At 34.6% G+C, this 58,899-nt stretch overlaps 5 protein-coding genes and 2 pseudogenes across 5 annotated transcripts; 2 read left to right on the plus strand and 5 right to left on the minus strand.

The window, feature by feature from the left end:
• Positions 1–301: 301 nt before the first annotated feature.
• On the minus strand, positions 302–4,676 carry LOC143609076 (putative LRR receptor-like serine/threonine-protein kinase At5g48740). Its single transcript, XM_077083940.1, has 4 exons — positions 3,858–4,676; positions 3,650–3,763; positions 2,655–2,974; positions 302–893 (listed from the first exon to the last, which is right to left on the minus strand). Exons 1-4 carry the CDS (start codon positions 4,674–4,676, stop codon positions 302–304), a joined length of 1,845 nt encoding a protein of 614 aa, XP_076940055.1.
• A 3,577-nt stretch (positions 4,677–8,253) lies between these two features.
• Positions 8,254–14,587, minus strand: LOC143609077 (putative receptor-like protein kinase At2g39360). Its single transcript, XM_077083941.1, has 5 exons — positions 14,479–14,587; positions 10,093–10,116; positions 9,108–10,039; positions 8,599–8,670; positions 8,254–8,376 (listed from the first exon to the last, which is right to left on the minus strand). Exons 1-5 carry the CDS (start codon positions 14,585–14,587, stop codon positions 8,299–8,301), a joined length of 1,215 nt encoding a protein of 404 aa, XP_076940056.1. The 3' UTR covers positions 8,254–8,298.
• Positions 14,588–19,576: 4,989 nt separating this feature from the next.
• On the plus strand, positions 19,577–20,317 carry LOC143609079 (secreted RxLR effector protein 161 pseudogene; annotated as a pseudogene).
• A 5,440-nt stretch (positions 20,318–25,757) lies between these two features.
• Positions 25,758–29,403, minus strand: LOC143609106 (acetate--CoA ligase CCL3-like). The gene is made up of 3 exons (XM_077083957.1): positions 29,087–29,403; positions 27,690–28,286; positions 25,758–26,703 (listed from the first exon to the last, which is right to left on the minus strand). The coding sequence occupies exons 1-3, from the start codon at positions 29,300–29,302 to the stop codon at positions 25,807–25,809; spliced, it is 1,710 nt and encodes a 569-aa protein (XP_076940072.1). The 5' UTR covers positions 29,303–29,403; the 3' UTR covers positions 25,758–25,806.
• Positions 29,404–30,840: 1,437 nt separating this feature from the next.
• Positions 30,841–31,755, plus strand: LOC143609098 (large ribosomal subunit protein eL29z-like; annotated as a pseudogene).
• A 1,204-nt stretch (positions 31,756–32,959) lies between these two features.
• Positions 32,960–33,523, minus strand: LOC143609080 (putative LRR receptor-like serine/threonine-protein kinase At5g48740). Its single transcript, XM_077083942.1, has one exon. It carries the CDS (start codon positions 33,521–33,523, stop codon positions 32,960–32,962), a length of 564 nt encoding a protein of 187 aa, XP_076940057.1.
• Positions 33,524–36,398: 2,875 nt separating this feature from the next.
• Positions 36,399–48,009, minus strand: LOC143609081 (uncharacterized). The gene is made up of 6 exons (XM_077083943.1): positions 47,901–48,009; positions 43,514–43,537; positions 42,529–43,460; positions 42,020–42,091; positions 41,726–41,797; positions 36,399–37,307 (listed from the first exon to the last, which is right to left on the minus strand). Exons 1-6 carry the CDS (start codon positions 48,007–48,009, stop codon positions 36,399–36,401), a joined length of 2,118 nt encoding a protein of 705 aa, XP_076940058.1.
• Between the last annotated feature and the right edge of the window lie 10,890 nt (positions 48,010–58,899).

Consider the following 58,899-nt stretch of genomic DNA (forward strand, 5'->3'; position numbering starts at 1 on the left):
GTAGGTACCTACGTATAAGAAAAGACCTTTTAAACAGGTATAAACGGGAATTATATATACAAAGAAAAATACATAATTTAAATTAAATTTGACGAATCTGCTCTTACTAATATTGCATAAATTCTATCAAAAGGTTAAAACTTAAAAAGATAAGAATGTGAGATAGACCCATTCTTGTTTTGACCTCTTTTGACTCACCATTTGTTTAAAAGATTTATACATAAAGTTTTATGTCATTAAAGAAGTAAAAAGTTTTGGTTTATATTAAAGCATTTAAAGGAACTAATGTGGCAAAACTATGCTAATTACTCACTTGGAATTCCAAAGCCATCTTAAGTTGCATTAAAACTTCTTTTGTTGTCGGTCGTTTTTCTTTTTCATCATGTAGGCACCGGTATGCAATCTCTTGAAATGTAGTCAATGATTCAGGCACAATCTGCTCCCTTATTTGCTCGAACACCACCTCAATATGATTTCCTTCTTCAAATTTGTTTTTAATGAGCTCGGGGAGATAGTAACCTGGATGTTCGTGGATTGCAAATGTTGATCTTCCGCTCAAGATCTCAAACATAACCACACCAAATGAATAAACATCAGATTCTACTGTTAGGTATCTTGATTTTTTGTATAGTGGGTCCATGTATCCCTGGGTGCCACATGCATAATCGATGACATACTCTATATCTTGAGTTATTGGGCTTATTTGTGAAAGCCCAAAACCTGAAAGTTTTGCTTTCCAATCATGGTTTAGTAGAATGTTTGCAGTTTTGATCTCCCCATGCATCACCCTTGTTTGTTTTCCAACTCCTCCATGAATGAAGTCCAACGCGCTTGCAACATCGATGCATATATTAACTCGTTTCATCCATGTCAGAGAAGCATCGTTCAAATACCTATAAAGACTTCCTCTAGGCGCATACTCATAAACAATGATTTTTTCTTCCATTCATCACAGTAGCCTACAAGACCAATAACATTCTCGTGTTTATACTCCCGAAGAATTTGTATCTCACTCAAGAACTGTTTTTTCACTTGACCAAGCCTTGTATCCAATCGCTTTGCTACAATGGTTTTAAATTCATCACCATCTTGAAGGTTTCCTTTATAGATTTTCCCAAATTCTCCTTCACCAATACAATTGTCATCATGGAATTTTTGTGTGGCCAGTTTTATGTCTTCAAGTGGAATTCTAAGGCTGTCCTTTCCTATCAACCACGAGAAGATAATAATGAACTGTTAAATTACGATGGATGATTAAATTAGTATTTGAAAATAATATATAAATACGATTGACTCATTGCTTATAGATAAAAGTAGCTTGTTAAAAACTCAAAAGAGTGGTTTTTCAAAATTAACCAGAACGGTTTAAGTTTAGATACTACTGTACATTTGTACATACGAAATTCACTTTGTACTTCATTAAGTTAATCTAATGGCAACAAGCATTTTACATTTGTACAAAATGGTAATTAAAGTTTTAGGATATTGACTTACTTGAAAGAATAATGCTTTCTCTAGTTGCTTGACAACGACTTTCATTGTTGGACGTTTGTCTTGAGTTTCTGCCACACACTGATGTGCAATTTCAATAAATGTGTGCAAAGAATCCTTGTTGGGTCCTCTATTTAGAACAAAATTGTGTTCATTGGTTTCTTCCTTTATTATAGGATCTATCATCTCCTCTGTTGTTCCTTTGCTGAAGCTACGTCTTGCCATAGGGGCCAACCCTTTGTCACTCTCTTTCAGGTAAATTGGATCATTCGCTAACCTCCCACATAGAATTTCAAACAAAATTACTCCAAAACTATAAACACCCGATTCTCTTTTTAACTTACCACTCTTCACATATTCTGGATCAAGGTAGTACTCGCTACCGTACGGCGTCTGAGCGGGCATCTTGAGATGTAGAGCTTCATCTTCTTTATTTGGAGGCATGGATACGGATAACCCAAATGAATCGATCTTTGCCCCCCAATTCTCATCCAACTGAATGTCATAGTTTCTTAAAAAACGGATTATTACCTTCCTTTGGTCTTCAATCTCGAAGTGAAGGTAATTCAATGATTGTGCAACATCAATGCAAATTTTCAAGCATTTCTCCCATGTCAAAATACGCTTGTTGTTGCCGTTGTTCAAATATTCATAAAGGTATTTATTAGAAACATTTTCAGTGACAATGATCATCTCAGAACCTTCAATACAAAATCCAAGTAGACTGACAATGCTGTGATGCTTAACACTACTAAGCACTTCAATCTCTGTATAGAACAATTCTTCTCCTTGCTCGTTATCTCTAGGATGGACACGTCTTATAAGTACAGTGTTGTGTTTCTTGGGTGGTTCACCTTTGTTTTTCCCTTCTATGGATGGTGGGGTTTCTTTATCAAAACAGTCGAGTTCACCTCTATACCAGGTATAGTAACGGCTAACTCTAGTTCTGCATGTGTCTGAGAAATTATCGGTGGCTGAAATAATATCATTGAGAGGAAGCTTCAAGTGTTCCAAGTTGTTTCCCTGCAAATACGTGACAAGGTTGTAAAGAGAGTTGCAACTAGATAAATGATAAGAAAATTGGAAAGAAATATAACGCGGTTGCAACATCAATGCATATAGTAAGGCGTTTCACCCATGTAAGAGAAACATCCTTCAAATACCTATCAAGACTTCCTTTGGGTGCATACTCATAAACAATGACGTTTTCATCTTTTTCATCACAATAGCCTATAAGACCAATTATGTTCTCGTGCTTATACTCCAAGAGAATTTGGACCTCATTCCAAAATTGTTGTTCCCCTTGACCAAGCCTTGTATCTAGTCGCTTTGCAACAATGGTTTTAATTCCATCACCGTCTTGAAGCTTTCCTTTAAAAACTTCCCCAAATCCTCCTCCACCAATGCAATTGTCATTATTGAAGTTTTGTGTGGCTACTTTTATGTCTTCAAGTGAAATTCTGGGGTTGTTGATCTTGTTTTTCTGTCAGACATGACACACCAATTAAATTACATATACTGATCACAATTATATGTTGTTAAAATTATAACGGCTGATTAATATGGTGTTGAAAACAATATATACAAATTAGTAGGTGCTATCAGAAAACAATAAATTGTCAAAATACATGTTAGTAATGAAAGACTACAAATTAGTTAACAATTAGTGATGAGGTTGCTTTGCTGCTATTTAAAATGGTGATGGTAATTTACAGAAACTGTAAACAATGATAAAACCTTACCACAGTAAAATATTTTATAAAAACTAAAAAATGATGATGAAATTAAAATTTTGATGATATCATAGACTTCAAACAATGAACAATATGAGTTTAACATGCGTGATAATTGATCAATGCCCTTTTATCCATTAAAGATGTGCTTTACTTAGTTTTCAAAAGTTTTAAATTGAACTTTGATCATATTCTTTTCTTTACACTTTCATATCAGCAGTTCAGCAAAGCTGCAGACAGTCTAAAAATGTTTAAGCAACAACGATAAAACAAAGTAAACTCAGAAAGTGGAAAAGATTTTTACCATTGTGCTTTATCAATTATAGTATAATGTCATATCAGTTTACATTTTTATTAAACTAAAGTGAATCATCACAATCACTACTTCTTAGGATCAATAATATGAAGTTAGAACAATGACTTACTTGAAAGAATAATGCTTTCTCAAGTTCCTTGACAACATCTTTCATTGTTGGACGTTGATTTTGAGTTTCTGCCACGCACTGATGTGCAATTTCAATAAATATACGCTTTGGGTCCTCTATTTAGAACAAAATTGTTTTCACTTGTTTCTTCCTTTATTGTATGATCAATAATGTCTTGTATTGTTCCCGAGCAGTAGCATTGTTTTGCCACATGAGCCAGCCCTGCTTCATTCTCTTTAAGGTAAATTGGGTCAAAGGCTATCCTCCCACATAGAATTTCAAACAAAACTACTCCAAGACCATATACATCCGATTCTCTTTTTAACTTATTAGTCTTCTTATATTCTGGATCTATGTGGCGCATTCTGCCAATCCAGCTGATATGGAGTGCTTCGTCTTGTTGATTTGAAGGCAGGAATACAGACCACCAAAAGTTAACAATCTTTGCCCCGCAGTTCTTGTCCAAAAAGACGTTGTAGCTACATATATCACGGTTTATTATCATCGTTTGGTCCTCCATCTCATAGTGAATGTACTTTAACGCATGTGCAACATCAATGCAGATTTTCAAACGCTTTTCCCAAGTGAAAATGCGCATGCTACTGTTGACGTCTTCCAAATAATCACCAAGGAATCCATTAGAAGCATTCTCAAGGACAAGGATCATCTCAGAAGCTTCAAAACAAAATCCAAGTAGGGTGACTATGTTGGGATGCTTAACAGCGCTAAGCACTTCAACTTCTGTAAAAAACTCTTTTTCTCCCCAGTACTCATGTCCAGGAGGAGGGTAGCGTTTAATAAGCACATGATCAGTCCCTTCAACAACGGATGAATGATTTTCTTTACCAAAATGGTCGTCGAGTTTTGCTCTGTACATAGTACACCCACCCCCATCTGGAATTTCGTAAGCCTTTGAAAAACCATCCGTTGCTAATTGAACATCAGCCAGAGGAATCTTCAAATGTTCCAACTTCTTAATAATTAGCTGCTGCTGCTGCTGCAAATTATTTAAATATATATATGTCATAAGGCAATTAAATTGAAATTGTGTTGTTCATATTTTTATAGAGAAATTGGAATTCATGGCCGATTAGCTGCTTCTTTTTTCCCCTTTGTTTTGTGACTAGACCCTTCTTTTAACTATTCAAGGCCAGCTCAACACATTTGCCCAAGCCCACAAACCATTTATAGTTTGTTCTAAACTAGGCCCAAATACAAAGTTACAATTTGTTAAACCAAATTATTTTAATGCTAGATTAAATGTTAATATGAAAGGATTATAAATCCTCTGTATTAGCTTACTCTAATTAAATTGTAAGCGAGTCCTATAACTTTTAATATATTTTGAAAGTGGTTATGAGTGAAGGGGAGAAAAAAAGTAATGATAAAGGTATAAAGAAATATTATTTAATTGAACAGGAGAGAGAAAATGCAGTGATTTTTAGTATAATTTTGGATTTGAGGTTATGAGATGGAATGGGAATGTTCTGAGGTGAGGTCGTGCTCCGATATGCAATGTTTTCAAACCTTGCCTAGACGTCAACCCGGACATCTTGCCAGGTCAAAAGTCGAACCGACCCGGGAGGACGGATCGGTGTTTGACCTGGTAGACCTCATAAATAATTTAAATATTATATATATTATATATAAATAAAATAATAACCAAACTTTCATTTCATGAAGCATGTTTCATTAACATAGCCCAACCAGACCAAGTTTTATGAAGTGGACTAAGCCTAACCAACCCAATCAAGCAACACAATCAAATGGTCCAACAAAGGAACCCTAAGTGATATAACGGAGATAGAGCAGTGACCAAGAGAAAATTGACTGGTGTTCATGTTCTTCTTCCCATCTTCTTCCTATGTCATATAATCAGTCAATTACCATCCTCGTGCTTATTTTGTGTTAAAATCAAACCACTTAAGCAACATGGGAAGTTCAAATCGACGAAGTTTCAATCAAGTAATTGATTCAGAAACGAGACGATTGCAGAGTTGGGGACGAAGCCGCGTGGTTCAAAGATGGAATCTAGGGTTTTCAGTTTTATTTTGTTGGTTTCTTTTATTAATTTTTTAAAATTTCCGGTCCACCCAGCGGGTCATCGGTTCCGGTATGCTTAGCGGGTCCCGGTCGGACCGGCCGGTCCTGTCCTTGTTTCAAAACACTGCCGATATGTTTTAGGGCCGTCCAAACTGTTCGCCGCTCGAACTCGCTCATCGCTCGCTTGGAAATTTCTCGAAAAATACTCTCTCGTTTTTCGCTCGATTGTAAACGAGCCGCTCGGTTCGGTTCGGCTCGAATATTTTTAATTTATTTTTATATAATTATATATGAGCAAATATATAATATATAGACAACACACATAAAATATTAGTATACATCTGTTTAAAACCTTTTAAAATTTTCCTATTACGTCAACTTTATAATTTCATTGGTTCTATTCAAGTTTTTAAAATACTAAAAGTTTGTTTACATGTTTATTATATCTCACTTTAAATTTGTATCTCCAAAAAATTTACAACCTATAACACCTTTGTCTAAAAACTACTAATTTGTTTACAAAATGTATTATTTACAACATTCAAACTTGTTTCTTATTAAAATTTTTAGAGTGAAAAAGAAATAAATAATGCTCGAAAATCGCTCGGCCGTTCGATCGAAAAATGCTCGATTCGATTTTGGCTCGGTTCGAATTTCAGCCGTTCTGTTCGGTTCGATTGTAAACGAGCCAAGCAACGAGCAAGCCTTCGCTTGTTTCGGCTCGGCTCGTGAACAATGTTTGATCCTTATCCCATTTCATAATTCAGCCCAATAATCTAGTATGTGGATTAGATGATGTTATAATCAACATAAATTTGGTTCTAAAAAACACATCATACATTAATCATAGTTATATTTAATAATGGTTAATTAAAGGATAACTCGGACCATAGTCGGGTCATTCATCCCTTGTTTATGTACTTAGGCCCACATTGTACAGGAACCATAACACTAACAGTCCTCTAAACCTTACTAAAACTGACCTTATTAATCATGCAACAACCCATGCGAGTAAAGAGAAAACAATGTAGCCGTTTGTCATCTTACGCCCACGTTATCTATTTTCACTGTTTTCCACTTCTAACCCATAGGCTTGAATTATTGATTTACAACTTCAATTGATGCATAATTGCATAAATTGATCAAATTAATTCTTGATAACAAATTTCAATATTTTAAGTAATACCGTAGTTTTATTTTTATTAATAATTTTGACAAAAGGTCATGAATAACTTGTATATATCAACTCTTATATTATAGTTAATTATTTGGGTAAAGTTAAAATAAAAGGACAACGAAAATGAGAAGGGTGAGAATCAATTTAATCCATTAATATTAGATTTTAATGGTGGAGATTAATTCGAGAGAAAAAATTGATGGGAAGAGCATAAATGTAACAACCCACTTTTGTTGACTTTCTCTTTCCACATGCAAGTCACATGTCAATTCCCTTATCATTTAAAAACGCCCATAACTTTTTCAAGCAACATTCTTTTTAAAAAAAAAACTCACCATAATAACAAACATTTTTTTTATCTTTAATATGAGTATCATATTGTTATATAAAAAAATAGTGGGTTTTTATATTGTGTTATTGGTTGTTCATTGCGTTTTTTAATTGGATTTTTCGATGCATTGTGTTATAGATTTTGGTCATTGTGTTATCAATTGGTACTCATATTAAAGATAACAATTAAAACAATGATTACGTCATTGAGTCTTTTTTTACTTATCATTGTGTTTTAGTCATTGTGGAGAAAAAAGTATTATGCTCATTGTGTATTACGTTCATGTCATTGTGTAACATGTAGTTTCCATTGTGTTTCACGTTTCAGGTCATTGTGTTATGTGTATTCACCATTGTGTTTTATGTTTCAGGCCATTGTGTTATATGTATTCATCATTGTGTTCTACGTTTCAGTTAATTTTGTAATATGTATTCATCATTGTATTTTATGTATTAGAGAATTTGTTGTTATTTTACATTATATTTACGTATTAAGATTACACAACAGTGTTCTTAGCATTAAAAAAAATACACAATGATTGACGAAAAAAACACAATGACAAGCAGAAAGACACAACGATGAAAAAATACACAATTACAAACAAAAAGACACAATGACATAATTTTCTTTTAATTTTTATGTAACAAAGTCATACTCATATTAAAGATTAAAAAAATCGTTTTTTATTATAGTGATTTTAAGAAAAATATCATATGAAAAGGTTAGTCATGTTTTAAAATGATGGGGGAATTGGCATATGACTTGCATGTGGAAAGAGAAAATATGTACTATTACCCTTTTTTCTTTGATACCCACTTGACACATATAAATTAATTATGACTTCTCACACTTATCATTTTTGTTGGCATTTGTAGAATAACTAACATTAATTATCTAAGTGTTAAGATATTGCAAACAATTCATACTTATACTTTGTTGCTATTAGTGTATTTGTTTCAATTCAAAAACTACATAAATAACAATTTACTATTTCTGTTGAAGTTTCGTCACATTCCAATTAAATTTATAGATTTCACTTTTTTTGAAAACAAAAATACCAGAAAGGATAATCAAGTCGAAAAAGAAACAAAGAAAAGGTCATACATGAATTTCATGAGATGCTTTTTCAACTTCCTCGGCAACTTGGTCATATTCCGGTTGTTGTACTTGCTCCTCCTTCAAGAAAAAAAATGAGATAAAAAAAAGTTACTGATAAAAGCAGCATTTTAGTGATAAGAAGCTATATATTAATGATGAAAAACTATAAATTTGGTGATGGAAAACAAATTCAATTTGCAGATCTCAATTCTTTTACAAATATTTTAATGAGAAAAATGATGAAGTGACGAATAGAGAAGAAGAAGAAGAAAAAAAAAATGAGAAAGAGGAAGGTCTTACGAGAATTTGATGAGTTGGTGTCTCAAGTTCCTTGACAACTTGATCCTTATCAAGGTGTTGTACTCCCTCAACCTTTAAGAAATTATATCTATATTTATTGAGAATAAACTATAAAACAATGAGGAAACGGATAATAGATGATAAAATGTTGACGAAACTGATGTTCAAAGATAATGCCTTAAAAACCACCAAATAAATAATGCATTACAGGTCAAATTTGTTAGTGAAGTATAAATTAAGATAACGTAAATTAACAAAAGATAAAAATATTACAACGTTATGAAAAAAAGAAAATCACACACACGTAACCGTTTCAGTTTGGATCAACATTGATGTCTACGTGTCAAGTCTTTCAAGATCCATTCCATGTAATTGATATATAGTTTAGCTATTAAAAATGTAGCAATTTATATGTATTCCTTTTGCATTATAATAATATGTGCATTTAATGGTTGAATTAAATTAAATTTATATATATACATATGTATATATATAAACACCTGACTTACTTGAAAGAATAATGTTTTCTCAAGTTCTTTGAGAACAACTTTTATTGTTGGACGTTGGTCTTGAGTCTCTACCACACACTGATTTGCAACTTTTAAAAATGTTTGCAAAGAATCCTTGTTGGTTCTTCTATTTGGAATAGAACTCATTTTACCAATTGCTTCCTTTATTGCAGGATCTATCATGTCCTCTTGTGTTCCCGTGGAGAAGTTTTGTCTTGCCACATCAACTAGACCTTTCTTGCTTTCGTTAAGGTAAATTTGGTCTCCAGCACGCCTTCCACATACAATTTCAAACAAAACTACTCCAAAGCTATACATATTTGTCTCTCTTTTTAATTCACCAGTATTCTCATATTCTGGATCTACATGGTATCGTTGGTCAAAATATGTTTTTCTATATTCAGCTTCGTCTTTTTGATCTAGAGGCAAGAATACCGCCCATTGAAAGTCTTCAATCTTTGCCTCCCAATTCTGGTTGAACCCGATTCTATTGGCATTTATATTACCATGTATCATCACTTTGTTATCTTCCATCTCAAAGTGAAGGTAATTCAACGCACGAGCAGCATCAATGCAAATTTTCAAACGTTTTACCCAAGTCAAAGTACGCATTTCTTTGACGTTTCCCAAATAATCACTAAGGTTTTCGTTTGAAAATTTCTCAGTGACAAGCATCATATCAAAACCTTCAACACAGAATCCTAATAGATTGACTATGTTGTGATGCTTAACACTAGTTAGCATTTCAAGCTCTGTAAAAAACATTCCTTCTTCTTGCTCGTCATCTACAGGAATGAAGCGTTTAATAACTACAGTGTTATGTCTTTTGGATAGTTCACTTATACTCTTCCCTTCTATAGAGAAAGTGTTTTTGTTATCAAAATGACCGAGTTCTACCGTGTTACCAAGTGTAGTAATTGTTAGATCCAATTCTGTATTTGTCTGAAAAATTGTTGGTAACTAACTTTATATCAAGAAGCTGAACCTTCAAGTGTTTCAAGTTCTTTACCTGCAAACATGTAACAAGCAAACATGTAACAAGAGGAAAAGAGAGTTAGAAAATATGAAATTATAGATACTTGTTAGAAGTGTCAGATCAATTTTTGGTGGTTAATATATTTGTAATCACTTTTAGGAACCTTAGCGGTCCGAAATAACCAGAAAAAAAAAAAGAAAAAAAAAGCTGAACATAAAAAGAAAAATAATATCTTATGCTAGTGGGTCCCACCAATAAATATCTTTCCTCCTCTAGCGCACGAACACCACAGTTCACATGGTAGTAGTTTGTGTTTTCCATCTTTAATGGGTTTCTTCAACCATATAATTGGGCTCATTGTCTCCACTGTAAATTTGGTGATTATTTTTTGTATTGGTGGTAGTTGGACTTTGATAGGAGATGGTGGTTGAATAATTAACAGGAAATGTTAAAAGCATTTGATAGTTTTTTATTTTTTATTTTTCAGAGTAATTTGGTTATTTTCAATGCATTTGACTTAAAAAATATATTTATTTTCAAAATTTAAACATCTTGATTTAAAATCTCACACGTCTCATAAAGGAATATCTTTCTATTAAAACAATTAGGTCATTTAGTACCCTTTCAAGACTATTGGGAACATGTAAGAGATATCAGGAGGGATAAGGCAAAGATTGGTCGGCGGGTGCAATTGAATAGTGGTAAAATCGTAAAAAAAATCTTTGAGAATTAAATTATGAATAGTAGTAATTTGAAAAATACAATATATAACAAATCATTAATTATGTAATAAACAAGCGTTGTACAATAATTTAAGATATCGTAATTTTAATTTATTTTTCTTTCTTAATGCTCTTTTTAATAGTAAAAGTAAACAACCAAAGGGGTTGTACAACACTATCAAAATGTTTGTTAAGATGAGAGACCTCTCAAATGGTGTTTGTTGGTTAAGTCTCTTGGTGGATGAAAAATGGTAGAATAAATTGACGTAAAAAAAACAAATTAAAACGGTGAGAAATAAAGTATATCATACGTAAAAAAAAAGTTAAATAAGAAAAGACTTACAAAATACGGTTGAAACTTTAATGCTTGCTTCAATGCTTTCTCTAGTTTATCGACAATAATGAGAATATTTGGGCGGTTTGCTCGCTCTTTCTCTAAGCAAGAATATGCCGTTTTTGAGTATAATCTGAGTGAATACCATTTGATTCCTTAGATCAGGATAGACTATATCTTGCAGCGTTTCATTTTCATAATGATATTTGGCCAATCGAGCTAGAAAGTTGTTCGCCTTGTTCTTAATATATGCACTCCTCCCGCACAATAATTCGAATAAAACCACACCAAATGAGTAGATATCTGACTTGTGCGTCACACCCTTGCTCTTTTCAATTTCTGGGTCTACATACCCTATTGCGCCAAAAGGTTCAGAAAGGATGACCTGGTCCATCCGGTTAACCCATTGTTTGACAGAAACTTTAAAACCGGATAACTTTGGTTCCCAGTTCTCGTCTAATAAATTGTGGAGCTGTTGATGTTAAGATGTATAACACCATAACCACGCCCCTCATCATAATGGAGGTAACTCAGCGCACGAGCCACGCCTACACATATCTTCAATCTTTGAGTCCATGTGAGGTTCGGATTGTTAAGATGCTCGTTCAAACTTCCTTTGGCGGGCTGATACGCCCTGTTTTTTTTTAGCTTGTTCAATGTTTTGTTTTTCTTTAGGTCGGCAATAAACAGAGAATTGGTGCGTGGTGTTACAATGGCAAAAAGCTATTGCTAGCGGGCCCAACCCACCATACGGAACATTAATTTCTCAAAGTTATCTTCAGTTTCGGAGAAAACCCACTCGCTCAAAGGTCCAGACGTCCTTAGGATCGAACAAGAGATTACAAAGATCTAAGTCTTCTTCATTGAGGCACTCATGCCGTCCTTGAAGTGTTGTTTATTGGGATCGAACCTGAGTTTTCACTAAAAATGCCAAACTTCCTACCGGTCTACCACTACACCATATTGAAAATTAAGGACAATATGCAGTGTGTTGGAGTGTTGCAGGGAATGGGCAGAGCACCTTCCTGCATTTTTCAAATTTTAATTTTAATATAATGTTTATTTATGTTCTCAATTTTTACACTTTTTATTTATTTTTTAATTAATTTTAGTATTATATTAAAATAGGTTCAACCGGTTCGACGGGTAGGTCCTACAGCTACTGAGCTTCCAAGATATTTTAAATTTTGTAATTTCTAAAATCATAATTCCATAATCTACGAGCTTGTGGTAACCAACATTTATGATTGTATATTGAATTTTATAAACTTTGTTCATCGCCTCAATATAAACCATTTTGCAATCAGGTGAGCATGAATGCAATCAACGTCATCAGCTAATCAATTAAGTCTAAAGCTATGAACTAATCAACATCAATTTGTTAAATTAATGAGCTAATCATATAGACCCCAGGGTTGTCCGGTGATGTAAAATTACCATACAGCATACATTGGCAAACGGTTAATCTTCTCCCGGTATCTTTATGTTTTTTTTTTTAATTTTATTATTTATTTATTATTATAGTTTCTTTCATTGCTAAACTAAAAAATTTATAATAAAATGTCAGGTAAGCGGGCAACAAGCTGCGCCACAATCCTATTTTGAATAGTAAATCCGATCCTACTAAAAACGAAGCTTTGGGTTTTAGGAGCCAAAAACTTACTCTTCAATATTCACAACTCGCTGAACACTGATCAAAAAAGCCATAACCTCCGGGGTTAGAAACAGAATGTATAAAAAGCAAAGGGGAGAAACACACATTGTTTCTCTAAACAAGCGTTCTTGTGTTAGCAATTTTGTCTGATTTCGCGTTCAACGCAACTTGACCCGCAACAAACTCATTATTTCTTAGCCCAACAAGAGGGAACACTCCTGTAAGATCCACACAAGCGTGTTTCAAGCATATGTAGGTGTAAGAATTTGAATGAACAGACATCCTTGACTAGTATATTCTTTTGTGAAATTAAACTAAAAATTACAAATTTACAAGCCATCTCTAGATGCTTAAAATAAGTTACAAAGAAAACTAATAATCTAGAACTTATTTGATATGATTGCTTAGTTGGCATTTTGGAGTAAATCAAAACCCTGACAAAATATTGGTCATGGGCATTGTGATCGGGACAGACCCTAATAAATACTGGCCCCTCGGAGCATCAAACAATTAAGTGGGTTTTTGGTTTTTATTTTAGTTTAGTTTAATTATTTGTTTTATTATTATTTACTTGTTTATTAAAAAGAAGTTTAAAATCCCTCCGGACATCAAATCACAATGGAGCAACATAGGCTCAAGGATTTAAAGTCCCCGGTGTTCACGTGATAGTGACGTGGTATTGTAGAGGGGTTTTAAAACCCGCTCCACAAAGAATGGTCTTATGACCCTACACTTTCAAACAAAACCTCATAAGATCAAGCATATACAATAAATAGGCTTGAACTGCCTATATATTTATATTTTCTTAATACTTTTTTTACGAAATTAAATTACGACATACTGCAATTGCGACATATTTATGCGTTACAACATTGGTGACAAATTAGTTTGTGAGAGATCAGCAACGCATCCATTCTCCAATGGAATTTGTTTCTGAAATATTTCATTACAGATTATCAGTGACGGAGTTTCCATGATTAATTTCTAACTATAAGTTATGCATATTACAAATATCCAAAATAGATGCATGGTTGATCCTTTTTGATTATATCATTCATATATATACTAGCTTTTATCCCCTGTATTACTACGGGTGTGGGAAGCGCGGGGGTGGGGGGTTATTTTAAATTATTCATTTCTAATATTTATATATTTTTTTATTTTAATTTTATTTTTTGTAAAGAAAGTTAATAATATACTTGTGATTGATAATGAAAGAGTTTTGACAAATAAATAAGATATTATAACCCGGTTTAAAATTTATCTGGGTTTGATAATACCTATGGCCCGCTTATTTTTTTTACTACAAAATTGTTTCTTAATTATAAATAATATTTTTTAAAAAAATCAGATATTATTTTTTAGTATAGGTTGGATTAATGTTGACTAAGCCACCAGAAAAAGAGTCGTTGGTGTGGTGACCAAGTTATGGGCTGAATGTACGTTGGAGTCCAAGAATAAAGGAACAGAATGAAGACCAAGTTTATCTGCTTAGTTTGTTATTTTTTTTTTCTATTTAAGCATCTTTAGTTTGCTTTGTTTATCATCACTTTCAATTAGCCGAAATCCACTTTTGTAATCTTTTAATCATTCCTAAGCATTTGGCTTTAATAAAAAAGATTACTTTTGGCAGCAACTAGTTCCAGTTTCTTTGATTCATTTAAATTTCCTGATCCAAATCTTACATTTGGTATCAGAGCAACCACGTTCTGATCCAATTTTTATGCCAAAGTTCCTACGTTTCAACATCATGTCAGTCATCACAAACTCTAACTCCTCAAGAGACAATTCCATTCCATTCCAGTGCCCAATCCTCACACCTACAAACTATAATACCTGGGCCATCAAAATGGAAGCTATCATGGATGCCCACGGGTTGTGGGATGCCATCGAGCCACCAACCGAAGTGGTTGCGGATGAACGAAAAGTAAAACAGGCTCGAGTTTTCATCTTTCAGGCAATCCCTGAAGAAATACTTTCGCAGGCGGCGAAGAAAAAGACGGCTAGTGAAGTATGGTATTCGTTGAAATTCCGGTATGTGGGTGCAAAACGCGTTCAGAAAGCTCGCTTACGAATTTTAAAAAGTGAGTTTGAAGGGTTGCAAATGAAGGATGGAGATTCTATTGACGAGTATGCAGGAAAGCTGTCGGGTATGGTCTCAAAATTTAACAGTGTTGGAGCAAAGTTGGAAGATGAGGAACTGGTACGTAAATTGTTTGACACGGTCCCGGAGAGGTTTATAAACCTAGTGGCTTCAATTGGGCAAAGTTCAGATGTTGAAACTATGCCATTTGAAGAAGCGATTGCACACTTGAAAGCTTATGAAGATAGAGTAAAGCTTCCTCAATTGAAACAAGCAACCGACAACAGCTTGTTACTCACCAAAACGGAGGGTCAGACGAGCTCGAAGGGACAAGTGAAGAACCAACAGTTCACGGGCCAGAAGTCCGGTGGACGAGGAAAAGCTGACCGGGGTGGTCGGGGTAGTTTTCGGGGACGTGGTCGCGGTAGGGGTAACCGCGGTGGACACGCCGGGAACCTAGATCAAAGGAACGGGTCAAGGAACAGAGATAAAAGGCACATCGAGTAGGTCATGAACTCGGGCATTATGCATCGGAGTGTAAAGAACCGAAGGAGAAACAGGATGAGGTGAATCTAAACCGAACTCAAGAAGAGAAACCAGCCCTCTACTTGACTATACATGGTGAAGAAACAGCCTCCATGGTCCTTTTAAATGAAGATAGAGTCTTTCCAAAGTCGGGTGAAAGCAAAGAAGTGTGGTACGTTGACAATGGTGCTAGCAACCATATGACGGGGATGAGGGAATCATTCGCTGAGTTAGATTGTAACGTAACTGGGCAAGTTCGGTTTGGAGACGGATCCAAGGTTCAAATTGAAGGGAATGGTCCATTGGTATTTGAAAGCAAGACCGGCGAACACATACTCATCCCTGATGTGTATTACATTTCGGCGCTCACGAGTAATATCCTCAGTTTGGGGCAACTCACTGAGGAAGGGTATGACGTGCACATGCATGGAAACGTCCTGAAGTTGTATGACGACCATGAAAGACTCATTATGAAAATTCAGGGTCAGTGAATAGACTTTACAAAATCAATTTAAAAATTGCAAAACCAGTTTGTTTGGCAGCCTACATAGACAATGAAGCTTGGTTATGGCATGCAAGGATGGGCCATGCAAATTTTGTTGAACTTGAGTCAATGGCTCGAAATGATTTGGTTATGGGAATGCCTCGCATAACCCATCCAAAGCAGGTGTGTGAAGGCTGTGTGGTGGCTAAACAGGTCTCAAAAGAAATTCCCAAAGAGGCTCAGTGGAGAGCTAGTGAGCCATTGGGCTTGGTCCATGCAGACCTATGCGATCCAATTACACCACAAACAGCAGGTGGTAACCGGTATTTCTTACTTTTTGTTGATGATTTTACAAGGTTTATGTAGGTATATTGATGTGCTAAAAGTAGTTATATAAAAACACGCTAATCTAGACACTAAGTAATAAATTCTAGACTCTTAAACTTAACTAAACTACTAACCGGCAAGTGAACCAGTCGACTCTAGTACAGCTAAGTAAGTCCGGATATCGAACCCACGAGACTCTTTAAATTACGTTTACTAGCTAATTAGACTCGACTACAAAACACGACTTATTATTTATATTTGTTTAAGGGGGGTTTTATTTAAAATACTAAATTAATACTATAATTAAAACTAATTAAGAAAACAAATAAATTAAACGAAAACAAAGTTTGTTATGAAAATAAGATGATGATGAGAAAACTACCTAGGCTAGACTCCCCTAAATTTTGGTAATGAATTGACTCGGGAAAATATTTAGTTATGGACTGGGATCGTAAAATAGACACTTAAAAGAAAAACCAAATAGGACCCCTGACCCTTCTCAAGAGAAACCTATGGATTTCTAACAAGTTTTAACGCACACCAGTATTAAAAATCAAGTTCGCTTACGGTCACCCAATTGTTTACAATTTAGTTCCTTTATACGAAATCCTACCTTACAGCGCGGAAATCAAAGGCAGTTTAATATATCGAATTGATTCAATAGACAATAATTAAATAATCAAACCTAGACGGACTCTTTACGAAGAACTAAATCTAGCAAGATCAAATAATAAAGATCTATCAATAACCTAGCACCTTACAGATTTAGGTTAGCAGCACACTTAGGTTTAATTAATTAATAATTATTGTTCCTATGATCTTAATGCATATCAATCATAAAATAGTCAAAAACACAAAGTAGATGACCTAATAGCAACCTATCATAATGACAAACAATAATCTAGGCAACTATGGAATAATAACAATTAATCAAACAATCCTAAATATCCATATGCATCAATTTAATATGATTAAACCTTTTACCAAATCATAAAAATCATAACGATAAATAAATCCCAAATCAAAACACAACGTCAAAATAGGTTCATCATAAGCCTAGGCAGTCTATAATTTTTAGCCTAACATCATAAAATAAAACAAAACAATAATAAAGGAATTCATGGTGGAAAACAAAAGAAACGAAAGATTAAAGGCGATAAAACCTGTGGTCTTCGTTCTTGGATGATAAGCACGCCACCGTATGATTCCAAGCCTTCAAAACCTCCAAAAGATCACCTCTTGAGCTCCAAATTTTGTTTATGGCTTTCAGGTTATTATTAGGGTTAAGTTTATGGGTGTTTATATAGACTTTTAAGGCCCATAAACTTAAAATTAGTAGAAGATTCTGTAAATCTAAGCCCATAAACTTAATATTTGTAGAATATTCTAGAAAACTGAGCCCAAAGTGCCGCGCTACGGGCCTTCTCCCATTTTGCTTGTTTTCGCCCTCTTTATGACATGGTTGAAACCCGGAACCTAAAATATTCAAATAAATTAATAATATACAAATTCTAATAAAAACCGAACGAAAACTAATAAAATATTATATTAAATATACAAGGGATTTATATATATTTAGCCTTATATCATATATGTAATCAGTTCGAAGGATCAAGCTTTCCAAATGTTTAAAGTGTTTAAAGCCCAAGTTGAAAAGGAAAGCAAGCACAAACTGAAAATGCTAAGAACTGATCAGGGGGTGAATTTACTTCACATGTTTTCAATGAGTTTTGCAGAAATGAAGGCGTGAAGAGGCAATTAACAACTCCATACAACCCTCAACAAAATGGGGTCGTGGAAAGATGAAATCGTACGATCATTGAAATGACTCGCTCATTGTTAAAATCTACGAATGTACCTGAGGTGTTATGGGGGGAAGCCGTGAGGCACTCAGTTTACATTCTTGATCAAATAGCAACAAAGGGGCTAAAAGGGGCAACACCGTACCAGATGTGGAAGGGTCACAGACCGAACCTTAGCCATCTAAGGGTCTTTGGTTGTGTGGCATACGTGAAGCAAATGAAGACTCACCTCACCAAGCTAGAAGATTGAGGTCAAGTAATGGTGTATTTAAGGAGTGAAGAAGGCACAAAAGGGTACCGAATGCTAGACCCTGTCAAGAACAAGATTGTGATTGCAAGATCAGTAGAGTTCATTGAAAACAAGAAATGGGCCTGGGGAGAGCCCAATGTTGAAAGACCTTTAACGAGTTGGGCTAGTGTACCTGTTACAAGTGTGGTAGCAGAAACTCAAAGCCCAAGTCAGAGTGTGAATGACGACCAAATCCTTAATACTCCAGCCAATCATCAGTCAGCTATTTCGTTTGTTTCAAGTAGCCGAAGACAGCATTCAGAGACAAGGCAAGACACTAATACGGTTCCATTTGATGACACTCCGTGTCAGGGGTTTTGATCAATTGGAAGGCTGTACCGTAACTCAACAGCCATGACTGACAAAGAGGTACAAGATAGGTACAACCAAGAGTTAATGTTGATTGATGACGAGCCGGCTTCATACGATGAAGCTGCAACCAAAGAAGAATGGGTAAAGGCTATGAAGGTGGAACTCGACTGCATTAGGAGAAATAACACCTGGACTTTAGCCCGGCTGCCGCCTGGTCATAACGCAATAGGGTTAAAGTGGGTGTATAAAGTGAAGAAAGATGCAAATGGGAATGTTACTAAGTACAAGGCTCGTGTAGTGGCAAAAGGGTATGTACAAAGAAAGGGAGTTGATTTCGAAGATGCGTTTGCACCAGTAGCCCGATTAGAAACAATTGGACTCCTTCCTATTGCTGCAAAGGAACAGTGGCTTGTGCATCACCTAGATGTCAAGTCAGCGTTTCTAAATGGTGATCTCAAGGAGGAGGTTTATGTGACGCAACCTAGCGGGTTTGTAGTGAAAGGTAAGGAGGAGATGGTGAACAAACTGAACAAGGCTCTGTATGGCCTGAGGCAGGCCCCACGAGCATGGAACGCAAGGCTAGATAAAGTGCTGAAAGAACTCGGTTTCAGTAGATGTGTTCATGAACAAGCCGTGTACATAGTACATAAACCAGATTTCGTCTTAATTGTTGGGGTATATGTAGACGATTTATTAGTGACTGGATCTAGCGAAGGGAAAATTCATGAATTCAAGAAAAGAATGAAGATGGTATTTGATATGAGCGACATGGGGAATTTGTCATATTACCTTGGTATTGAGGTTGAGCAGTCAAGGACGGGAATAATGCTCAAACAGGAAGGGTATGCAAGAAAAATTCTTAGCATGCAGGTATGAGTGCTTGCAACAAAACAACATTTCCCATGACTCCCAAATTGCAGTCGACCCTAAAGATGAAGACGGGGAGGATATCGACCCAACCATGTATCGGAAGATAATAGGGAGCCTTCGCTATTTGATTCACACCCGTCCAGATCTGAGTTATCCAGTAGGAACAGTAAGCCGGCTCATGCAAACTCCAAAGCAAAGTCATTATGCAGCAGTTAAACAAATCCTAAGGTATATTAGAGGAACAGCCGGATATGGGCTAAAGTATAATAGTGGCGGAGATGGCAGATTAATCGGGTACAGTGATAGCAGTTATGGTACTGATATTGAAGAACGACGAGGCACAACTAGTATGGCGTTTTATTACTCGAATAATCTAATCACATGGAGTTCACAAAAACAGAAGACTGTAGCACTCAGTTCATGTGAAGCAGAGTTTATGGCAGAAACATCAGCAGCGCGTCAAGCATTGTGGTTAAGAAACTTGCTGAGTGATTTAGTTGGAAGAGCTGCAGAGAAAGTGAAGCCTCTGGTTGATAACGAGTCAGCAATTGCATTGATGAAAAATCCTGTTTTCCACGGAAGAAGCAAACACATTGACATGAAGTATCATTTCATTCGTGAATGTGGTGAAAATGATCAAATTTCTGTTGAACATGTAAGCGGGAATCTGCAGAGGACTGATATTTTAACGAAGCCATTGGCCCGGATTAAATTTGCAGAAATGAGGAGCCTTGTGGGTATGGAGAACTTTAGCAAAGAGGTCAACACTAAGGAGGAGAGTGTTGGATTAATGTTGACTAAGCCACCAGAAAAAGAGTCGTTGGTGTGGTGACCAAGTTATGGGCTGAATGTACGTTGGAGTCCAAGAATAAAGGAACAGAATGAAGACCAAGTTTATCTGCTTAGTTTGCTAAATTTTTTTTTCTATTTAAGCATCTTTAGTTTGCTTTGTTTATCATCACTTTCAATTAGCCGAAATCCACTTTTGTAATCTTTCAATCATTCCTAAGCATTTGGCTATTATAATAAAGATTACTTTTGGCAGCAACTAGTTCCAGTTTCTTTGATTCATTTAAATTTCCTGATCCAAATCTTACAGTATATCCCTATTTAATAGGATTTTCATATCAAATATTTGGTGAGATTAATTTTTAATTTAATGAGATAACCCGTTTAAAGGCTATCTGGGTTTGGTTAGCCCCATAGCCGTGAATTCGAATCAAATGCATGAGAAATCTTCATTTACAAATAAAACAATATGATGATTTAAGATGTAAGAAACAACCAACTAGCTTTTAAAAGTTTTATTTATATATATTTAAGATAAGAATAGTTTAGCCTGTTGTTATCCACTGACTACTTTTTTTCAAGGAAATCCTTCCAAACCAATTTTTTTTATTGCATGGTAACAATTAAGTCTCCTTTTTTGTCATTATTTTCCCTGGAAATCCAAATTAAGCTTATTATTTGTATATAAGCGTATGAAGGTAGGAAAAATATAGTTTTGTCTTGTTATTTATGCCTCTATATTTATTTATCTATTTATTTTTAATAATTCAGTTTTGATAAGATGTGGACTCATAATTTAGTAAGGTTTAGGATCCTCTCACACCACTTGGGATTCCCACACAATTTTTTTTTCCTATACGGCTCGTATAAGGCTATACGGTCGTATAGCACCTGAATCATGTCAGTTTGTGTCATAGATTGTCAGTCATTGTTTATAGTGCCTCGTATAGCCAGTGGCGGATCCAGGAATTTTTTTTAGGTGGTTCCCTCTTAATTTATAAGGTGGTTCCTACGCGTCTTCTATATATCCGTACACTATTATTTCGAAACTCGGGAACCACCCGTTTGTATGCTGGATCCGCCAATGCGTATAGCCCTATACGGGCCGTATAGGGCTATACGGGCGTATAGATAATTATTTAGACACAATTTTAAATATTAATATGTTAATATGGCCGTATAGACCTATACGGGCGTATAGACAATTTTTTGGACAAAATTTTAAATATTAATACGTTAATATCTTACATTTTAATGTATTGAGTACATAACATACTTGGCCAAATATGATATTTTAGAATAGAATAAATTGTCTATTAACATTTACATAACATATTCGGCTAACTAATTTGTAGTTGTACTCCGAGAATATTCGTTTAAGATTATATTATGCTACATTTTATAATAGTTTATACACAATAATCAATCAATAATTAAGCAAACAAGAAAACATTTAGCCAAAACATACTGATAAACATTTGGTCCACATACATAAAAATAAACATTCCTTATCAATCCTTCCAACCCAAATAAACATTACTAAATAAGTGAGCCACACACTATTGCCCACGGATCGACAAAACAAAAAACATGAAAATTGTGAGTTGAATAAAACTGTCGGTAAACATGTTCATGAGCACATTGATGGTTATCGACGAAGACTAGCATGTACACGAACCAAATGAACATGATTGGGGCATGTTTGTGTTTGTTTTTTAACGTAACCGAACAAACGATCTAACATGTGTTGGAAATTGGGCCCTTGATCTAACACACAAACACGAGATTAAACAACTTGTTCGACTCTTTTTATTATTAACTAGTTTTTGAACCTGCGTATTACACGAGATTGTCGAATGATAAAAATAAATTAGGTTCGTTATTTCAACTATGATTCTCAAAATACTTATGATTAATTTAATGGATGACTTTATAAAATAATAACCAAGTTTGAATTTGTTCCAATTAAGTCAATCATAAAAAAATTTGTTCTAATCAAGTCGCTAAAGTTTATTTTTTGTTCCAATCCTAAATATTTTACCTGTATAGCAGGTAATTTAGGTTTTTTTTTTAAATAGTTTGATATTGCATAATATTTTTTTTAAAATTAGTAAAAATGGAGAAAAATAATTTTTAAATTGCCAAATAAAAATGAAAAATTCCAAAAAATTACAAGATAATTAATATATTCCTTTTTTTGGTATTGAATCGATTAATAATTCTACTATTAAATATTTTAATATCAACTAACTATCTTTTTTATATTTTTCTAAAAGAATGATGGTTTCTTATAAAGAAACCGTAACTTAAAATTTTCTACTTTTTTCTTTTCCATTTTTCGCAATTTAAAAATTATTTTCTCATTTTTTGCTACTTTTTTCAATTTTTAAAAAAATATTTAGCAATGTCAAGATATTTAAAAATTAAAAAAACATATATAACATGCTATTCAGGTAAAATATTTACGATTGAAACATATATGAACTTTAGTGACCTAATTGAACAAAATATTTTATGAGTGACCTAATTAGAATAATTTTAAAACTTGGTTATTATTCTATAGAGCAATCCCTTATTTTATAATGTACAAAGTAAAACTTATGAATTATGTTTTTTTTTCCAGTTCACGACTTATGAAATGTATCTTTTTTATGTTTCACCCATGTACTACACATGATGGAAAATAAGAACTTAATGGTAGTTTGGTTTATTTATCTTTCTTTTCTTTTTTTAAAAACCGTCTCGGTTCATTTATTTTTGCTAAAAAAAGTGGCCGGGCTCATTTATTTTTGTTAAAAAAAGTGGTTCGTTTTTTTTTGTTTTTTTAAGTAGTTCGGTTCGCTTATTTGTTAAAAAATGTATTTCGGTTTGTTTATTTTTGTTAAAAAAATAGTTTGGTCCGTTTATTAAAAAAAAACTGGTTCAGATAATTTACTTTTGTTAAAAAAAAGTAGTTCGGTTCGTTTATTTTTGTTAAAAAAAGTAGTTCAACTCATTTATTTTTTACCATAGGGTTAAGTAAATGATAAATGAAATAAATACTATTCTATCCACGACTTAATGGAAAAAACAAACGGGTTTAACGAAAAATACTAAGATAGCATGATTTGGAAACGTCATGTATTGATTTGCACGAAATTAAAGAAATGTACTAAAGTTGCGTAGTTGGTTAAACTTCAGGTATGCAAATGGCACTTAACTTAATAATGAATAAAATCTACACTATGCTATAACCCAATTGACTAAATAGTTTTGACCCTTTTTCCATTGGTAGCAAATGGTTATCCATTAAGCATAGGAAATCTTAGCTAACATAGACCCCTCTTGCAAGAACGGACTAACAGGGTCAGCTACCCAGCCAACCTTCATAATTAAATACCGTTACTGTATAGGTAGAGCTTGTTGTGAAAGACCTATTACTGGATAATTCATGGGTAGAGCCGGCCCATGGATAAATAGAATGAATGAAATAAAAGATGAGAAATTAGGAGAAATACATGCTTAACACTTAAGTTTCAACATTTTCTTTTATTAGCAGAGTAAGATCAACGAAAGCATACTAAATATAATACCCCTAACCATTTATTTATCCTAAACTCATTCCAACCTCAACCCAACTCAAGCTCTATTTTAATAAATAAATATAAATTCCTAGATAAGCCTAATTAATTTAAACTAATAATTATCTCTAGTTTAAATATAAAATTCAATAAATAACTCACCAAGAATTATCTATAATCCGTTTTATCTTTCTCTCTTAAATTCAAGACATATATGAATGGCTTGCTTTCTTGTTTTGTTGTTTTGTGTTCTTTCTTTATAGTTAGTTATAAACGAACAATCCACGAACGTAAATGAACACAAACAAACATATATAAATAACCAAAAATGAATTTAACTAAACTACCCCTACGAAAAGTAAACATGAATATCCAAACATAACTATTATCAAAAGTAATTTGAAAACAAGTTGAATAAACTGAATAAATTTACAAACGAAACAACATAATCGAACGTAAAAAAACCGTTTCCAAACATATATGAATGAAGGTAGACAAACGTTCATGTCATTCGTATAACTAAATGAACAAGTAAATGTGTAGCCAAAACAACCCCCTAACATGGCAATGCGCCAATGCCTTGTAGTAGAGGTGCACAAATCGGGTTTTTCAAATAGTTGGTTCCGGGTATGACCGGGTATTAGACAATCGGGTATTTGTAATACATGGGTCGGGTTCAGGTCCGGGCATTGTCTCTAAAAACCATACCCTATCATCGGGTTCGGGTCGGGTATAGAATCGGATACCAATTTTCGGGTATTGAAAAACCCCTATTTTCGTGTTTTTTCGGGCTTTTTCCGGGGTTTTTATGGGTATAGATTGAATATTTTTAAGGGGTTACAATTTTTAGAGGTATTTTCGTGTATTTTTCAGGTATTTTTCGGTTACTTTTGGGTATAGATCGGATATTTGAAAAACCCGGTTTTGGGTATTGGAAAACCCGGTTCCGGGTATGGAACCGGTTTCGGTTTTCGGGTATTAGTGGGTATAAATCGGGTCCGGTTCCGGGTACGGGTTTTGCACCCGAAATGCATACCCTATGCGTACCCTACGAGTAGGGTTGGGTACGGGTATTAAAAATCCAGGTATAAAAAAACCGGTTCCGGATATTTTTTTCGGGTTCGGTTCCAGGTTCAGGTTTTTTGTGCACCTCTACCTAGTAGTGTAAAATAATCATGTACATTTATCACGAGGCCCAAATGATTTATCATGACCTAATATGAGTTTGTGTAGCCTGAACAACCCACTAACACATGACAAGCCCATTAAGGTCTAAGTTGTTATTAATTTATTATTATTATTATTATTATTATTATTATTATTATTATAAGTTACTGATGTCAATCCGTCAGTACATTTATGGAAGCAAATGGCTGTATGCAATGGGAATGAGATGATCAAGACTCAAGAGCATTGGTTAATGAGGATGAAATGCACCAGGGAGACCTGTGCTCATAAATTCTTAGCAGCCTTGTGACAAACATGAGGATGACAAGTGGGTTTGGTAAGCAAATAACAGTGCCACATTGCGTAAAATCTCTCCGGGTATTGATCGAACAAATGTTTGCTGGTAGTACTCAGGCGAGGTGCACAAAATACCCGGTTCCGGACCCGACCCAGAACTGGTTCTACCCGTACCCGACCCGCAGGCACGACTTGGTATAGGATTTCTCCCCGGAGCCGTACCCGGAATCGAACTGACCCGGACTCGCCATAACCGGAAATATCAGGTCAAAACCAGACCCTACCCTACCTTAAAAGCCTAGAAAACCCAATCAAAACACGGTCAAATACTCTATCTTATTACGAATCAAATAAGAAGAATAAATCTTAAAGGTCAGTTAATAACATGATACAGGATAGACCAATAAAACAAAAAACAATGCAACAATTTCATACAACTTTATTAAAAGTCCCTTTAATTTAAAATCCAACATAACCCTTATTCATATCCCAAATCCAAAAACTAACTTTATAACTTACTAATCTTAACAGGACCCATTTCCTTAGCTTTAGCCCTCAACAAATGTTTCTGAACCTTCCCAGTAGCCGTCTTCGGTAACGGCCCAAACACAACCGATTTCGGGACCCAGTAAGCCGGCATCTTCTCCCGACAAAACTTCATAATATCATCCGCAACTTTCCCCTCATCCGATTTCTCAACCGGGTCCTTTAACGTCACAAACGCACACGGTGACTCGCCCCATCTATTATCGGGCCGGGCCACCACCGACGCTTCTGAAATTAATGGGTGTTGGTATAATGTATTCTCAACTTCCACACTGCTAATATTCTCACCACCCGATATAATAATATCCTTCGACCGATCTTTAATTTCGATATACCCGTCTGGGTGTTTCACTGCTAAATCACCCGAGTGAAACCACCCGTGTGCGAATGCTTCCGCGTTCGCTTTCGGGTTCTTTAAATAACCTTTCATGACAATGTTTCCACGGAACACGATTTCACCGACCGTGGTCCCGTTTGCTGGGACCGGTTTCATGGTTTGCGTGTCGACAACGTCTAGGTGTTCGAGGGCAGTGTATGGGACACCTTGGCGGGCATTCATTTTGGCTTGGGTTTCGGGGGGGAGGTTGTCCCACTCGGGCTTCCATGCACATATCGTTGACGGGCCATAGGTTTCCGAGAGGCCGTACGTGTGGGTGACGCGTAACCCGTTCTGGGACATTTTGAAGAGGACGGATGGTGGTGGGGCGGCTCCAGCGGTCATGACGTGGACTAGGCGGGGAAGCGGGAGGACGGTGTCTTTAGCCGGGGCGTTTACTATTGTGTTGAGGACTACAGGGGCGGCACAAAAATGGGTCACCCCTAGATTGGCTATAGCCGAGTAAACACCTTTAGCCGTTACCTGCATAAAACATCAAGAACAAGAACTTAATGCTATCGACAAGGGCGGGCCATGGAGTGGGTCACAATGGATTCGGGTCAAAATATTACTCCAAATTTAGTTGATGAACAAAATGATTTACAAAAGTTTTTATGTTTTGAAAACCTACTTTGGGTTCTTTTAAGCTATGTCTTTGACATTTTTTTTTATATTATGCACACGTAAGTGGTTCAAAATTTCAAGCCTAGACGTGGCAATATTGACCCATTTACTTATAAATGGGTCGATTTGGGTTAACTTTAATCTTGAACATGTGAAATAAGGATTAAGGAAAATTCTAAAGGAACAGGTAAAATGGGCTAAACAGGTCATTTAGGTCGCAAAAAACCTAAAGCGCATTATTATTGTAATTATATTGACTTCTAATCCATTTAATGGATTAGCTTAAAAAAACGGACAAAACCATGCTTTGATATCAAAATGAACTGAGTTGCTCGTGACCTACTCGAGGCTGGCTCATTAAAAGCTCGAATCGGGCTGAGTTTAAATGAGCTCGAACCGAAAAACAAGCTTGTTTAATAAACAAGCTAAGCCCACCCTTCACTTATCAAACCTGATCTGGTCCGCGAGCCTAAACGGGCCTATTATTTATATAATTTTTTTAATATATTAAATATATACTTGTGTAAAAATTATTATGTATAAAATTGTAATAAAAATAACTACATAACATATACTATGCTATATACTTATATGTAAAAATTATAATTAGAAAGTATATAAAAATAATTATAGATGTATATAAATTAAGTTAATTAATAAATAATGAACCAAGTAGAACTTAAGCTTTAAAAAGCTGCTCAACAGCCAAGCTCGAGTTTTAGAATTAGATCTCAAAATGAGCTGAGCTCGAGCCTAGTCAAGCTTGGGCTTGGCTCGTTTGCACCTCTAATACGTTAAACCAAAACCTGTTACATGAACCGCCCATACAAGTAGACATAAAGTACCTGTCGGAGGCATATGTTGGTCCCACATATAGCAGCAAGAGTCCAGGTAAAACACCACCCGTTACAGTGAAACATAGGCAAAGTCCACAAATACACCGCTCCTTCTGGTATACCCCACACCAGAACATTACTAGTAGCCGCCAGATACGCCCCACGGTGATGCAACACCACCCCTTTAGGACTAGACGTTGTGCCCGAAGTATACCCCAACGCAATACTCTGCCACTCATCTTGTGGCGGTGTCCAAACAAACTCCGGATCACCAGATTCTAGAAACGCCTCATACTCAACCGCACCTTTCGCTAAAGCGTATTGGAGATTCTTTGGATTGCATTCAACGCTTTCGTCTTTGATAACGACCAGAAGTGGAGATTTGAAATTGGTTTTGATTTTATTTTTTAGGATCTTTAAAGCTTCCTCGGCTAGCTTGAAATATTCTTGGTCAACCATTATGACTGCGGATGATGAGTGTTCTAGAAGGAAGCCGATGGTTGGAGCGTTTAGACGAATGTTGACTGCGTTTATAACCGCTCCGCTCATTGGAACTCCATAATGGGCTTCAAACATGGCTGGGGTGTTTGGTGCAATCACCGCCACCTGTTGGATTGAATACAAATTGTGAACTTGGAAATTTGTTTGAGATATGAAATAAATCAATTAACCTCCAAAGTCCAAACACCCCCCTAATTCAATCTTGAATCAACTTACAGCAATACCTTAGGTCAAACAAATCACTCAATCAATTTGACTTTTTTACAAAATCACGATTTTGACTTCGAACTTCCAATCGATTTTGACTTTTTCCAAAGTCAACGTCATATTAATCGCCAGAACCACAACTCACAAAATCCAACATATACTTATCATCAAACACAAGCGTCAATAAAACCAAAACTAAAAATACAACTAAAACTAAAATCGAAGACGGTTGAACCAAACCCCTAATTCTAACTTTAATCACCTATTCGATCATCTATTTAAAAATTCAAGATTTTTACATGACATAAATCAATTAAGCATCCAAACACCCCCTAATTCTAACTTAATCAACCATTTGATAAATAAATCAAATAACATCCAAACACCCCTTAACTCTACCTTCAATCAATATTTGATTATATCCATTAACAACAACACCCCAGGTTAAACACATCACCCTATCAATTTTGACTTTTTCAAAATCCCAACTTTGACTTCAAACTCCCAATCGATTTTGACTTTTTTCCAGTCAATGCTATATTAAGTACCTTAATCAGTTAATCACAACTTACCCAATATAACATCCTTCATACTTATCAGTTATCATCATCAAACACAAGCACCAATCAATAAAAAATAAAAATAAGTTTTTTATTAAAAAAATTAATAAGATTAAAATCTTAGACGGAACTCGTTACCGTTGAACCAAACCCGACGGACCGTCTGGTAAGCGCAGAGGCTAACCGGCAACATCGTTCATACGTCTGCCGCCACGTGTACTGAACCGAACCGTGAACCACCGATCTACGGTCAGGATGAACCAAAGCAGCTCGCTTTAAGAACCAAACCGGAGTTAGTGCCGTGTAATTCGCTTCGTTTTTGGGTAAATCGTCGATGTCTCTCTGAACCGCCATAATAATAATATTATTATTATTCCCCGGTTATCTCGGAGTGTTGTGTATGCATGTATGGCTGATAATAATAATAATATAATCGATGGTGTTTTTGTGATGATGAGGAGTTGATATACAGGAACCGTTGAATTTATACGAGTTACACTATTTATTAAAATAAAATTATTAAAAAGAGTATAGTTTTGTCTTTTATACTATTTAGTTTAACTTGGAGAATTTGTACTTGGGTACTTCGTTTGTTTTTTTGTGAGATTTACAATAACGGAAAAATAAAAACGTGACTGGTCGGATGTGTCACGTAAGTAAAATGCTTATCTAATAAAAAGAATGTTCAATTAATAAAAATACATTAATGTGTCAAAAAGTTTTGTTACATTATCATTCAGAACCGCTCTTTTGAGAAGGAATGTAAACGTGGGTACGGCATTGTGCCCTTTTTGCTCGGATTTTGCTACCAGAACCACCATTTGCTGTTATTTTGCTAGACCTCGAATTTGGTTCGGCATGATGTTGTACCTTGGTGCATGCTTATGCATTTCTTTGCTTTCTCAATCAATGATGTGCTTAATTACCATGACGGATTGGGCCCAAATCAATCGCATAGCAAACTAAACCAAGCAATCTTCCGTTTCATGGTTTGGTGTATTTGAGGGGCAAGCAACGATAACATCTTTAATGGTGTTAACATATGTTCTAATCAAATCACGGAGAATATAAAAATCCTTAGCTTCTTATGGGTGGTTTCAAGATTGAAGGAATTCGAAATAGATTGGATTAGATGGTGGCTAGTTGTTGTTAGCCGCTTTGTGAATATAATACCGCCATTCGATAGCAAAAGAATGAGTTTGCAATTACGACTGAATCTTATTAGTTTAATAGAACATATGTAAATATTTATTGTAAAGTTAGAATCAAACTTTATAAAAGCTATAAAACTAAAGTAAAAACTTAGATATAGATATAGAAGTCCTTTAGTTTTATAATATTTAAATTAATATTATTTTTAAACTTTTTTATGAGAATATATATAATTGTTTTTAGTATAAGCCAACACACCCACACCCAACTCCACCCTTTGCACATGAACGCCAACACAAACATTCTCACGCAATGACGAAGAACGCCAACCCAAACCATCTCATCCTTGGAAGAACGCCTAAAACCTACCTATCAAGGATGGCTTAAAATACTTCTACATCCATAAGACCATAACTATAATTATAACTTCTTTTTTATCTTTCCATAATAAAAAACTAGCATAACATAACTACCTTCGTAGAAAAATATCATTTTTTAAAAGCAAGGTGTATACTTGTATTCAATAAAATTTACAATCATTTTAATCCATTTAACATGCATTTCTTTCTTTGGGCCGAGCCCAATCCAAACGGGCTATTTCGTCAAAAAACCAAATTAAGGATTTTAAAGACCAATTCGTACAACATATCTTCGTTCCTATCTTATCTTGCAAGCTCTAATTTTTCATTGTAGCAGTAGCAGCCAAGCCAAAAAGGTTCGTATTAACAGTGTGTGTGTGAGAGAGAAAGAGAGATGGCTAAGTCTAAGAACCACACGGCACATAACCAGTCTTACAAGGCTCACCGTAACGGCATCAAAAAGCCAAGGAAGCAAAGACACACTCCGTGTGTGTATTTTTTAGTTTAATTTCTTATTTGTTATGTTGGATTTGTGAATTCGGGTTGATGGTTTTGGTTATGGTTAATCACCGCTTAATCGCTAAGATTAGTTGCAGAGTAATTGCTATGTGATCAAAATCGTTCGAAATTGAAAATTTTATTTATAAAATTACATACAAATTCCAATATTAATCGCTAGTCCATATCTCACCCTCCGAATAGGGTCTAGCTAGTTTACAACATTGGTGCGTGTAGAAAACTAAATGATTCAATTTGTAAATACCTAACTTTCAGTTTTTGGGATTTTTAAGCAGATTATAATAATTCAATATATAGTGCCTTTCAAATATTATAGGTCTAATAATATTAGTTAATTTTTAGTTTACAAAAATATTAAAGCCCAAATTTAACGTTCTGGACTATATTTTTTGGCCTAAAGATTTTTGGGCCAAAAAATTTCAGTCCTAAAAATTCAAAGCTCAAATAATAAATGTATTCAAACTGAAAACCGCAAAATCCCAAAAAAAAAAGGTTGAGTTTCAAAAACTCGAAATCCGAATGTTTGGTTCGGTTTTAGGCCAACAGCAGTCTGAATGTTGACTTGTTAAGGGATGGGATTAATATGTTTTAGTTTAAATAAAGTAGTGAGTATTTTTTGTTGGTGTTTGGAAATTAGTCTTTCTTAACAAAATAAGGTTGTTAATGATGTTTTATTGTGTTTAGGCTTGTAGATGGATCCTAAGTTTTTAAGGAACCAGAGGTATGCAAGGAAGCACAACAAGCAGAGTGGTGAATCTGCTCAAGAAGAGTAGATGTTTTCGGTTTAGCAGTTTAGGTTAACTATAACATTTATATTCATGCCGTCTCTTAGAAACTGGCCTAGATTCTATATGATGTTATCGATGATTATGGTTTTGTGTTTTGACTGTGTTACCAGATGAAATTTATTCTTTTGAACATAGGTTTATAATTTTCATAGTTGTAGCTCAACACAACATAGTTTGCTCATGAGCTGACTTGATATAAGGAATAGATGTAATGTACTTTTAAATTATTGAAATTGTTTATACGAACAATCCATTTTCTAAAAGGATCCATTTTTTAAATTATTGAGTTAATGTTACAATATTTTTTAAGCTTTGCAACCTTCAACTATTAAGCAGGTGACTCAAGTATGTATAAATCTGCTTCAGTTTTAAGTTAGACGAAATCTGCATGGGGTTACATGCCTTTTAGCATATCATGATCAGGAAAGCACAAAACTATATATACAAAAATGCATGATGTAGTAGAGTCAAACATACAAGCTTATTTCGTAAGCATGAGTCAAAATAAAAGCAAGGCAAGCTCAAACAATTTGAAAAACAACTTAAGTTTAAACATAAGAAATACCCGTTAAACAAACTACGTCTTCAAAAGTTAAGCAAAACCATCCTTTTAAGAGGCTACCTCTTCTTCGTCATCCATGTCTTCCAGATTGATTTCTAGGTCTCGACAAAGAACTACAAAATATTCCCTTTGTCGGCTTGTCCAATTCATAAAGACCTCTTTTGTCGGAGACCTATAGGCATGCACATAATCTTTCACCTCCTTTAGGCTTTTAGACATATCAAGACATTTATCCGATTCATCTGTATCCAGGTTGGGCTGATCAATATAGTCAGCAGAAATTGTTTCTTCTGTGTGTGAATTACTGATTAATCATTCACCTTCGGTTTTGTAGGTACCTACGTATAAGAAAAGACCTTTTAAACAGGTATAAACGGGAATTATATATACAAAGAAAAATACATAATTTAAATTAAATTTGACGAATCTGCTCTTACTAATATTGCATAAATTCTATCAAAAGGTTAAAACTTAAAAAGATAAGAATGTGAGATAGACCCATTCTTGTTTTGACCTCTTTTGACTCACCATTTGTTTAAAAGATTTATACATAAAGTTTTATGTCATTAAAGAAGTAAAAAGTTTTGGTTTATATTAAAGCATTTAAAGGAACTAATGTGGCAAAACTATGCTAATTACTCACTTGGAATTCCAAAGCCATCTTAAGTTGCATTAAAACTTCTTTTGTTGTCGGTCGTTTTTCTTTTTCATCATGTAGGCACCGGTATGCAATCTCTTGAAATGTAGTCAATGATTCAGGCACAATCTGCTCCCTTATTTGCTCGAACACCACCTCAATATGATTTCCTTCTTCAAATTTGTTTTTAATGAGCTCGGGGAGATAGTAACCTGGATGTTCGTGGATTGCAAATGTTGATCTTCCGCTCAAGATCTCAAACATAACCACACCAAATGAATAAACATCAGATTCTACTGTTAGGTATCTTGATTTTTTGTATAGTGGGTCCATGTATCCCTGGGTGCCACATGCATAATCGATGACATACTCTATATCTTGAGTTATTGGGCTTATTTGTGAAAGCCCAAAACCTGAAAGTTTTGCTTTCCAATCATGGTTTAGTAGAATGTTTGCAGTTTTGATCTCCCCATGCATCACCCTTGTTTGTTTTCCAACTCCTCCATGAATGAAGTCCAACGCGCTTGCAACATCGATGCATATATTAACTCGTTTCATCCATGTCAGAGAAGCATCGTTCAAATACCTATAAAGACTTCCTCTAGGCGCATACTCATAAACAATGATTTTTTCTTCCATTCATCACAGTAGCCTACAAGACCAATAACATTCTCGTGTTTATACTCCCGAAGAATTTGTATCTCACTCAAGAACTGTTTTTTCACTTGACCAAGCCTTGTATCCAATCGCTTTGCTACAATGGTTTTAAATTCATCACCATCTTGAAGGTTTCCTTTATAGATTTTCCCAAATTCTCCTTCACCAATACAATTGTCATCATGGAATTTTTGTGTGGCCAGTTTTATGTCTTCAAGTGGAATTCTAAGGCTGTCCTTTCCTATCAACCACGAGAAGATAATAATGAACTGTTAAATTACGATGGATGATTAAATTAGTATTTGAAAATAATATATAAATACGATTGACTCATTGCTTATAGATAAAAGTAGCTTGTTAAAAACTCAAAAGAGTGGTTTTTCAAAATTAACCAGAACGGTTTAAGTTCAGATACTACTGTACATTTGTACATACGAAATTCACTTTGTACTTCATTAAGTTAATCTAATGGCAACAAGCATTTTACATTTGTACAAAATGGTAATTAAAGTTTTAGGATATTGACTTACTTGAAAGAATAATGCTTTCTCTAGTTGCTTGACAACGACTTTCATTGTTGGACGTTTGTCTTGAGTTTCTGCCACACACTGATGTGCAATTTCAATAAATGTGTGCAAAGAATCCTTGTTGGGTCCTCTATTTAGAACAAAATTGTGTTCATTGGTTTCTTCCTTTATTATAGGATCTATCATCTCCTCTGTTGTTCCTTTGCTGAAGCTACGTCTTGCCATTGGGGCCAACCCTTTGTCACTCCCTTTCAGGTAAATTGGATCATTCGCTAACCTCCCACATAGAATTTCAAACAAAATTACTCCAAAACTATAAACACCCGATTCTCTTTTTAACTTACCACTCTTCACATATTCTGGATCAAGGTAGTACTCGCTACCGTACGGCGTCTGAGCGGGCATCTTGAGATGTAGAGCTTCATCTTCTTTATTTGGAGGCATGGATACGGATAACCCAAATGAATCGATCTTTGCCCCCCAATTCTCATCCAACTGAATGTCATAGTTTCTTAAAAAACGGATTATTACCTTCCTTTGGTCTTCAATCTCGAAGTGAAGGTAATTCAATGATTGTGCAACATCAATGCAAATTTTCAAGCGTTTCTCCCATGTCAAAATACGCTTGTTGTTGCCGTTGTTCAAATATTCATAAAGGTATTTATTAGAAACATTTTCAGTGACAATGATCATCTCAGAACCTTCAATACAAAATCCAAGTAGACTGACAATGCTGTGATGCTTAACACTACTAAGCACTTCAATCTCTGTATAGAACAATTCTTCTCCTTGCTCGTTATCTCTAGGATGGACACGTCTTATAAGTACAGTGTTGTGTTTCTTGGGTGGTTCACCTTTGTTTTTCCCTTCTATGGATGGTGGGGTTTCTTTATCAAAACAGTCGAGTTCACCTCTATACCAGGTATAGTAACGGCTAACTCTAGTTCTGCATGTGTCTGAGAAATTATCGGTGGCTGAAATAATATCATTGAGAGGAAGCTTCAAGTGTTCCAAGTTGTTTCCCTGCAAATACGTGACAAGGTTGTAAAGAGAGTTGCAACTAGATAAATGATAAGAAAATTGGAAAGAAATATAACGCGGTTGCAACATCAATGCATATAGTAAGGCGTTTCACCCATGTAAGAGAAACATCCTTCAAATACCTATCAAGACTTCCTTTGGGTGCATACTCATAAACAATGACGTTTTCATCTTTTTCATCACAATAGCCTATAAGACCAATTATGTTCTCGTGCTTATACTCCAAGAGAATTTGGACCTCATTCCAAAATTGTTGTTCCCCTTGACCAAGCCTTGTATCTAGTCGCTTTGCAACAATGGTTTTAATTCCATCACCGTCTTAAAGCTTTCCTTTAAAAACTTCCCCAAATCCTCCTCCACCAATGCAATTGTCATTATTGAAGTTTTGTGTGGCTACTTTTATGTCTTCAAGTGAAATTCTGGGGTTGTTGATCTTGTTTTTCTGTCAGACATGACACACCAATTAAATTACATATACTGATCACAATTATATGTTGTTAAAATTATAACGGCTGATTAATATGGTGTTGAAAACAATATATACAAATTAGTAGGTGCTATCAGAAAACAATAAATTGTCAAAATACATGTTAGTAATGAAAGACTACAAATTAGTTAACAATTAGTGATGAGGTTGCTTTGCTGCTATTTAAAATGGTGATGGTAATTTACAGAAACTGTAAACAATGATAAAACCTTACCACAGTAAAATATTTTATAAAAACTAAAAAATGATGATGAAATTAAAATTTTGATGATATCATAGACTTCAAACAATGAACAATATGAGTTTAACATGCGTGATAATTGATCAATGCCCTTTTATCCATTAAAGATGTGCTTTACTTAGTTTTCAAAAGTTTTAAATTGAACTTTGATCATATTCTTTTCTTTACACTTTCATATCAGCAGTTCAGCAAAGCTGCAGACAGTCTAAAAATGTTTAAGCAACAACGATAAAACAAAGTAAACTCAGAAAGTGGAAAAGATTTTTACCATTGTGCTTTATCAATTATAGTATAATGTCATATCAGTTTACATTTTTATTAAACTAAAGTGAATCATCACAATCACTACTTCTTAGGATCAATAATATGAAGTTAGAACAATGACTTACTTGAAAGAATAATGCTTTCTCAAGTTCCTTGACAACATCTTTCATTGTTGGACGTTGATTTTGAGTTTCTGCCACGCACTGATGTGCAATTTCAATAAATATACGCTTTGGGTCCTCTATTTAGAACAAAATTGTTTTCACTTGTTTCTTCCTTTATTGTATGATCAATAATGTCTTGTATTGTTCCCGAGCAGTAGCATTGTTTTGCCACATGAGCCAGCCCTGCTTCATTCTCTTTAAGGTAAATTGGGTCAAAGGCTATCCTCCCACATAGAATTTCAAACAAAACTACTCCAAGACCATATACATCCGATTCTCTTTTTAACTTATTAGTCTTCTTATATTCTGGATCTATGTGGCGCATTCTGCCAATCCAGCTGATATGGAGTGCTTCGTCTTGTTGATTTGAAGGCAGGAATACAGACCACCAAAAGTTAACAATCTTTGCCCCGCAGTTCTTGTCCAAAAAGACGTTGTAGCTACATATATCACGGTTTATTATCATCGTTTGGTCCTCCATCTCATAGTGAATGTACTTTAACGCATGTGCAACATCAATGCAGATTTTCAAACGCTTTTCCCAAGTGAAAATGCGCATGCTACTGTTGACGTCTTCCAAATAATCACCAAGGAATCCATTAGAAGCATTCTCAAGGACAAGGATCATCTCAGAAGCTTCAAAACAAAATCCAAGTAGGGTGACTATGTTGGGATGCTTAACAGCGCTAAGCACTTCAACTTCTGTAAAAAACTCTTTTTCTCCCCAGTACTCATGTCCAGGAGGAGGGTAGCGTTTAATAAGCACATGATCAGTCCCTTCAACAACGGATGAATGATTTTCTTTACCAAAATGGTCGTCGAGTTTTGCTCTGTACATAGTACACCCACCCCCATCTGGAATTTCGTAAGCCTTTGAAAAACCATCCGTTGCTAATTGAACATCAGCCAGAGGAATCTTCAAATGTTCCAACTTCTTAATAATTAGCTGCTGCTGCTGCTGCTGCTGCAAATTATTTAAATATATATATGTCATAAGGCAATTAAATTGAAATTGTGTGGTTCATATTTTTATAGAGAAATTGGAATTCATGGCCGATTAGCTGCTTCTTTTTTCCCCTTTGTTTTGTGACTAGACCCTTCTTTTAACTATTCAAGGCCAGCTCAACACATTTGCCCAAGCCCACAAACCATTTATAGTTTGTTCTAAACTAGGCCCAAATACAAAGTTACAATTTGTTAAACCAAATTATTTTAATGCTAGATTAAATGTTAATATGAAAGGATTATAAATCCTCTGTATTAGCTTACTCTAATTAAATTGTTCATGCTTATAATTATAGATGATTTGCTAGAATTTCAAAGTATTTGATTATATGCGTGTATTCTGCCACTAAAGTGAAAAAAGTTGTTTGACCAACTAGTTATTTTAAATTGTAGGTATATAAGAAAGGTGGATTATATATGTTCATATTTATTATATAAATTAGATGAAATTGATTAAGAAAGAGTAAAAAAGGAAAGTTGAACAAGTATATTGCAGCACTTAGATTACTGAACGTACGTATATAATTGCATGATTCATAAATTTAATTTAAAATATTTTAATTGATGTTATATTAAACTAAATGGTAACGAATATGAACAGACATGATTATAAAACAATAAGTTAGTAAGAGCATCTCCAATGCTTTATGCATGGTTTGAAATCCAACCATCCTAATCATTCACTCACATTCTCTCTCCTTCCATTCACACTTCTTCATCCTTTCACACACACCTTACAGACCATATTGAAATTCCAAACTCTTTTCACTCTCTCCTCCTCCTCTCTCTCTCTCTCTCTCTTCCACCTAGGAGACACCTATGATTCAAAACACCCAAAACCTCACCATTGGAGATGCCCTAATAATAAGGAAACATAAAAGTTATTTTAATATACTTTTTATTTATTTATCTTTTGGCATGTGAAGAGGTAACTCTGGGATTTAGGTTATCGTAAGAGCATTCTCAATCCATTCATCAAATTATGTGAGATGGGTTTTTTATAAGTTAGGGAGTGATTTAGGGTGTTGTAAGCGAGTCCTATAACTTTTTAATATATTTTGAAAGTGGTTATGAGTGAAGGGGAGAAAAAAAGTAATGATAAATTTATAAAGAAATATTATTTAATTGAACAAGAGAGAGAAAATGCAGTGATTTTTAGTATAATTTTGGATTTGAGGTTATGAGATGGAATGGGAATGTTCTGAGGTGAGGTCGTGCTCCGATATGCAATGTTTTCAAACCTTGCCTGGACGTCAACCCGGACATCTTGCCAGGTCAAAAGTCGAACCGACCCGGGAGGACGGATCGGTGTTTGACCTGGTAGACCTCATAAATAATTTAAATATTATATATATTATATATAAATAAAATAATAACCAAACTTTCATTTCATGAAGCATGTTTCATTAACATAGCCCAACCAGACCAAGTTTTATGAAGTGGACTAAGCCTAACCAACCCAATCAAGCAACACAATCAAATGGTCCAACAAAGGAACCCTAAGTGATATAACGGAGATAGAGCAGTGACCAAGAGAAAATTGACTGGTGTTCATGTTCTTCTTCCCATCTTCTTCCTATGTCATATAATCAGTCAATTACCATCCTCGTGCTTATTTTGTGTTAAAATCAAACCACTTAAGCAACATGGGAAGTTCAAATCGACGAAGTTTCAATCAAGTAATTGATTCAGAAACGAGACGATTGCAGAGTTGGGGACGAAGCCGCGTGGTTCAAAGATGGAATCTAGGGTTTTCAGTTTTATTTTGTTGGTTTCTTTTATTAATTTTTTAAAATTTCCGGTCCACCCAGCGGGTCATCGGTTCCGGTATGCTTAGCGGGTCCCGGTCGGACCGGCCGGTCCTGTCCTTGTTTCAAAACACTGCCGATATGTTTTAGGGCCGTCCAAACTGTTCGCCGCTCGAACTCGCTCATCGCTCGCTTGGAAATTTCTCGAAAAATACTCTCTCGTTTTTCGCTCGATTGTAAACGAGCCGCTCGGTTCGGTTCGGTTTGTAAACGAGCAAAGGTTTGCTCGGTTCGGTTCGGCTCGAATATTTTTAATTTATTTTTATATAATTATATATGAGCAAATACACACATAAAATATTAGTATACAACTGTTTAAAACCTTTTAAAATTTTCCTATTACGTCAACTTTATAATTTCATTGGTTCTATTCAAGTTTTTAAAATACTAAAAGTTTGTTTACATGTTTATTATATCTCACTTTAAATTTGTATCTCCAAAAAATTTACAACCTATAACACCTTTGTCTAAAAACTACTAATTTGTTTACAAAATGTATTATTTACAACATTCAAACTTGTTTCTTATTAAAATTTTTAGAGTGAAAAAGAAATAAATAATGCTCGAAAATCGCTCGGCCGTTCGATCGAAAAATGCTCGATTCGATTTTGGCTCGGTTCGAATTTCAGCCGTTCTGTTCGGTTCAATTGTAAACGAGCCAAGCAACGAGCAAGCCTTCGCTTGTTTCGGCTCGGCTCGGCTCGTGAACAATGTTTGATCCTTATCCCATTTCATAATTCAGCCCAATAATCTAGTATGTGGATTAGATGATGTTATAATCAACATAAATTTGGTTCTAAAAAACACATCATACATTAATCATAGTTATATTTAATAATGGTTAATTAAAGGATAACTCGGACCATAGTCGGGTCATTCATCCCTTGTTTATGTACTTAGGCCCACATTGTACAGGAACCATAACACTAACAGTCCTCTAAACCTTACTAAAACTGACCTTATTAATCATGCAACAACCCATGCGAGTAAAGAGAAAACAATGTAGCCGTTTGTCATCATACGCCCACGTTATCTATTTTCACTGTTTTCCACTTCTAACCCATAGGCTTGAATTATTGATTTACAACTTCAATTGATGCATAATTGCATAAATTGATCAAATTAATTCTTGATAACAAATTTCAATATTTTAAGTAATACCGTAGTTTTATTTTTATTAATAATTTTGACAAAAGGTCATGAATAACTTGTATATATCAACTCTTATATTATAGTTAATTATTTGAGTAAAGTTAAAATAAAAGGACAACGAAAATGAGAAGGGTGAGAATCAATTTAATCTATTAATATTAGATTTTAATGGTGGAGATTAATTCGAGAGAAAAAATTGATGGGAAGAGCATAAATGTAACAACCCACTTTTGTTGACTTTCTCTTTCCACATGCAAGTCACATGTCAATTCCCTTATCATTTAAAAACGCCCATAACTTTTTCAAGCAACATTCTTTTTAAAAAAAAACTCACCATAATAACAAACATTTTTTTTATCTTTAATATGAGTATCATATTGTTATATAAAAAAATAGTGGGTTTTTATATTGTGTTATTGGTTGTTCATTGCGTTTTTTAATTGGATTTTTCGATGCATTGTGTTATAGATTTTGGTCATTGTGTTATCAATTGGTACTCATATTAAAGATAACAATTAAAACAATGATTACGTCATTGAGTCTTTTTTTACTTATCATTGTGTTTTAGTCATTGTGGAGAAAAAAGTATTATGCTCATTGTGTATTACGTTCATGTCATTGTGTAACATGTAGTTTCCATTGTGTTTCACGTTTCAGGTCATTGTGTTATGTGTATTCACCATTGTGTTTTATGTTTCAGGCCATTGTGTTATATGTATTCATCATTGTGTTCTACGTTTCAGTTAATTGTGTAATATGTATTCATCATTGTATTTTATGTATTAGAGAATTTGTTGTTATTTTACATTATATTTACGTATTAAGATTACACAACAGTGTTCTTAGCATTAAAAAAAATACACAATGACAAGCAGAAAGACACAACGATGAAAAAATACACAATTACAAACAAAAAGACACAATGACGTAATTTTCTTTTAATTTTTATATAACAAAGTCATACTCATATTAAAGATTAAAAAAATCGTTTTTTATTATAGTGATTTTAAGAAAAATATCATATGAAAAGGTTAGTCATGTTTTAAAATGATGGGGGAATTGGCATATGACTTGCATGTGGAAAGAGAAAATATGTACTATTACCCTTTTTTCTTTGATACCCACTTGACACATATAAATTAATTATGACTTCTCACACTTATCATTTTTGTTGGCATTTGTAGAATAACTAACATTAATTATCTAAGTGTTTAGATATTGCAAACAATTCATACTTATACTTTGTTGCTATTAGTGTATTTGTTTCAATTCAAAAACTACATAAATAACAATTTACTATTTCTGTTGAAGTTTCGTCACATTCCAATTAAATTTATAGATTTCACTTTTTTTAGAAAACAAAAATACCAGAAAGGATAATCAAGTCGAAAAAGAAACAAAGAAAAGGTCATACATGAATTTCATGAGATGCTTTTTCAACTTCCTCGGCAACTTGGTCATATTCCGGTTGTTGTACTTGCTCCTCCTTCAAGAAAAAAAATGAGATAAAAAAAAGTTACTGATAAAAGCAGCATTTTAGTGATAAGAAGCTATATATTAATGATGAAAAACTATAAATTTGGTGATGGAAAACAAATTCAATTTGCAGATCTCAATTCTTTTACAAATATTTTAATGAGAAAAATGATGAAGTGACGAATAGAGAAGAAGAAGAAGAAAAAAAAAATGAGAAAGAGGAAGGTCTTACGAGAATTTGATGAGTTGGTGTCTCAAGTTCCTTGACAACTTGATCCTTATCAAGGTGTTGTACTCCCTCAACCTTTAAGAAATTATATCTATATTTATTGAGAATAAACTATAAAACAATGAGGAAACTGATAATAGATGATAAAATGTTGACGAAACTGATGTTCAAAGATAATGCCTTAAAAACCACCAAATAAATAATGCATTACAGGTCAAATTTGTTAGTGAAGTATAAATTAAGATAACGTAAATTAACAAAAGATAAAAATATTACAACGTTATGAAAAAAAGAAAATCACACACACGTAACCGTTTCAGTTTGGATCAACATTGATGTCTACGTGTCAAGTCTTTCAAGATCCATTCCATGTAATTGATATATAGTTTAGCTATTAAAAATGTAGCAATTTATATGTATTCCTTTTGCATTATAATAATATGTGCATTTAATGGTTGAATTAAATTAAATTTATATATATACATATGTATATATATAAACACCTGACTTACTTGAAAGAATAATGTTTTCTCAAGTTCTTTGAGAACAACTTTTATTGTTGGACGTTGGTCTTGAGTCTCTACCACACACTGATTTGCAACTTTTAAAAATGTTTGCAAAGAATCCTTGTTGGTTCTTCTATTTGGAATAGAACTCATTTTACCAATTGCTTCCTTTATTGCAGGATCTATCATGTCCTCTTGTGTTCCCGTGGAGAAGTTTTGTCTTGCCACATCAACTAGACCTTTCTTGCTTTCGTTAAGGTAAATTTGGTCTCCAGCACGCCTTCCACATACAATTTCAAACAAAACTACTCCAAAGCTATACATATTTGTCTCTCTTTTTAATTCACCAGTATTCTCATATTCTGGATCTACATGGTATCGTTGGTCAAAATATGTTTTTCTATATTCAGCTTCGTCTTTTTGATCTAGAGGCAAGAATACCGCCCATTGAAAGTCTTCAATCTTTGCCTCCCAATTCTGGTTGAACCCGATTCTATTGGCATTTATATTACCATGTATCATCACTTTGTTATCTTCCATCTCAAAGTGAAGGTAATTCAACGCACGAGCAGCATCAATGCAAATTTTCAAACGTTTTACCCAAGTCAAAGTACGCATTTCTTTGACGTTTCCCAAATAATCACTTAGGTTTTCGTTTGAAAATTTCTCAGTGACAAGCATCATATCAAAACCTTCAACACAGAATCCTAATAGATTGACTATGTTGTGATGCTTAACACTAGTTAGCATTTCAAGCTCTGTAAAAAACATTCCTTCTTCTTGCTCGTCATCTACAGGAATGAAGCGTTTAATAACTACAGTGTTATGTCTTTTGGATAGTTCACTTATACTCTTCCCTTCTATAGAGAAAGTGTTTTTGTTATCAAAATGACCGAGTTCTACCGTGTTACCAAGTGTAGTAATTGTTAGATCCAATTCTGTATTTGTCTGAAAAATTGTTGGTAACTAACTTTATATCAAGAAGCTGAACCTTCAAGTGTTTCAAGTTCTTTACCTGCAAACATGTAACAAGCAAACATGTAACAAGAGGAAAAGAGAGTTAGAAAATATGAAATTATAGATACTTGTTAGAAGTGTCAGATCAATTTTTGGTGGTTAATATATTTGTAATCACTTTTAGGAACCTTAGCGGTCCGAAATAACCAGAAAAAAAAAAAGAAAAAAAAAGCTGAACATAAAAAGAAAAATAATATCTTATGCTAGTGGGTCCCACCAATAAATATCTTTCCTCCTCTAGCGCACGAACACCACAGTTCACATGGTAGTAGTTTGTGTTTTCCATTTTTAATGGGTTTCTTCAACCATATAATTGGGCTCATTGTCTCCACTGTAAATTTGGTGATTATTTTTTGTATTGGTGGTAGTTGGACTTTGATAGGAGATGGTGGTTGAATAATTAACAGGAAATGTTAAAAGCATTTGATAGTTTTTTATTTTTTATTTTTCAGAGTAATTTGGTTATTTTCAATGCATTTGACTTAAAAAATATATTTATTTTCAAAATTTAAACATCTTAGATTTAAAATCTCACACGTCTCATAAAGGAATATCTTTCTATTAAAACAATTAGGTCATTTAGTACCCTTTCAAGACTATTGGGAACATGTAAGAGATATCAGGAGGGATAAGGCAAAGATTGGTCGGCGGGTGCAATTGAATAGTGGTAAAATCGTAAAAAAAATCTTTGAGAATTAAATTATGAATAGTAGTAATTTGAAAAATACAATATATAACAAATCATTAATTATGTAATAAACAAGCGTTGTACAATAATTTAAGATATCGTAATTTTAATTTATTTTTCTTTCTTAATGCTCTTTTTAATAGTAAAAGTAAACAACCAAAGGGGTTGTACAACACTATCAAAATGTTTGTTAAGATGAGAGACCTCTCAAATGGTGTTTGTTGGTTAAGTCTCTTGGTGGATGAAAAATGGTAGAATAAATTGACGTAAAAAAAACAAATTAAAACGGTGAGAAATAAAGTATATCATACGTAAAAAAAAAGTTAAATAAGAAAAGACTTACAAAATACGGTTGAAACTTTAATGCTTGCTTCAATGCTTTCTCTAGTTTATCGACAATAATGAGAATATTTGGGCGGTTTGCTCGCTCTTTCTCTAAGCAAGAATATGCCGTTTTTGAGTATAATCTGAGTGAATACCATTTGATTCCTTAGATCAGGATAGACTATATCTTGCAGCGTTTCATTTTCATAATGATATTTGGCCAATCGAGCTAGAAAGTTGTTCGCCTTGTTCTTAATATATGCACTCCTCCCGCACAATAATTCGAATAAAACCACACCAAATGAGTAGATATCTGACTTGTGCGTCACACCCTTGCTCTTTTCAATTTCTGGGTCTACATACCCTATTGCGCCAAAAGGTTCAGAAAGGATGACCTGGTCCATCCGGTTAACCCATTGTTTGACAGAAACTTTAAAACCGGATAACTTTGGTTCCCAGTTCTCGTCTAATAAATTGTGGAGCTGTTGATGTTAAGATGTATAACACCATAACCACGCCCCTCATCATAATGGAGGTAACTCAGCGCACGAGCCACGCCTACACATATCTTCAATCTTTGAGTCCATGTGAGGTTCGGATTGTTAAGATGCTCGTTCAAACTTCCTTTGGCGGGCTGATACGCCCTGTTTTTTTTTAGCTTGTTCAATGTTTTGTTTTTCTTTAGGTCGGCAATAAACAGAGAATTGGTGCGTGGTGTTACAATGGCAAAAAGCTATTGCTAGCGGGCCCAACCCACCATACGGAACATTAATTTCTCAAAGTTATCTTCAGTTTCGGAGAAAACCCACTCGCTCAAAGGTCCAGACGTCCTTAGGATCGAACAAGAGATTACAAAGATCTAAGTCTTCTTCATTGAGGCACTCATGCCGTCCTTGAAGTGTTGTTTATTGGGATCGAACCTGAGTTTTCACTAAAAATGCCAAACTTCCTACCGGTCTACCACTACACCATATTGAAAATTAAGGACAATATGCAGTGTGTTGGAGTGTTGCAGGGAATGGGCAGAGCACCTTCCTGCATTTTTCAAATTTTAATTTTAATATAATGTTTATTTATGTTCTCAATTTTTACACTTTTTATTTATTTTTTAATTAATTTTAGTATTATATTAAAATAGGTTCAACCGGTTCGACGGGTAGGTCCTACAGCTACTGAGCTTCCAAGATATTTTAAATTTTGTAATTTCTAAAATCATAATTCCATAATCTACGAGCTTGTGGTAACCAACATTTATGATTGTATATTGAATTTTATAAACTTTGTTCATCGCCTCAATATAAACCATTTTGCAATCAGGTGAGCATGAATGCAATCAACGTCATCAGCTAATCAATTAAGTCTAAAGCTATGAACTAATCAACATCAATTTGTTAAATTAATGAGCTAATCATATAGACCCCAGGGTTGTCCGGTGATGTAAAATTACCATACAGCATACATTGGCAAACGGTTAATCTTCTCCCGGTATCTTTATGTTTTTTTTTTTAATTTTATTATTTATTTATTATTATAGTTTCTTTCATTGCTAAACTAAAAAATTTATAATAAAATGTCAGGTAAGCGGGCAACAAGCTGCGCCACAATCCTATTTTGAATAGTAAATCCGATCCTACTAAAAACGAAGCTTTGGGTTTTAGGAGCCAAAAACTTACTCTTCAATATTCACAACTCGCTGAACACTGATCAAAAAAGCCATAACCTCCGGGGTTAGAAACAGAATGTATAAAAAGCAAAGGGGAGAAACACACATTGTTTCTCTAAACAAGCGTTCTTGTGTTAGCAATTTTGTCTGATTTCGCGTTCAACGCAACTTGACCCGCAACAAACTCATTATTTCTTAGCCCAACAAGAGGGAACACTCCTGTAAGATCCACACAAGCGTGTTTCAAGCATATGTAGGTGTAAGAATTTGAATGAACAGACATCCTTGACTAGTATATTCTTTTGTGAAATTAAACTAAAAATTACAAATTTACAAGCCATCTCTAGATGCTTAAAATAAGTTACAAAGAAAACTAATAATCTAGAACTTATTTGATATGATTGCTTAGTTGGCATTTTGGAGTAAATCAAAACCCTGACAAAATATTGGTCATGGGCATTGTGATCGGGACAGACCCTAATAAATACTGGCCCCTCGGAGCATCAAACAATTAAGTGGGTTTTTGGTTTTTATTTTAGTTTAGTTTAATTATTTGTTTTATTATTATTTACTTGTTTATTAAAAAGAAGTTTAAAATCCCTCCGGACATCAAATCACAATGGAGCAACATAGGCTCAAGGATTTAAAGTCCCCGGTGTTCACGTGATAGTGACGTGGTATTGTAGAGGGGTTTTAAAACCCGCTCCACAAAGAATGGTCTTATGACCCTACACTTTCAAACAAAACCTCATAAGATCAAGCATATACAATAAATAGGCTTGAACTGCCTATATATTTATATTTTCTTAATACTTTTTTTACGAAATTAAATTACGACATACTGCAATTGCGACATATTTATGCGTTACAACATTGGTGACAAATTAGTTTGTGAGAGATCAGCAACGCATCCATTCTCCAATGGAATTTGTTTCTGAAATATTTCATTACAGATTATCAGTGACGGAGTTTCCATGATTAATTTCTAACTATAAGTTATGCATATTACAAATATCCAAAATAGATGCATGGTTGATCCTTTTTGATTATATCATTCATATATATACTAGCTTTTATCCCCTGTATTACTACGGGTGTGGGAAGCGCGGGGGTGGGGGGTTATTTTAAATTATTCATTTCTAATATTTATATATTTTTTTATTTTAATTTTATTTTTTGTAAAGAAAGTTAATAATATACTTGTGATTGATAATGAAAGAGTTTTGACAAATAAATAAGATATTATAACCCGGTTTAAAATTTATCTGGGTTTGATAATACCTATGGCCCGCTTATTTTTTTTACTACAAAATTGTTTCTTAATTATAAATAATATTTTTTAAAAAAATCAGATATTATTTTTTAGTATAGGTTGGATTAATGTTGACTAAGCCACCAGAAAAAGAGTCGTTGGTGTGGTGACCAAGTTATGGGCTGAATGTACGTTGGAGTCCAAGAATAAAGGAACAGAATGAAGACCAAGTTTATCTGCTTAGTTTGTTATTTTTTTTTTCTATTTAAGCATCTTTAGTTTGCTTTGTTTATCATCACTTTCAATTAGCCGAAATCCACTTTTGTAATCTTTTAATCATTCCTAAGCATTTGGCTTTAATAAAAAAGATTACTTTTGGCAGCAACTAGTTCCAGTTTCTTTGATTCATTTAAATTTCCTGATCCAAATCTTACATTTGGTATCAGAGCAACCACGTTCTGATCCAATTTTTATGCCAAAGTTCCTACGTTTCAACATCATGTCAGTCATCACAAACTCTAACTCCTCAAGAGACAATTCCATTCCATTCCAGTGCCCAATCCTCACACCTACAAACTATAATACCTGGGCCATCAAAATGGAAGCTATCATGGATGCCCACGGGTTGTGGGATGCCATCGAGCCACCAACCGAAGTGGTTGCGGATGAACGAAAAGTAAAACAGGCTCGAGTTTTCATCTTTCAGGCAATCCCTGAAGAAATACTTTCGCAGGCGGCGAAGAAAAAGACGGCTAGTGAAGTATGGGATTCGTTGAAATTCCGGTATGTGGGTGCAAAACGCGTTCAGAAAGCTCGCTTACGAATTTTAAAAAGTGAGTTTGAAGGGTTGCAAATGAAGGATGGAGATTCTATTGACGAGTATGCAGGAAAGCTGTCGGGTATGGTCTCAAAATTTAACAGTGTTGGAGCAAAGTTGGAAGATGAGGAACTGGTACGTAAATTGTTTGACACGGTCCCGGAGAGGTTTATAAACCTAGTGGCTTCAATTGGGCAAAGTTCAGATGTTGAAACTATGCCATTTGAAGAAGCGATTGCACACTTGAAAGCTTATGAAGATAGAGTAAAGCTTCCTCAATCGAAACAAGCAACCGACAACAGCTTGTTACTCACCAAAACGGAGGGTCAGACGAGCTCGAAGGGACAAGTGAAGAACCAACAGTTTACGGGCCAGAAGTCCGGTGGACGAGGAAAAGCTGACCGGGGTGGTCGGGGTAGTTTTCGGGGACGTGGTCGCGGTAGGGGTAACCGCGGTGGACACGCCGGGAACCTAGATCAAAGGAACGGGTCAAGGAACAGAGATAAAAGGCACATCGAGTAGGTCATGAACTCGGGCATTATGCATCGGAGTGTAAAGAACCGAAGGAGAAACAGGATGAGGTGAATCTAAACCGAACTCAAGAAGAGAAACCAGCCCTCTACTTGACTATACATGGTGAAGAAACAGCCTCCATGGTCCTTTTAAATGAAGATAGAGTCTTTCCAAAGTCGGGTGAAAGCAAAGAAGTGTGGTACGTTGACAATGGTGCTAGCAACCATATGACGGGGATGAGGGAATCATTCGCTGAGTTAGATTGTAACGTAACTGGGCAAGTTCGGTTTGGAGACGGATCCAAGGTTCAAATTGAAGGGAATGGTCCATTGGTATTTGAAAGCAAGACCGGCGAACACATACTCATCCCTGATGTGTATTACATTTCGGCGCTCACGAGTAATATCCTCAGTTTGGGGCAACTCACTGAGGAAGGGTATGACGTGCACATGCATGGAAACGTCCTGAAGTTGTATGACGACCATGAAAGACTCATTATGAAAATTCAGGGTCAGTGAATAGACTTTACAAAATCAATTTAAAAATTGCAAAACCAGTTTGTTTGGCAGCCTACATAGACAATGAAGCTTGGTTATGGCATGCAAGGATGGGCCATGCAAATTTTGTTGAACTTGAGTCAATGGCTCGAAATGATTTGGTTATGGGAATGCCTCGCATAACCCATCCAAAGCAGGTGTGTGAAGGCTGTCTGGTGGCTAAACAGGTCTCAAAAGAAATTCCCAAAGAGGCTCAGTGGAGAGCTAGTGAGCCATTGGGCTTGGTCCATGCAGACCTATGCGATCCAATTACACCACAAACAGCAGGTGGTAACCGGTATTTCTTACTTTTTGTTGATGATTTTACAAGGTTTATGTAGGTATATTGATGTGCTAAAAGTAGTTATATAAAAACACGCTAATCTAGACACTAAGTAATAAATTCTAGACTCTTAAACTTAACTAAACTACTAACCGGCAAGTGAACCAGTCGACTCTAGTACAGCTAAGTAAGTCCGGATATCGAACCCACGAGACTCTTTAAATTACGTTTACTAGCTAATTAGACTCGACTACAAAACACGACTTATTATTTATATTTGTTTAAGGGGGGTTTTATTTAAAATACTAAATTAATACTATAATTAAAACTAATTAAGAAAACAAATAAATTAAACGAAAACAAAGTTTGTTATGAAAATAAGATGATGATGAGAAAACTACCTAGGCTAGACTCCCCTAAATTTTGGTAATGAATTGACTCGGGAAAATATTTAGTTATGGACTGGGATCGTAAAATAGACACTTAAAAGAAAAACCAAATAGGACCCCTGACCCTTCTCAAGAGAAACCTATGGATTTCTAACAAGTTTTAACGCACACCAGTATTAAAAATCAAGTTCGCTTACGGTCACCCAATTGTTTACAATTTAGTTCTTTTATACGAAATCCTACCTTACAGCGCGGAAATCAAAGGCAGTTTAATATATCGAATTGATTCAATAGACAATAATTAAATAATCAAACCTAGACGGACTCTTTACGAAGAACTAAATCTAGCAAGATCAAATAATAAAGATCTATCAATAACCTAGCACCTTACAGATTTAGGTTAGCAGCACACTTAGGTTTAATTAATTAATAATTATTGTTCCTATGATCTTAATGCATATCAATCATAAAATAGTCAAAAACACAAAGTAGATGACCTAATAGCAACCTATCATAATGACAAACAATAATCTAGGCAACTATGGAATAATAACAATTAATCAAACAATCATAAATATCCATATGCATCAATTTAATATGATTAAACCTTTTACCAAATCATAAAAATCATAACGATAAATAAATCCCAAATCAAAACACAACGTCAAAATAGGTTCATCATAAGCCTAGGCAGTCTATAATTTTTAGCCTAACATCATAAAATAAAACAAAACAATAATAAAGGAATTCATGGTGGAAAACAAAAGAAACGAAAGATTAAAGGCGATAAAACCTGTGGTCTTCGTTCTTGGATGATAAGCACGCCACCGTATGATTCCAAGCCTTCAAAACCTCCAAAAGATCACCTCTTGAGCTCCAAATTTTGTTTATGGCTTTCAAGTTATTATTAGGGTTAAGTTTATGGGTGTTTATATAGACTTTTAAGGCCCATAAACTTAAAATTAGTAGAAGATTCTGTAAATCTAAGCCCATAAACTTAATATTTGTAGAATATTCTAGAAAACTGAGCCCAAAGTGCCGCGCTACGGGCCTTCTCCCATTTTGCTTGTTTTCGCCCTCTTTATGACATGGTTGAAACCCGGAACCTAAAATATTCAAATAAATTAATAATATACAAATTCTAATAAAAACCGAACGAAAACTAATAAAATATTATATTAAATATACAAGGGATTTATATATATTTAGCCTTATATCATATATGTAATCAGTTCGAAGGATCAAGCTTTCCAAATGTTTAAAGTGTTTAAAGCCCAAGTTGAAAAGGAAAGCAAGCACAAACTGAAAATGCTAAGAACTGATCAGGGGGTGAATTTACTTCACATGTTTTCAATGAGTTTTGCAGAAATGAAGGCGTGAAGAGGCAATTAACAACTCCATACAACCCTCAACAAAATGGGGTCGTGGAAAGATGAAATCGTACGATCATTGAAATGACTCGCTCATTGTTAAAATCTACGAATGTACCTGAGGTGTTATGGGGGGAAGCCGTGAGGCACTCAGTTTACATTCTTGATCAAATAGCAACAAAGGGGCTAAAAGGGGCAACACCGTACCAGATGTGGAAGGGTCACAGACCGAACCTTAGCCATCTAAGGGTCTTTGGTTGTGTGGCATACGTGAAGCAAATGAAGACTCACCTCACCAAGCTAGAAGATTGAGGTCAAGTAATGGTGTATTTAAGGAGTGAAGAAGGCACAAAAGGGTACCGAATGCTAGACCCTGTCAAGAACAAGATTGTGATTGCAAGATCAGTAGAGTTCATTGAAAACAAGAAATGGGCCTGGGGAGAGCCCAATGTTGAAAGACCTTTAACGAGTTGGGCTAGTGTACCTGTTACAAGTGTGGTAGCAGAAACTCAAAGCCCAAGTCAGAGTGTGAATGACGACCAAATCCTTAATACTCCAGCCAATCATCAGTCAGCTATTTCGTTTGTTTCAAGTAGCCGAAGACAGCATTCAGAGACAAGGCAAGACACTAATACGGTTCCATTTGATGACACTCCGTGTCAGGGGTTTTGATCAATTGGAAGGCTGTACCGTAACTCAACAGCCATGACTGACAAAGAGGTACAAGATAGGTACAACCAAGAGTTAATGTTGATTGATGACGAGCCGGCTTCATACGATGAAGCTGCAACCAAAGAAGAATGGGTAAAGGCTATGAAGGTGGAACTCGACTGCATTAGGAGAAATAACACCTGGACTTTAGCCCGGCTGCCGCCTGGTCATAACGCAATAGGGTTAAAGTGGGTGTATAAAGTGAAGAAAGATGCAAATGGGAATGTTACTAAGTACAAGGCTCGTGTAGTGGCAAAAGGGTATGTACAAAGAAAGGGAGTTGATTTCGAAGATGCGTTTGCACCAGTAGCCCGATTAGAAACAATTGGACTCCTTCCTATTGCTGCAAAGGAACAGTGGCTTGTGCATCACCTAGATGTCAAGTCAGCGTTTCTAAATGGTGATCTCAAGGAGGAGGTTTATGTGACGCAACCTAGCGGGTTTGTAGTGAAAGGTAAGGAGGAGATGGTGAACAAACTGAACAAGGCTCTGTATGGCCTGAGGCAGGCCCCACGAGCATGGAACGCAAGGCTAGATAAAGTGCTGAAAGAACTCGGTTTCAGTAGATGTGTTCATGAACAAGCCGTGTACATAGTACATAAACCAGATTTCGTCTTAATTGTTGGGGTATATGTAGACGATTTATTAGTGACTGGATCTAGCGAAGGGAAAATTCATGAATTCAAGAAAAGAATGAAGATGGTATTTGATATGAGCGACATGGGGAATTTGTCATATTACCTTGGTATTGAGGTTGAGCAGTCAAGGACGGGAATAATGCTCAAACAGGAAGGGTATGCAAGAAAAATTCTTAGCATGGCAGGTATGAGTGCTTGCAACAAAACAACATTTCCCATGACTCCCAAATTGCAGTCGACCCTAAAGATGAAGACGGGGAGGATATCGACCCAACCATGTATCGGAAGATAATAGGGAGCCTTCGCTATTTGATTCACACCCGTCCAGATCTGAGTTATCCAGTAGGAACAGTAAGCCGGCTCATCGAAACTCCAAAGCAAAGTCATTATGCAGCAGTTAAACAAATCCTAAGGTATATTAGAGGAACAGCCGGATATGGGCTAAAGTATAATAGTGGCGGAGATGGCAGATTAATCGGGTACAGTGATAGCAGTTATGGTACTGATATTGAAGAACGACGAGGCACAACTAGTATGGCGTTTTATTACTCGAATAATCTAATCACATGGAGTTCACAAAAACAGAAGACTGTAGCACTCAGTTCATGTGAAGCAGAGTTTATGGCAGAAACATCAGCAGCGCGTCAAGCATTGTGGTTAAGAAACTTGCTGAGTGATTTAGTTGGAAGAGCTGCAGAGAAAGTGAAGCCTCTGGTTGATAACGAGTCAGCAATTGCATTGATGAAAAATCCTGTTTTCCACGGAAGAAGCAAACACATTGACATGAAGTATCATTTCATTCGTGAATGTGGTGAAAATGATCAAATTTCTGTTGAACATGTAAGCGGGAATCTGCAGAGGACTGATATTTTAACGAAGCCATTGGCCCGGATTAAATTTGCAGAAATGAGGAGCCTTGTGGGTATGGAGAACTTTAGCAAAGAGGTCAACACTAAGGAGGAGAGTGTTGGATTAATGTTGACTAAGCCACCAGAAAAAGAGTCGTTGGTGTGGTGACCAAGTTATGGGCTGAATGTACGTTGGAGTCCAAGAATAAAGGAACAGAATGAAGACCAAGTTTATCTGCTTAGTTTGCTAAATTTTTTTTTCTATTTAAGCATCTTTAGTTTGCTTTGTTTATCATCACTTTCAATTAGCCGAAATCCACTTTTGTAATCTTTCAATCATTCCTAAGCATTTGGCTATTATAATAAAGATTACTTTTGGCAGCAACTAGTTCCAGTTTCTTTGATTCATTTAAATTTCCTGATCCAAATCTTACAGTATATCCCTATTTAATAGGATTTTCATATCAAATATTTGGTGAGATTAATTTTTAATTTAATGAGATAACCCGTTTAAAGGCTATCTGGGTTTGGTTAGCCCCATAGCCGTGAATTCGAATCAAATGCATGAGAAATCTTCATTTACAAATAAAACAATATGATGATTTAAGATGTAAGAAACAACCAACTAGCTTTTAAAAGTTTTATTTATATATATTTAAGATAAGAATAGTTTAGCCTGTTGTTATCCACTGACTACTTTTTTTCAAGGAAATCCTTCCAAACCAATTTTTTTTATTGCATGGTAACAATTAAGTCTCCTTTTTTGTCATTATTTTCCCTGGAAATCCAAATTAAGCTTATTATTTGTATATAAGCGTATGAAGGTAGGAAAAATATAGTTTTGTCTTGTTATTTATGCCTCTATATTTATTTATCTATTTATTTTTAATAATTCAGTTTTGATAAGATGTGGACTCATAATTTAGTAAGGTTTAGGATCCTCTCACACCACTTGGGATTCCCACACAATTTTTTTTTCCTATACGGCTCGTATAAGGCTATACGGTCGTATAGCACCTGAATCATGTCAGTTTGTGTCATAGATTGTCAGTCATTGTTTATAGTGCCTCGTATAGCCAGTGGCGGATCCAGGAATTTTTTTTAGGTGGTTCCCTCTTAATTTATAAGGTGGTTCCTACGCGTCTTCTATATATCCGTACACTATTATTTCGAAACTCGGGAACCACCCGTTTGTATGCTGGATCCGCCAATGCGTATAGCCCTATACGGGCCGTATAGGGCTATACGGGCGTATAGATAATTATTTAGACACAATTTTAAATATTAATATGTTAATATGGCCGTATAGACCTATACGGGCGTATAGACAATTTTTTGGACAAAATTTTAAATATTAATACGTTAATATCTTACATTTTAATGTATTGAGTACATAACATACTTGGCCAAATATGATATTTTAGAATAGAATAAATTGTCTATTAACATTTACATAACATATTCGGCTAACTAATTTGTAGTTGTACTCCGAGAATATTCGTTTAAGATTATATTATGCTACATTTTATAATAGTTTATACACAATAATCAATCAATAATTAAGCAAACAAGAAAACATTTAGCCAAAACATACTGATAAACATTTGGTCCACATACATAAAAATAAACATTCCTTATCAATCCTTCCAACCCAAATAAACATTACTAAATAAGTGAGCCACACACTATTGCCCACGGATCGACAAAACAAAAAACATGAAAATTGTGAGTTGAATAAAACTGTCGGTAAACATGTTCATGAGCACATTGATGGTTATCGACGAAGACTAGCATGTACACGAACCAAATGAACATGATTGGGGCATGTTTGTGTTTGTTTTTTAACGTAACCGAACAAACGATCTAACATGTGTTGGAAATTGGGCCCTTGATCTAACACACAAACACGAGATTAAACAACTTGTTCGACTCTTTTTATTATTAACTAGTTTTTGAACCTGCGTATTACACGAGATTGTCGAATGATAAAAATAAATTAGGTTCGTTATTTCAACTATGATTCTCAAAATACTTATGATTAATTTAATGGATGACTTTATAAAATAATAACCAAGTTTGAATTTGTTCCAATTAAGTCAATCATAAAAAAATTTGTTCTAATCAAGTCGCTAAAGTTTATTTTTTGTTCCAATCCTAAATATTTTACCTGTATAGCAGGTAATTTAGGTTTTTTTTTTAAATAGTTTGATATTGCATAATATTTTTTTTAAAATTAGTAAAAATGGAGAAAAATAATTTTTAAATTGCCAAATAAAAATGAAAAATTCCAAAAAATTACAAGATAATTAATATATTCCTTTTTTTGGTATTGAATCGATTAATAATTCTACTATTAAATATTTTAATATCAACTAACTATCTTTTTTATATTTTTCTAAAAGAATGATGGTTTCTTATAAAGAAACCGTAACTTAAAATTTTCTACTTTTTTCTTTTCCATTTTTCGCAATTTAAAAATTATTTTCTCATTTTTTGCTACTTTTTTCAATTTTTAAAAAAATATTTAGCAATGTCAAGATATTTAAAAATTAAAAAAACATATATAACATGCTATTCAGGTAAAATATTTACGATTGAAACATATATGAACTTTAGTGACCTAATTGAACAAAATATTTTATGAGTGACCTAATTAGAATAATTTTAAAACTTGGTTATTATTCTATAGAGCAATCCCTTATTTTATAATGTACAAAGTAAAACTTATGAATTATGTTTTTTTTTCCAGTTCACGACTTATGAAATGTATCTTTTTTATGTTTCACCCATGTACTACACATGATGGAAAATAAGAACTTAATGGTAGTTTGGTTTGTTTATCTTTCTTTTCTTTTTTTAAAAACCGTCTCGGTTCATTTATTTTTGCTAAAAAAAGTGGCCGGGCTCATTTATTTTTGTTAAAAAAAGTGGTTCGTTTTTTTTTGTTTTTTTAAGTAGTTCGGTTCGCTTATTTGTTAAAAAATGTATTTCGGTTTGTTTATTTTTGTTAAAAAAATAGTTTGGTCCGTTTATTAAAAAAAAACTGGTTCAGATAATTTACTTTTGTTAAAAAAAAAGTAGTTCGGTTCGTTTATTTTTGTTAAAAAAAGTAGTTCAACTCATTTATTTTTTACCATAGGGTTAAGTAAATGATAAATGAAATAAATACTATTCTATCCACGACTTAATGGAAAAAACAAACGGGTTTAACGAAAAATACTAAGATAGCATGATTTGGAAACGTCATGTATTGATTTGCACGAAATTAAAGAAATGTACTAAAGTTGCGTAGTTGGTTAAACTTCAGGTATGCAAATGGCACTTAACTTAATAATGAATAAAATCTACACTATGCTATAACCCAATTGACTAAATAGTTTTGACCCTTTTTCCATTGGTAGCAAATGGTTATCCATTAAGCATAGGAAATCTTAGCTAACATAGACCCCTCTTGCAAGAACGGACTAACAGGGTCAGCTACCCAGCCAACCTTCATAATTAAATACCGTTACTGTATAGGTAGAGCTTGTTGTGAAAGACCTATTACTGGATAATTCATGGGTAGAGCCGGCCCATGGATAAATAGAATGAATGAAATAAAAGATGAGAAATTAGGAGAAATACATGCTTAACACTTAAGTTTCAACATTTTCTTTTATTAGCAGAGTAAGATCGACGAAAGCATACTAAATATAATACCCCTAACCATTTATTTATCCTAAACTCATTCCAACCTCAACCCAACTCAAGCTCTATTTTAATAAATAAATATAAATTCCTAGATAAGCCTAATTAATTTAAACTAATAATTATCTCTAGTTTAAATATAAAATTCAATAAATAACTCACCAAGAATTATCTATAATCCGTTTTATCTTTCTCTCTTAAATTCAAGACATATATGAATGGCTTGCTTTCTTGTTTTGTTGTTTTGTGTTCTTTCTTTATAGTTAGTTATAAACGAACAATCCACGAACGTAAATGAACACAAACAAACATATATAAATAACCAAAAATGAATTTAACTAAACTACCCCTACGAAAAGTAAACATGAATATCCAAACATAACTATTATCAAAAGTAATTTGAAAACAAGTTGAATAAACTGAATAAATTTACAAACGAAACAACATAATCGAACGTAAAAAAACCGTTTCCAAACATATATGAATGAAGGTAGACAAACGTTCATGTCATTCGTTTAACTAAATGAACAAGTAAATGTGTAGCCAAAACAACCCCCTAACATGGCAATGCGCCAATGCCTTGTAGTAGAGGTGCACAAATCGGGGTTTTCAAATAGTTGGTTCCGGGTATGACCGGGTATTAGACAATCGGGTATTTGTAATACATGGGTCGGGTTCAGGTCCGGGCATTGTCTCTAAAAACCATACCCTATCATCGGGTTCGGGTCGGGTATAGAATCGGATACCAATTTTCGGGTATTGAAAAACCCCTATTTTCGTGTTTTTTCGGGCTTTTTCCGGGGTTTTTATGGGTATAGATTGAATATTTTTAAGGGGTTACAATTTTTAGAGGTATTTTCGTGTATTTTTCAGGTATTTTTCGGTTACTTTTGGGTATAGATCGGATATTTGAAAAACCCGGTTTTGGGTATTGGAAAACCCGGTTCCGGGTATGGAACCGGTTTCGGTTTTCGGGTATTAGTGGGTATAAATCGGGTCCGGTTCCGGGTACGGGTTTTGCACCCGAAATGCATACCCTATGCGTACCCTACGAGTAGGGTTGGGTACGGGTATTAAAAATCCAGGTATAAAAAAACCGGTTCCGGATATTTTTTTCGGGTTCGGTTCCAGGTTCAGGTTTTTTGTGCACCTCTACCTAGTAGTGTAAAATAATCATGTACATTTATCACGAGGCCCAAATGATTTATCATGACCTAATATGAGTTTGTGTAGCCTGAACAACCCACTAACACATGACAAGCCCATTAAGGTCTAAGTTGTTATTAATTTATTATTATTATTATTATTATTATTATTATTATTATTATTATTATTATAAGTTACTGATGTCAATCCGTCAGTACATTTATGGAAGCAAATGGCTGTATGCAATGGGAATGAGATGATCAAGACTCAAGAGCATTGGTTAATGAGGATGAAATGCACCAGGGAGACCTGTGCTCATAAATTCTTAGCAGCCTTGTGACAAACATGAGGATGACAAGTGGGTTTGGTAAGCAAATAACAGTGCCACATTGCGTAAAATCTCTCCGGGTATTGATCGAACAAATGTTTGCTGGTAGTACTCAGGCGAGGTGCACAAAATACCCGGTTCCGAACCCGACCCAGAACTGGTTCTAC

The sequence above is a fragment of the Bidens hawaiensis genome, unplaced genomic scaffold (genome assembly GCF_021521415.1).
Source record: "Bidens hawaiensis isolate Kalapana, Puna unplaced genomic scaffold, B.hawaiensis_p1.1 tig00419489_1, whole genome shotgun sequence".
In the NCBI taxonomy this organism is placed as follows: Eukaryota; Viridiplantae; Streptophyta; class Magnoliopsida; order Asterales; family Asteraceae; genus Bidens; species Bidens hawaiensis.

What these genes read in the sequence shown, in the direction of transcription:
- LOC143609076 (XM_077083940.1), bottom strand. Translation starts at nt 4,676, where the DNA reads ATGACATATATATATTTAAATAATTTGCAGCAGCAGCAGCAGCTAATT. An exon ending in AGAAAGCATTATTCTTTCAA is followed by an intron (nt 2,975 to 3,649) that starts GTAAGTCATTGT and finishes CATGTCTGACAG; the next exon opens with AAAAACAAGATCAACAACCC. An exon ending in CCCAAAGGAAGTCTTGATAG is followed by an intron (nt 894 to 2,654) that starts GTATTTGAAGGA and finishes AAGTCTTTATAG; the next exon opens with GTATTTGAACGATGCTTCTC.
- LOC143609077 (XM_077083941.1), bottom strand. Translation starts at nt 14,587, where the DNA reads ATGGAATTGTCTCTTGAGGAGTTAGAGTTTGTGATGACTGACATGATG. An exon ending in AGAACTTGAAACACTTGAAG is followed by an intron (nt 10,040 to 10,092) that starts GTTCAGCTTCTT and finishes AGACAAATACAG; the next exon opens with AATTGGATCTAACAATTACT. An exon ending in AGAAAACATTATTCTTTCAA is followed by an intron (nt 8,671 to 9,107) that starts GTAAGTCAGGTG and finishes AATTTCTTAAAG; the next exon opens with GTTGAGGGAGTACAACACCT.
- LOC143609106 (XM_077083957.1), bottom strand. Translation starts at nt 29,302, where the DNA reads ATGGCGGTTCAGAGAGACATCGACGATTTACCCAAAAACGAAGCGAAT. An exon ending in CCGTCGGGTTTGGTTCAACG is followed by an intron (nt 28,287 to 29,086) that starts GTAACGAGTTCC and finishes TCAATCCAACAG; the next exon opens with GTGGCGGTGATTGCACCAAA. An exon ending in CCAACATATGCCTCCGACAG is followed by an intron (nt 26,704 to 27,689) that starts GTACTTTATGTC and finishes TGTTTTATGCAG; the next exon opens with GTAACGGCTAAAGGTGTTTA.
- LOC143609080 (XM_077083942.1), bottom strand. Translation starts at nt 33,523, where the DNA reads ATGAAACGAGTTAATATATGCATCGATGTTGCAAGCGCGTTGGACTTC.
- LOC143609081 (XM_077083943.1), bottom strand. Translation starts at nt 48,009, where the DNA reads ATGGAATTGTCTCTTGAGGAGTTAGAGTTTGTGATGACTGACATGATG. An exon ending in TGGTTGCTCTGATACCAAAT is followed by an intron (nt 43,538 to 47,900) that starts GTAAGATTTGGA and finishes ACATGTTTGCAG; the next exon opens with GTAAAGAACTTGAAACACTT. An exon ending in CACCAACTCATCAAATTCTC is followed by an intron (nt 41,798 to 42,019) that starts GTAAGACCTTCC and finishes TTTTTCTTGAAG; the next exon opens with GAGGAGCAAGTACAACAACC.